General features: G+C 38.4%; 1 non-coding gene and 1 pseudogene across 1 annotated transcript; both read left to right on the top strand.

Annotated features, from left to right (window-relative positions):
* Positions 1-20916: 20916 nt before the first annotated feature.
* LOC129681443 (ATP synthase F(0) complex subunit C2, mitochondrial-like) lies at positions 20917-56766 on the top strand (annotated as a pseudogene).
* Positions 56767-70719: 13953 nt separating this feature from the next.
* LOC129681462 (U6 spliceosomal RNA) lies at positions 70720-70825 on the top strand. Its single transcript, XR_008720848.1, has one exon. It is a non-coding gene; the product is annotated as a U6 spliceosomal RNA (small nuclear RNA).
* The last annotated feature ends 1264 nt before the right edge of the window (positions 70826-72089 follow it).

Here is a 72089-nt window from a genome sequence, read left to right as displayed (position 1 = left end):
ATATAAGCAAATACAGCCAAAAAAATAGAGACACAGGTGGAGGCACAAGTAGAGGCAGATAGAGAGAAAATTTAAAAAGCTCTCAGAGAAATACAGGCAACTACAGCCAAACAAATACAGGCACAAGTAGAGGCACAAGTAGTGGCAGATAGAGAGGAAACAAACAAATAAAAAAAAAAATAGAGGCCATCATGTAATGACAGGAATCCACATTCAAACAGATGAAGGAAATGGTATAAGATATGAAAACAGAATTAGAATAAATAAAGAAAACACAAACAGAGAAAACCCAGGATCTGGAGAACTTAGAGAAAAGATCAGGAACCACAAAGGTAAGCATCACCAACAGAATATAAGAGATGGAAGATAGAATCTCAGACACTGAAGATACAATTTCAGAAATTGACACATCTCTCAAACAAAAAGTAAAATCGGGAAAGTTCCAAACAAAAAAACAGCCAAGAAATCAAGGACACCATGAAAAGAAGAAATCTAAGAATAATTGCAATAGACAAAAAGGAAGATTCCAGGCTCCAACCTACAGAAAATATTTTCAAGAATATCATAGAAGAAAATTTTCCCAACATAAAGAATGACGGGTCCATTAACATGCAAGAGGCCTACAGAACACCAAATAGACTAGACCAGAAAAGAAAATCCTCACATCACATAATAGTCAAATAGCCTCCTAGTTCTGCCAGGTAGCTGGACTCCCATGGACCACAATACCAGACCCCAAGTTCTGTGGCAACATAGGGATTGTTGGGACTGCATTATCAACACTGAAGGCCCTGCTCTGAGAGTCTACCAGTGAAGTCGAGGCAAACAACTCCTGGAGGCAAGACAGATCGGAATACCAGAAAGACAGTATGACAGGACTGTAGACCAATGAGTATTCAGGCAATCAGCACAGGTGCATTGCATCCTCAAACTGAGCCCACAAACTCTGCCTGTGGATAGCGCCAGCATCCGCACCCACTCCTGCGCTTGCAACCCCCCACATCCAAGCATCTACACTCTCTAGCACTCTGTCTTCAAGACACACTTTCATTCACACATGCACACATACTTCCCCGCAATTGTGATTCTGCACCAGCAGCTCTTCCTCCCTAAGGTACAGCTGAAACACCAACATCCACTCTCAAACCAGTGGACTTCTCTCATCTTCCTATAGAATACTCCAGACACCAGAGAAAGACGGACCCAGTCTGAAGCACAGACTCCAGGAACAGATTAAGGTTACAGATAAGCAGATGGCCAGAGGTCAGCATAAGAACACACCCAACAAAAATTAGGATATCATGGCTCCACCAGCAACCCCCAAAATCATTGGATATTTCAATTCATCAGAAATACAGAAAAATGACTTTAAAGCTATGTTTATCCAGTTATTAGAGGCACATAAAGAGGAAAAGAACAAATCTTTCTTTCAGAGAAATAGCAACACAAGTGGAAACAAATAAAGAGGAAATGAACAAATCTCTCAAAGAAATACAGGCAACTACAGCCAAACAAATAGAGGCACAAGTAGAGGTACAAGTAGAGGCATATAAAGAGGAAACAAACAAAAAAAAAATAGAAGCCATTATAGAAAGACAAGAATCCACATTCAAACACATGAAGGAAATGGTACAAGGCATGAAAACAGAATTAGAATCAAAAAGGAAAACACAAACAGAGAAAACTCTGGAACTTGAGAACTTAGAGAAAAGATCAGGAACCACAAAGGTAAGCATCACCAACAGAATACAAGAGATGGAAGTGAAAATCTCAGGTGCTGAAGACACACTTGCTGAAATTGATACATTCCTCAAAGAAAAAGTAAAATTGGGAAGTCCCAAACAAAAAACATCCAAGAAATCAAGGACCCCATGAAAAGAAGATATTTAAGAATAATAGGAATAGATGGAAAAGAAGATTCCAGGCTCCAAGGTCCGGAAAATATTTTTAAGAAATCATAGAAGAAAATTGTCCAACTTAAAGAGAGATGTCCATAAACATACAAGATGCCCACAGAAAACCAAATAGACTAGACCAGAAAAGAAACTCGTCACATCACATCATAGTCAAAACACTAAACCTACAGAACAAAGAAAAATATTAAAGGCAGCAAGGTAAAAAGGCCAAGTAACTTATAAAGGTAGACCTATCAGAATCACACCAGGTTTCTCAACAGTACCTATGAAAGCCAGAAGGACCAGGGCAGATGTCATTCAGAATTTAAGGAACCACATATGCCAAACCAAACTACTCTACCAAGCAAACAAAATGTTCCAGGACAAAGCTAAATGTAAACAATATTTACACAGCAACCCAGCCCTAAAAAAGATACTAGAAGAAAACTCCAATCCAACAAAAACAACTACACTCAAGAAAGCATATAATACAGATAACTTTCACAACAAAAATTAAAAGAAAACAAGCAGTGAATCACAGTAACACCAGCAACTCCATAATAAAAAGAACTAATATTCATTTGTCACTATTATCTACCAACATCATTGGACTCAACACTCCAATAAAAAGACACACACAAACAGAATGGTTGCAGAAACAGGATCCAACATTCTGCTGCATCCAAGAAACAGACCCCTGTAACAAAGATGAATACTACCTCAGAGTAAAAATGTTTTCCAAGCAAATGGACCCAAAAAAGAAGCTGGAGTAGCAATCCTAATATATAATAAAATAGACATTCAACCAAAATTAATTTAAAAAGATAAGGAGAACTTCATTCTCATCAAAGGAAAAATCCACCACATCACAATCTTGAACATCTATGCCCCAAATACAAGAGCATCTACATTTGTAAATAAAACATTATTAAAACTTAAATTGCACATTGATATCAACAACTTAATAGTGTGAGACATCAACACTCTGCTCTGACCAAGGGACAGATCTTCTAGACAGAAGCTAAATAGGTAATTAAAGGCACTTAAAGAGGCCCTAAATCAAATGGACCTAAGAGCTGTCTACAGAAATTTTCACCCAAATTCAAAAGAGTACACCTTCTTTTTAGCACCTCATGGAACCTTCTGCAAAATAGACCATATAGTTAGTTACAAAGTAAGCCTCAGCAGACACAAAAATATTGAAATAATCCCCTGTATTCTATCTGACCACCGTGGAGTAAAGCTGGACCTCAAAAACAACAGAAATAGCAAAAAGCCTACACACACATGATAACTGAACAAGTCCCTACTCAATGACACCTGGATCAGGGAAGAAAGAAAAAAAAAGAAATTAAAGATTTTCTAGAATTCAATGAAAATGAAGGCACAACATAAACAAACTTATGGGACACAATGAAAGCAGTGCTAAGAGGAAAATTCATAGCACTAAGTGACTGCAAGAAAAAAAATTTGAAACATTTCATACAAGCAATGTAATGGCCCACCTGAAAGCCCTAGGGGGGAAAAAAAAGAAGCAGATACAACCAAGAGGAGTAGACAGCTGAAAATAATCAAACACAAGGCTGAAATCAATCAAGTAGAAACAAATAAATCTATTAACAGAATCAGTGAAACCAAGAGAAGGTTCTTTGAGAAAAATCAACAAGATAGACAAACCCTTAGCTAAACTAACTAAAAGGCAAAGAGAAACTATCCAAATCAGCAAGATCAGAAATGAAAAAAGGAACATAAAAATAGACATTTAGATAACAGATCATCTGGAGGTATCTCCATCCCTGATCTCAAGCTGTAGTACAAGCAATAGTAATAAAAACTGCATGGTATTGGCATAGAAGCAGAATGGTGGATCAATGGAACTGAACAGAGGGCCCAGAAATAAACCCACATATCTAGGAATACTTGATTTTTGACAAAGAAGCCAAAACCATTCAATGGAAAAAAGACTGCATCTTCAACAAATGGTGCTGGTGCAATTGGATATCTACATGCAGAAAAATGAAAATAGATCCATATTTATCACCCTGCACAAAACTAAAGTCCAAGTGGATCAAAGACCTCAACATAAAACCAGACACATTAAATCGGTTAGAAGAAAAAGCAGGGAAGAGCCTAGAACCCACTGGGACAGGAGAGTATTTCCTGAACAGAAAACACCAACAGCACAGGCTCTAAGAGCAACAATCAATAAATGGGACCTCATGAAACTGAAAAGCTTCTGAAAAGCAAAGGTCACTGTCGTCAGAACAAAACGACAGTCTGCAGACTGGGAAAGAATCTTCACCAACCCTATATCTGACAGAGGATTGATATCCAGAGTATATAAAGAACTCAGGAAGTTAAAAAGCAACAAATCAAGCAATCCAATTAAAAATGGGGTATAGAGCTAAACAGAGAATAATCTGTAGAGGGATATAGAATGTCAGAGAAACACTTAAGGAAATGCTCAACATCCTGAAGCCATTAGGTAGATGCAAATCAAAATGACTGAGATTTCACCTTACACCCATCAGAATAGCTAAGATCAAAAACTCAAATGACAACACATGCTGGAGAGGTTGTGGAGAAAAGAGAACAGTCCTCCATTGCTGGTGGGAATGTAAACTTCTACATCCAATCTGTCAAACAATCTGGCACTTTCTCAGACAATTAGGAATAGTGCTTCTTCAAGATCCAGCTATATCACTCCTATGCATATACCCAAAATATGTTCAAGTACATAACAAAGACATTTGTTCAACTATGTTTGTAGCAGCTTAATTTGTAATAGCCAGAAACTGGGAACAACCCAGATGTCCCTCAATAGAAGAATGGATACAGAAGTTGTGCTACTTTTACACAATGGAATACTATTTAGCAATTAAAAGCAAGGAAATCATGAAATTTGCAGGCAAATGGTGGTATCTAGAAAAGATCATCTTGAGTGAGGTATCCCAGAAGCAGAAAGTCACACATGGCATATATTACTTATAAATGGATACTAGATCTATAAGATAGGATAAACATACTAATATCTGTACACCTAAAGAAGATAAAGAAGAAAGAGGTCCTGGGTAAGATGATCAATCTTCACTTAGAAAGACAAACAGGATGAACATTGGAAGTAGGAGAAAACAAGTAACAGGACAGGAGCCTACCACAGAGGGTCCCTGAAAGACTCCATGTAGCCGTGTATCAAAGGATATTCTGAGACTCATAAACAAACCTTGGGTACAGTGCAGGGAATCATATGAAAGAAAGTGGAGTTAGTATGATCTGGAGATGACAGGAGCTCCTCAAGGACCAAATATATCTGGGCACAGGGGTCTTTTCTGGAACTGTTTCTCCAACCAAGGACCATGCATGGCTATAACTTAGAACCCCTGCTCAGACATATCCCATGACAGCTCAGTGTCCAAATGGGAACCCTAGTAAGGGGAACAGGGACTGTCTGTGACAGTGGCTGGCTCTTTGACCTCTCCCCTCCCCCCGGAGAGAAGAGCAACCTTACTAGGCCACAGAGGAAGACATTGCAACCAGTCCTGCAAAAACCCTGATAAGCTAGGTAGGGGAGGAGGACATCCTCTATCAGTGAACTAAGAGGGGGTAGGGGGGAGATGAGGGAGGAAGGGAAGGTTTGGGAGGAAATGAGGGAGAGGGCTACAGCTGGGATATAAAGTAAATAAAATGTAGCTAATATAACAAATAAAAATTTAATTAAAAAAATAGACACTTAGGAAATCCAAACAATCATTAGGTCTTACTACGAAAACCTAATGCCACAAATTTGAAAATCTAAAGGAAATGGACAATTTTCTTGATAGATTCCATTCACCAAAATTAAATCAAGATCAGGTAGAAAGAAGGAATAGTCCTATATTCCCCAAGGAAATAGAAGCAGTCATCAAAGTCTCCCTTCCAAAAAAAAAAAAAAAGGCCCAGGACCAGATGTTTACCATGAAGAATTCTACCAAACGTTCAAATAAGTGCTAACTCCAATTCTCTTCAAAATGTTCTACAAAATAGAAACGGAAGGAACATTACCAAACTCATTCTATGAAGCCACAGTCACCTTGATAACTAAACCACACAAAAACCCAACAAAAAAAAAAAAAAAAGAGAACTTCAGACATATCTCTTTTATGAACAATGATGTAAAAATACTCAATAAAATACTGGCAAACAAAATAAAAAACACATCAAAGATATCATCCACCATGACCAAGTAGGCTTCATCCCAGTCATGCAAGGATGGTTCAATATATGGAAATCCATCAATGTAATCCACCATACAAACAAACTGAAGGAGAAAAACCACATGATTATCTATCTCCTTGTATGCCTAAAAAGCATTTGAGTAAATCCAACACCCATTCATGTTTAAAGTCTTAGAGTTCATGGATAAAAGGCACATACCTAAACATAGTAAAGACAATATACAGCAAGCCTATAGCCAATATCAAACTCAATGGAGACAAACTTAAATCAATCCCACTGAAATCAGGGACAAGGCAAGGCTAACCACTCTCTCCATAACTCTTCAACATAGTACTTGAAGTCTTAGCTAGAGCAATAAGAAAATTGAAGGAGATCAAAGGGATACAAATTGGAAAGGAAGAAGTCAAAGTATCACTATTTGCAGATGATATGATAGTATACATTAGCAACCCAAAAATTCAACCAGAGAACTCCTTCGGCTGATAGACAACTTCAGCAAAGTGGCAGGATACAAAATTAACTCAAAAAAATCAGAAGCCCTCCTGTATACCAAAGACAAAAGGGCCGAGAAAGAAATTAGGGAAACAACACCCTTCACAATAGCCACTAATAACAAAGTTCATTGGTGTGACTCTAACCAGCAAGTGAAAGACCTGTTCGAAAAAAAAATCAAGTCTCTGAAGAAAGAAATTGGAGAAGATAACAGAACATAGAAAGACCTCCAGTGCTCATTGATCTGTAGGATTAACATAGTGAAAATGGTCATCCTGCCAAAAGCAATCTACAAATTCAATACAATTCCCATCAAAATACCAACAAAATTCTTTACAGAACTTGAAAGAAAAATAATCAGCTTCATATGGATAAACAAAACACCTGGAATTGCCAAAACGATCCTGTACAACAACAGATCTACTGGAGATATCTCCATCCCTGATCTCAAACTGTGCTACAGAACAATAGTAATAAAAACTGCATAGTACTGACATAGAAACAGATTTATAGATCAATGGAATCGAATTGAAAACTCAGAAATAAACCCACATAGCTATGAAAAGACACTGTCATTAGAACAAAATAACAAACTACAGACTGGGAATGAAACTTCAACAACTCTATATCTGACAGAAGGCTAATATTCAGAATATATAAAGAACTAAAGAAGTTAAAAAGCAACAAATCAAGTAATCCAATTAAAAAATGGGGTACAGTGCTAAACAGAGAATTCTCAACAGAGGAATATTGAATGGCAGAGAAACACTTAAAGATATTCTCAACATCCTTATTCATCAGGGAAATGCAAATCAAAATGACCCTAAGATTTCACCTTACACCAATCAGAATGGCCTAGATAAAAAACTAAAGTGACAACATATGCTGGAGAGTTTGTGGAAAAAGGGGAACACTCCTCCACTGCAAGTGGGAATGCAAACTTGTACAACTACCTTGAAAATTAATTTGGCACTTTCTCAGACAATTAGCAAAAGTGCTTCCCCCAGATCCAGCTATATACCTAGGCATATACCCAAAATATGTTCAAGTACACAACAATAACATTTGCTCAGCTATGTTTGTAGCAGCTTTACTTGTAATAGCCAGAAGTTGGAAACAACCCAGATGTCCCTCAACAGAGGAATGGATACAGAAATTGTGGTACATTTTCACAATGGAATACTACTCAGAAATTAAAAACTAGGAAATCATACAATTTGCAGGCAAATAGGGGGAACTAGAAAAGATCATCCTGAGGTATCCCAGAAACAGAAAGACACATGGTATGTACTTATAAGTGGATACTAGACCTACAATATAGGATAAACCTACAAAAATCAGTACACCTAAAGAAGCTGAGCTAGAAGGAGGACCCTGGGTAAGATTATCAATCCTCACTCAGAAGGAAAAATGGGACGGACATTTGAAGGAGAAAACAGGAAACAGGAAAGGAGCCTATCACAGAGGACCTCTGAAAGACTCTACCCAGCAGTGTATCAAAGCAGATACTGAGATTCATAAACAATCTTTGGCAGAGTGCAGAGAATCCTATGAAAGAAGGGGAGATAGTAAGACCTGGAGAGGACAGGAGCTCTTCAAGGAGAGCATTATAACCAAAATATCTGGGCACAGGTTTCTTTTCTGAGACTGATACTCCAACCATTCATGGATATAACCTAGAACCCTTGTTAAGATGTAGCCCTGGCAACTCAGTATCCAAGTGGGTACCCTAGTAAGGGGAACAGGGACTCTCTCTGACAGGAACTCAGTGGCTGCTCCTGATTGGGGGAGCAGCCCTTCCAGTCCACAGAGGAGGACAGTGCAGCCAGTTCTGATGAGACCTGATAAGCTAGGGTCAAATGGAAGGGGAGGAGGACCTCCCTTATCAGTGGACTTGGAGAGGGTCATAGGAGGAGATGAAGGAGGTAGGGTGGGATTGAGAGGGGCTGAGGTAGGGGGTTACAGCTGGGATATAAAGTGAATAAAATGTAATTAATATAAAAAGAAATGTAAAAAACGTTAAATAAAAAATTACATCATTAAAAAATGTGGTACAGAGCTAAACAGAGAATTCTCAACAGAGGAATATTGAATGGCAGAGAAACACTTAAAGATATTCTCAACATCCTTATTCATCAGGGAAATGCAAATCAAAATGTCCCTGAGATTTCACCTTACACCAATCAGAATGACTAAAATAAAAAACTCAAGTGACAACATATGCTGGAGAGGATGTGGAGAAAGGGGAACCCTCCTCCATTGCAGGTGAGAATGCAAACTTGTTCAATCACTTTGGAAATCAATCTGGCACTTTCTCAGACAATTGGGAATACTGCTACCTCAAGATCCAGCTATACCACTTCTAGGCATATATCCAAAACTGTCCAAGTATACAAGGGCATTTGCTCAACCATGTTCATAGCAGCTTTATTTATAATAGCCAGAATCTGGAAACAACCCAGTTGTCCCTCAACTGAGGAATGGATATAGAAATTGTGGCATATTTACACAATAGAATACTACTCAGCAATTAAAAACAAGGAAATCATTAAATTTCCAGGCAAATGGTAAGAACTAGAAAAGATCATCCAGAGTGAAGTATCCCAGAAGCAGAAAGATAAACATGGTATTTACTCACTTATAAGTGGATATTAGACATACTACATAGGATCAATATTCTAAAATGTGTATACCTAAAGAACCCAAGCAGGAACTAGGACCCTGGGTAAGATGATCAATCCTCACTCACAAAGGCAAACAAGATGGTCATCTAAAGAGGGCGGAAACAGGCAACAGGACAGGAGCCTACCACAGAGGGCTTTGAAAGACTCTACTGCAGGGTATCAAAGCAGATGCTGAGACTCATAGCCAAACTTAGGTCAGAGTGCAGGGAACCTTATGAAAGAATAAGGAGATAGAATGACTTGGAGATGACAAGAGCTCCACAAGGAGAGCAACAGAACCAAATTATCTGGGCCCAAAGGTCTTTTCTTAGACTGATACTTCAACCAAGGGCCAAGCATGGAGATAAGCTAGAATCCCTGCACAGATATAGCCCATTACAGCTCAGTATCCAAGTCGGTTCTCTAGTAAGGGGAACAGGGACTGTCTCTGACATGAACTCAGTGGCTGGCTCTTTGACCACCTCCTCCTGATGGGGTAGTAGCCTTGCCAGGCCACAGAGGAAGACATTGCAGCCAGTCCTGATGACACCTAATAGGCTAGGATCAAAGCGAATGGGAGGAGTATCTCCCCTATAAGTGGACTTGTTGAGGGGCATGTGAGGAGATGAGGGAGAGAGGGTGGGATTGGGAGGGGATGAGAGAGGGTTCTGCAGCTAGGATACAAAGTGAATAATCTGTAATTTATTTTAAAAAAGAAGTTAAAAATAAAGAATTACACAGGATGAAATGCTGGAGAAGCTTGCTAGACTAAAAAATGGTACCCAAAGCACCAAGAACACTTTAGTCTCTGTCTAAATCCATCATGACTTCTCCTGGAGCATCTGAGAATGCTGCCAACACATACTAACATCTGGAGGCCAAGCTTGAAATCTCTCCTTTCTGGATTACCAAAGAAACTACTAATCTAATGCAATATAAATATGAATTCTCTTATGAAAATGTTCAATTCATATACTCTGGCTTTAAATAATAATGATTTCAGGAGACTAGGCAGAAAACACATGATGTCTTCAATGTCTGACAGACTGACTTGCCTCCAAATGAGGCTTCTTTGACCTCTCCTTCCCATTGTAAAACTTGCCAGTGACAGAATATAGAAAACTACCAAGTTAGAATTCTTTTCCCTAAAAAAATAAAAGGAAAGAAGAAAGGAAAGAAGAAAAAAAGAAAATGTTTTAAAAACTGCTTTCTGTACTCATAGTGTGACAATGCTTTTGGAAACTGTTTCCAAAGCAATTTTTTCTGCTTGACCAAAGGTATAATTTTTCCTCTGGGAATTTAAGGCACTTCATGATGGTGTAATTGAGCTTCCCTGGGAAGAAGCTGCTGCCCCCACTGGGTGGTCACTGCTGTTGAAAAATTAAAAGCAGATGTTTGGCAGGTTACCTCCCCATGAAGCACACTCTGTTTTTCCTATTTTAGATGGGGGAAAGTGGATTCAGGACATCCTTATAACGCTAGGCCTCCATATTTATCAGCAAAATGTCCATAAGGTGTGCTTTTATTGAAGCTCAGAAAATAAACAGGTTATTCAAAGAATCCTTTAGCCACATATCTTATCATTTATCATTTCTCCCTGCCATTGATATAACCGAGGCACACAACAGTCTTATAAAAGGGATTGCCATGGAAATCCCTCCAATGGAAAAAAAAATGGCCAAAATGAGTATTTTTACAGGAGTGTTCATATACCTTAGAAAACAATTATCTATGGTTTTAAACTTTTATATGAGGTGGGAAACCAAAGATGATCCTTGCTTCCTTCACATAGTCCTATTAGGTGAGGATAATGTATATTGATGTATTAGTGCATTCATCTACTAATGGCGTTTAAGACACTATAAAGTGGAAGAGAGTAGGTAAACATTATACAACCCGCCTTTACAAATATATTACCATTTCTTCTAACTTTATGATACATATTTACTCCAATTTATCTCTAGCTACTGCATGCTTGCATTCTACTCATTTATAACACAACTCTTCTAAAGAACTGTCAGTGTTTCCTGGCTCAAGTTCTCCTTTTATCTGTATTTTAAAGCTCCTTGAATTTCTTTATCTTGTGATAAACCCCATCAGCTCTAAAAACTCCCTCCTAAACATACACACCTGCATACACTATCAGTTCTTTCCAGTCATTCATTCTACTGTTAGAGTAGACTTGTGCCTCACTTCAAGCTGACTTCTTCTATTACATATATGCTCTTCTATAGTGGCTTTTAAACAGAAAACAAACTACATTTTCATTCTATAACAAGAAATTTACTGCATTGTCAACTAGTATCTCTAGGCAGAAATATTTCCTAATATCAACAAGCTTGTTTAAATAGGATATTTGCCAAGAAAACACATCATGATACACAATTAAAATAATGTGTTTCTTCCAATTTTACTCAAGGTTAATAAATACAGCACATGTGTCTGTATGTTCTGTATACATCTCAAGTCTAAAATGTCACTTGATCTTCTCATATTTCTGTAATTATGCTCACTTAATGTCTTGTTTTCTTAAATGATAATTGCAGTCTAAATGATGGTTTGATTTGCAAGAATATTCCGTGTTCAATGGTAAACCCTGTCAGCAACTTTGACTAATTATGGGATACAGAGAGGAATAAAAGAAGCTTTGAAATTATTTTCAAAACATGCAGTTATTTTGCTCCTTATTTTCTCCTTCCCCAGATCATGTTGCATATTTCTAAGGCCATTTGCAACACTTCTTGCAAGTGTCCTCACTGCTTCTTGTTTCCAGTTTTGATCTTTTCAGGATGCTCCAGTGATTCTCAACAGAAACTGCTCTAATAAAAGTCTATTCTCAATATACATTATTAAATCAAATGCTGATATTTTAGTCAACTTTTTTCATATGTTGTTCATTAGAAGCATTTTCACAAAACTGCTTCTTGTCATTACTAAATCACATTATACACCTTATTTCAAGGATGCCATTCCATCTAAATTTTTCTATTGCTCTTATTACTTCTTTTTCGTCTCATCTCACTGAATTTCTCTTGCTATTTTTTTTCCAACCCATATATCCACATCAGATCTATGCCCTAAAACTTATACTCTTATATTTAAATGCCCTCTGAGCATTTATTGGTAAATAAATTTTACATTTTAAAAGTTGAGATCCTGTTCTACTGCTCAGGCTGATCTTGAATGCCTAGACTCAAGTTGGTCTCCCATCTCATCTTCCCAAGTAGTTGGAGTTTTAGATACTAACCACCATGTCCAATTTCAAAATGAAACTTATATTAATTACTATTCTGCTGTTTTGATAAAATACAATGACTAAAACCAATGTAAATAACAGTTTACTTTGGCCAGTGGTTCCAAAGTACTAGATGTCTACAATGGTGGGAAAGGCATGACAGCATGAGAATAAAACTGGCACATTATATTCCTGTCTACATGTGTTTTATTGACTGATCTATTGCTATGTACACATACTATGACCAAGGCAACTCTTATAAGAGAATGTGTTTAATTGGGGACTCACTTATAGTTTTAGAGGTTTAGTTCATTATTGTCATGGCAGAGAACGTGGAGGCATGCAGGCAGGCATTGTTGTAGAGAAGTAGTGGTACATCTTGATCTGCAGTCAGATCATCATATATATATATATATATATATATATATATATATATATATATATATAGAGAGAGAGAGAGAGAGAGAGAGAGAGAGAGAGAAAGTAAAAGAGAGAGAGAGACTGTCTCTGGCATAGACTTTGGAAAGCTGTAAACCCACCCCCAAGTGACTCACTTCCTCCAATAAGGTCATGTCTACATTCACAAGCCCACACCTCCTAATCATCAAACAGTTCTACTTCTTAATGACTGAGCATTCAAATATACAAACCTATAGGGGTCCTTTTTATTCAAATCACCATGTACTCAGGAAGTCAAAAGAGTAAAGTAGAGGTGGGATAAGTCTACAAAAATGTAAAATAGTGCCTCCAGTGACACAGGTCCTCCAGTAAAGCCCCATATCCTAAAAGTCATATAACTTTCCTAAACAGCACCATGAACTAGAAATCAGGTGTTCAACTTCATGAGCCTAGGAGGAAATTTCTCATGTAAGCTACAGTATTACTTTTCATATTCTCCCCATTTGCCATTTGTTGCCATTCTTTTTGTTCCAAAATTGCTCCACAGCGTTTAATGACATCTCCTTTCACTTAATCAAGTTCTTGAGCTGAAGAACTTGAGGACATCTTGGTCTTGTCCCATATTTACATTTGATCCACTAGAAATCCTGTTGCCTATTCTTGTGACCTCTATTTGGATGATTACAGTGGTCCCAACTGGTCTCTTGGATTCTGCCAAGGATATCTCTCTCTCTCTCTCTCTCTCTCTCTCTCTCTCTCTCTCTCACACACACACACACACACACACACACACACACACTATCACACACTCAAAACCACACAAAAATAAATCACATAAACTCTACACCCAAACAGACCTCTTCTGGACATTATCTTTTTAGATACTTTTACAAACTTTTATCTTGCACCCTATCATAAAATATATTCGTAGACAAAAGTAGTGTGACCATTCAGGAAAGGTCTATTACATTATAAGTTATTAGAGCTTCTCTTCCCAAATGAAATAAGTGTGGAAAATTGACTTATATTTATTTTTAAATGTATTTGCTTTCTGCATTTATTTTCCTTGCTTCTAAAACTATAAGAGAAAACCCACACAAATTAAGATCCTTTGGTTCACTCCAAGGGAAAAGGAACAAGTTCTTCTTTGTGTAACCTTGATAGCAACCTTCTTAAATCTATTTTAATATATGAAATAACTCCTAATTCCCTCTCTAGCTTCTACTCCACATTTGCAGAATGATTCTAGGTTGCCTAAATATTTTTAAAAGTTAGTTAGTAACCACACTCACAATAGATTTCAAGATGTCAGCACTAAAAAGTAAAATTAGCAATTTACAACAAACTATTACTTTGTCCAATGTATTCTTATACCACCAGTATATTCAAGAAAACAAAAATTATAATGTAATACAATCACTGACTTACCTTGCCATGAAACAATGATTTTGAACCAGAGGGTGAAGAGTTGAAATTCTGCCTGTTAGGGTCAATTGGAAAAACCTAGATACATGTTTTGCTATGTTAAGATGAGTGTTGTGATGCTACTGGAATCTAGTGATTAAAAACAAGGAACATTGCTAACTATCCCATAGTATACAGGACAGCATAACAAGAAAACTTTAAATTACCTCATCCCAAATGTAAAGAACCTCAAGGTTGAGAAACACTTAATACTACATATTTATCATTCTGTGAGTCCATAGATGTTTATATAGGTCCTAGTTGAAAGATTTAAAATTATAGACCTTTGGATGTTTCCACTGAAGTACAGCTTTGTGTTCTTATTTTTGAAAATGTTATACATACTAGCATATGCCATTTAAAGGACATCAGGTAGCAAGAAGCTGACATCTAAAACTAGTCTGACAAAAGATAATTACAATCAAATTCTTCTAATGTCAAACCCATACCCTGGAGACTAATATTACAACATGACGCAAAGTACATTATATATAAACTATAAAGGCAGAAAATATGTGGTAACTTATTGACATCAACTTAAACTACGATTGAAAGTATGGTTTTTAAATGGTATGTTAATGTTTATTTTTACTAAAATGCTTCTCAACCTGATTTATTCAAAAGTTCTTTTGTGTCTAGTAGAGTCCTATAACTTCTGTAACCAAAGCTGAAATGAGATAACTTGGAAAGTTTTTATTCCCAAATACTCAAAACTTTTTTTACACACCATAGATTTATTTTATTTTATTTATATATTTTTAATTTTTTAATCTTTTTACAATTTATTCATTTTTTTATCACCAATGCAAACCCCTCCCTTGATACTTCCCAGTCTAACCCACCTTCCCTCCCCTCCCCCTATGCCCTTTCCCTAGTTCCCTGATAGGGGAGGACCTCCTCCCTTTCTATCTCACCCTAACTTATCAGGTCTCATCAAGGCTCATCATCTTCCTCCGTGGCCTGGCAGGGCAGTATCCCTATGGGGGAGGTGATCAAAGAGCCAGCCACTGAGTTCATGTCAGAGACAGTCCCTGTACCCCTTACTAGGGAACACACTTGGAAACTGTACAGCCAATGGGTTTCCTTTGAAAGGGGATCTAGGTCCTCTCCATGCAGGGGCCCAGGTATTTAGGCTCTGTTTTTTTTTTCCTTAAGTAGTTCCTGTCCCCTCCAAGTCTTTCTGTCTCCCTCTTCTTCCATAAGGATTCCAGCACTCTGTCCAAAGTTTGAATATGAGTGTCAGTATCTCCTTCAAACCTTGGTGGGTATAGTCTTTAAGAGGTCCTCTGTGGAAGGCTCCTGTCCTGTTCCTTATCTTTTCCTACTTCCAACGTCTATCCTGTTTGCCCTTCTGACTGAGGGTTAAGCATCTTCCCTAGGTACCTTTTTGTTGCTTAGCTTCTTTAGGGCTATAGATTTTAGTATGTTTATCCTATATTATATGGCTAATATGAACTTATAAGTGAGTACATGTCATTTGTGTCTTTCTGTTTCTTGTTTACCTCATTCAGGATGATCTTTTCTAATTCCCACCATTTGCCTGCAAATTTCATGATCTCCTTGTTCTCAGTTGCTGAGTATTTACACAATGTTCCATACTATCCTATATCCATATAGGATATATCCTATATCCTATGTTCCATTGTGTAAATATACCACACTTTCTGTATCCATTCTTCCATTGAGGGACATCTAGGTTATTTCCAGATTCTGGCTATTACAAATAGAGCTGTTATGAACATTATTAAAAAAAATGTCCTTATTAAATGGTGGGGCATTTGGGGGCTATGTGTCTGGGAATGGTGTAGCAGGATTTAGAGGCAGCACTATTCCTAATATTCTGAGAAAGGGCCAGATTGATTTCAGAAGTGGTTGTACAAGTTTACATTCCCATCAGTAATGGAGGAGGGTCTCCATTTCTCCACATTTTCTCCAGCATGTATTGCCCTTTGTAGTTTTTGCTCTTAGCCATTCTGATAGGTGTAACGTGAAATCTCAGGGTCGTTTTGATTTACATTTCCCTGATGACTAAGGATGTTAGGCATTTCTTTAAGTGTTTCTCTGCTATTCAATATTTCTCTGTTGAGAATTCTCTGTTTAGCTCTGTACCTCATTTTCTAATTAGATTACTTGGTTTGTTGGTGTTTAACTTCTTCAGTTCTTTATATTTTCTGGATATTAGCCCTCTGCCAGATGTAGAGTTGTTGAGGATTTTTTTTTAACAGTCTGTAGACTGTCATTTGTTTTGATGGCAGTGTCCTTTGCTTTACAGAAGCTTTTCAATTTCATGAGGTTCCATTTGTTGATTGATGATTTTAGAGCTTGTGCTGTTGGTGTTCTGTTCAGGAAGTTGTCTCTTGTGCCAATGAGGTCAAGGCTCTTCCTCACTTTTTCTTCTAATAGATTTAGTGTTTCTGGTTTATGTTCAGATCATTGATCCAATTGGATTTTAACTTTGTGTAAGGTGATAAAAATGGGTTTATTCAAATTTTTTCTCCACATAGACATCCAGGTAAACCAGCACTATTTGTTGAAGATGGTGTCATTTTTCGATTGTATGGTTTGGCTTCTTTGTCAAAAATTAAGTTTCCATAGGTGTGTGGCTTTGTTTTTGGGTCATTGATTTGATTCCATTGGTTCACCAGTCTATTTCTATGCCAGTACAATGCATTTTTTCTTACTGTTGCTCTATAGTACAGCTTGAGATCTGGGATGGAGATACCTCCAGAAGATCTTTTAATGTATAGGATAGTTTTAGCTGTTCTGGGTTTTTTTTTTTCTATATGAAATTGAGAATTATTATTTCAATGTGTATAAAAGTTGTATTGGTATTTTGATGGGAATTGCATTGAATCTGTAGATTGCTTTTGGCAGGATGGCCATTTTAACTATATTAATCTTACGGATCAATGGGCATGGGATATCTTTCCAACTTCTGATATCTTCTTCAATTTCTTCTTTCAGTTTTTTTTTATATAGGTCTTTTACTTGCTTAGTTAGAGTCACTCCAGGGTACTTTATGTTATTTGTGGTTATTGTGAAGGGTGTTGTTTCCCTAATTTCTTTCTCAGCCCAATTTCTTTTGTATACAGGGGGGCTTCAGACTTTTTGAGTTAAATTTGTATCCAGCCACTTTGCTGAAGGTGTTTATCAGCTGAGGGAGATCTCTGTTAGAATTTTTGAGGTCACTCATGTATACTATCATATCATTTGCAAATAGTGATACTTTGACTTATTACTTTCCCGTTTGTATCCCCTTGATCTCCTGTATTTGTACTATTGCACTAGCTAAGACTTCAAGAACTATGCTGAAGAGCTAAGGAGAGAGTGGGCAGCCTTGCCTTTTCTCTTATTTCAGTAGAATTGATTTAAGTTTCTCTCCATTTAGCTGGATGTTGGCTATAGTCTTGCTGTACATTGCTTTTACTATGTTTAGTTATGTGCCTTTTATCCCCAATTTTTCCAAAACTTTAAAAATAAACCGGTGTTGGATTTTGTCAAATGATTTTTTGGCATCTAAGGAGATGGTTTTTTTCTTTCAGTTTGTTTATATGGTGGATTACATTGATGGATTTCCATATGTTGAACCACCCCTGCATCTCTGGGATGAAGCCTACTTGGTCATGGTGGATGATATCTTTAAGTATTCTTGGATTCAGTTTGTGTCAGTATTTTTGTGTCAATATTCCTAAGAGAGATTGATCTGAAGTTCTCTTTCTTTGCTGAGTATTTGTGCTGGTTAGGTATCAACATGACTATGGCCTCATTAAAATGAGTTTGGTAATGTTCCTTCTGTTTCTGTTTTGTAGAATAGTTTGAAGATTATTGGTGTTCACTCTTCTTTGAAGGCTTTATAAAATTTTGTGCTGAAACTGTCTGGGCCTGACCTTTTTTTGAATGGGAGACTTTTGATGACAGCTTCAATTTCCTTAGGGGATATAGCACTAATTTATTTAAGTGATCTTGATTCTGCTTTGTTAAATGGAATCTATCAAGAAAATTGTCCATTTCATTTACATTTTCAAATTTTGTTGCATATAGGCTTTTGAAGTAGTGCCAAACTTTTCCTTGGAGTTTCTCAGTGACTGTTGTTATGTTCCCCTTTTCATTTGTGATCTTGTTGATTTGGACAGTGTCCCTCTGCGTTTTAGTTAGTTTGGCTAAGGGTTTGTCTATCTTGTTGATTTTCTCAAAGACTCAACTCTTGGTTTCTTTGATTCTTTGAATTGTTCTCTTTGTTCCTAATGTATTGATTTCAGCCCTGAGTTTTATTATTTCCAGCAACCCATGCCTCTTGGGAGAGTCTGCTTCTTTTTTTTTTTTTCTAGTGCTTTTAGGTGTGCCATTAAGCTGCTTGAATGAAATGCTTCAAAATTCTTTATGAAGGCACTTAGTGCTATGAACTTCCCTCTTAGCACTACTTTCGTTGTGTCCCATAAGTTATGGTAAGTTGTACCTTAATTTTCATTAAGTTCTAGGAGGTTTTTAATTTCTTTTTTTATTTCTTCCCTGACCTAGTTGTCATTGAGTAGAAAGTTCAGTTTCCATGTGTGTATAGGCTTTTAGTTATTTCTGTTACTGTTGATGTCTAGTTTTAAACCATGGTGGTATGAAATGATACAAGGAATTACTTCAGTCTTCTTGTATCTGTTGAGGCTTGCTTTGTGCCTGATAATATAGTCAATTTTAGAAATGGTTCCATGAAATGCTGAGAAGAAGGTATAGATTTTTCGTTTGGGTGAAAGGTTCTGTAGACATTTATTTAGGTCCATTTGATTCATGACCTCTGTTCAAGTCATTGTTTCTTTGTTTAGCTTCTGTATCAATGATCTATCCCTTGGCAAGAGTGGGGGGTTGAAGTCTCCCACTATTAAGGTGTTGGGATCAATGTGTAATTTAAGGTTTAATAATGTTTCTTTGACAAATGCTGGAGCCCTTGTGTTTGGTGCATAGATGTTCAAGATTGTGATGTCCTTTTGGTGGATTTTTCCTTTCATGGCAATGAAGTGTCCCTCTTCATCTCTTTTGATTAATTTTGGTTGAAAGTCTATTTTGTTAGATATTAGGATGTCTACTCCAGCTTGCTTCTTGTGTCCATTTGTTTAGAAAACCTTTTTTCAGCCCTTTACTCTGAGGTGGTGTCTATATTTGTAGCAGAGGTGGGTTTCTTGAATGCAGCACAATGTTGGATCCTGTTTCTGCAACCAATCTGTTAGTCTGTATCTTTTTATTGGAGAGATGAGACCATTGATGTTAATAGATAATGGTGACCAATGATTATTAGTTCCTTCTATTGTGGAGTTGGTTGTGCTTACGTGTTTGTGTGTTTCTTTTCTTTTGATATTTTTGTTGTGATGGTGTCTTTATCCTGTGTTTTCTTGGGTGGGATTGATCTCCTTGGGTTGATATTTTTCTTGTAGTATCTTCCGTAGGACTCTGTTGCTATGTAGATATTGTTTAAATTTAGTTCTGTCATGGAATGTTTAGTTTTCTCCGTCTATGTTGATTGAAAGTTTTGCTGGATATAATAGTCTGGGTTGGCATCTGTGAGCTCTAATCTTTTGCATGATATCTGTCCAGGTCCTTCTGGCTTTCATAGTCTCTGTTGAGAAGTCTGGTGTGATTCTGATAGGTTTGCCTTTATATGTTACTTGGCCTTTATCCCTCGCTGCTTTTAATATTTTTTCTTTGTTCTCTAGATTTAGTGTTTTGATTATTATGTGGTGGGAGGAGTTTCTTTTCTGATCTAGTCTATTTGATATTCTGTAGGCCTCTTATATCTTTATGGGCATCTCTTTCTTATGTTTGGGGAAATTTTCTTCAATGATCATCTCAAAATCATTTTCTCGGCCTTGGAGCCTAGAATCTCCTTTTTCATCTCCTTTGTCTTTTCATGGTATCTTTGATTTACTGGGTGTTTTGTGTTTGTAACTTCTCCAATTGTTTTTTTCCTATCTTCTCTTTATATCTTTTCTTGTGAGAAAGACACTGAAATGTTATACCAGATACTTCAAAAATGCCTGGAGTTAAGCATGCAACTTTATTAGAATACTCTGGCTGGAGCTTTTTGCAATGAAAACAAAATAATTCTGTGTTCAAATGGAAATGGAAGTAGTTCATCTTGCATTATCTATATAAGATGAGTCCAGGTCTTACAAATGAAAATAACAGTTGAGGTTTTTTTCTGAGGAACTCCATTTTCAGACTATTTTGACTATTTTATACACACCATATGGATTATGTATTCTAAGAACTACTTTCTGCTGAAAAAATTTTGTGGAAACACAAACCAACCAGCTCTAATGTCCCAGCTGGAAGTTCTGTTACTTTTTTTTCTGCTCTTTTGTGTTTATGTTTCTTACTCCCACATGTATATATCTTTGCAGTTGGAATCCTTCACGGTTGTCTCTTAGAAATTCCTTTAGCAACAAGGCAGCTCAGATCAGGACTTTGTTCTGAGAGACCATAATATCAAAAATTAGAGCAGGTATGCTGGACCACCGTGGGCTACCGGGAACCTGGAAAACTTTCCAGACCTCATCAGAAGGGACGAATGCACCCTGATCTGCAAAGGGTGATAGAGCACCAAGTTTTCTGTGAGGACAAGGCAGGTAGCTCCTGCAACAAGGCTTTGCCATTGTCCTACTTTCTGTTTTTCTGCTGCAGGAGTTCTGGGATCTGTTCTCTCTCTCTCTCTCTCTCTCTCTCTCTCTCTGTGTGTGTGTGTGTGTGTGTGTGTGTGTGTGTGTGTGTGTGTGTGTTTTCTGCTGCCTGTGAGGAGGAATCTGGCTCTGTGTATGTCTTTCTTGTCTGTTGCTGCCTGTTTTTTGTTTTTTTGTTTTTTGTTTTTGTTGTTGTTGTTGTTTTTTTTTTTTTTTTTTTTTGACTGGTACTGACTGATGACATGGGACAAATTACTCCTAATGCTTAGACTTAATTCTTATCCATTTCAGGGAGGTTTAGCCCATGCTCCACAGGCCCTGGTGACAGAGGCAAGGAGATTGCAAGGGATGGCTACAGTACGTGGAGCCTCAGGCTTGGAGCCTCTGGCACTGTTCTCTGGTCTCTGGTCTGGCAGAGTTTGGCTGTTGCTTTGGCTTTTGATCTGGAAGAGCTCAACAGGTGTGTTGCTGCTCAGGTCTGCTCTGGTGGAACTACAGACCACCCTTCCAAGTTCTGGTGTAGTTGGGTAGAACCCTATATGTGTTTTTGCAGCATGCTGTATTCATGATTCAGCCTTAGTTTGCAAAGGTCTATTGAGATTAACAGGCTGATTCGAAGTATAAGCCTGGCTCCCAGTCCTTGCATAAATCGATTAGTGCTGTTTCTTTCTGGCCATGTTTGATATGGCCAGAATAGTTCAAGTACAGTTTAAAATTGTTCTATACTGTTCTATTGTGTAGTGGGTTCTAAACCTTATTTGATTACAATGATAGAACTTGGTGACAGGAAACTGTAAATGCTCTACTCCACAGTGCTATGCCATGGAAGACAGCAACAACATCAACACGTAATGGTTGTATTTTAAATTGCCCACCCAGCCTGTAACAACATGAGGCTGGTGGCCATGTTGGTTCAGGTATATAGAGGATGGAGCCCTGGTTTTACTGCCATCTTTGTTGAGGGCTGCCAGCTGTGTTTATTTTCCTGTTCATTGTTAAGTGCAACTTATGTCCTTTAAGCTTTGTGCTGTTCAATTTTAATACAATATGGTAGGATCAGCAAGATTTGCCAGCCCCTCTATGAACTATATCTGATGGAAAATTTTGCTTTGATTTTAGTTCAGAAATGTATTTAAAGTTGTGTTAAAAACTGCAGTTGGTTACAAGATTGAGCTTTACTTAGTCTCTTGTTTATGTTTCCAAGGTTAAGCCTAGGATGAATAACTACAAAGTTTGCCTGTAAGCCTAGGATGGGTAAGTACAAAGTTTACCTGTGTGGATCAACTTGAAATAGATATGGTCCTAAAATACTTACTTACAGAATGTGCTAGAATTAGAGATTATAATATTGTTTTACAGGATGCAGTTTAGAGTAGATAACTAAAACAGACAAAGATTAACTCAATTATGTTAGCCCTCAAGTTTGTCAGATTTGATGAATATGTCTAATGTATGTAGGTTTTATGACAGAGTCCCAAAATTCTGGCAGGAGCTCCCCAAGGTCTCTGAGAAGATTTGGGTACAATGACAAATGACTTCAACTCTGGCTTGTGGTATGCTAACCAGTGGGCAAGACTGCACAAAATGGCCACCCTCTAGGGCCCAGCCTAAACTGTGGACACCTGGAGAGTCACTGTTTCATGTTGTTGAAGACAAGGTGACATCAGTCTCTCATGTTCTTTTTCTTACAGTCTCTCATCTTCTGTGACTGATGGCCAGCCTGTCTCTGCTCATGATGCTGTGAGACCACAGGAACCAGGGACAACTGCCTAGGTGGTGGACTGACTAGTCATCTCTGTCATTTTGATTGGTACAAAAATTCGTTTGACTTATACTTTATCCTTCTCAGGTCTCTGATCACATTGATGGCTAAGCTAAGCTAATGGTAACTTTGCATCCAAAGAGCAACAGTTATATCCACTGTTTGTTCATTAGTCAATTCATTAGCTAGTTAGAACTACTAACTACTAGATCTCTTATTTAACAAGGCAAACATATTTGCCTTTTGCCTTGCTCACAGACTTCATGTTAATTGCCCATGTCTTATGGTGAATAACTTTATAAAAAAGATGTAAAGGTTATGTAAGGTCTAAGTCTATGAAAGGTTAAGTTATAAAGATCTAAAAATGTTGAGGCTCTAGGAAGATGTTTCAAAGTTGTTAAATGCAAGTTGTAAAATGTGGGTCTAAGTAGGTGTTTTAAGGTATGTGGATGCAATTTTTAATGATACAAAAAATAATTTAAGGCATATTAAAAATGGGAGATAGTTCAGATTTCTCCTCCACTGTACTTATTGTTGTGCTTATGTTGTTATGTAATTTCAAAGGTTCAGAGTTAAGACATTGATCAGTAGAGTTTTAATAAGCTGATGGAGCACTGACTGCTTATTATCCAGTCACAAGGTTGAGATATTAATTTCCCTTTGGTTGTCTTCTGGAGATAGACTTAAAGGTGCTTCTCATCATTCTGTGTAATATGTATATCTCCGACCCAAAAGCCATAGTTTATACTAGGTTTTAAGGGCATGAGTCTATTCCTTCTGTCTTGCAGACAATTGTTTCCTACTTTTTCTAAAGTATGTATCTCAATACAATGGTGATATTAATATACTTCCTTTTGAAAGTAAAATTCATATGAGTTTCAGGAAATCAAAAAGTCATAAGACCTGGATCTGACATATCTCAAACAGACCTCAGATAATTTTTTTTTCCTTGGTCTTGTGATTCCTCAATTTCCTCATGTACTAGACAAATTTTAACTTCAGTCTCAGTCTCAATTTGTCTCTGCAGATTTGTCTCAGATGGGGCCTGGTTGACAGACTCCATTCAGGGATCAGCTATGAGAATGCAAGCTGAAATCTGGACTTGCTGAAAGCTGAAGTAAACCATTCCAGTAGATGTGATGGCTCTGTCTTCAAGTGGATCGCTAATTAGATGGTGTCCTATTTCCTAGCTTTTAACTAGCCTTTCAGTCTTCCTGGGTCCCCAATGTATGTGCTCCAATATCAGCCAGAAGAAATTACAGAAAAAAGATTTATCAGCCTTTATCCTAATTATCAGGCTGAAATGCTAAGTCAAAAGGAGCTTGCTGACATTATCTATTGTCTCAGGGACCTGCTTAGCTGGAATAGGAACTTGTTGTACAAATCCAGAATTATAACAGCTGGAAGGCAGATATTGATAAAGATAGTCAATGCCTTGAGATCTCAAATCATCGACTTAGAAAAAAATGTTGATTCCCTGGCAGAAGTAGTGTTGCAAAACAGAAGGGGTTTGGATCTGTTGTTTTTACAGCAGGGTAGGCTATGTGCAGCCCTCGGAATATAAACCCACTCAGGAATGATTACAAAATCCTTAGCAAGAATAACAAAAAGCCTGGAGAGATGCTGGAAAGAGAGACAGGATTCCAGACGATGGTTTAAATCCTGGTTTGATATTTCTCTTTGGCTTACTACCCTTATATCCACCCTGATGGGACCCCTGCTTATTTTGATTTACTTTTACTTTTGATTTTTACTTTTGTATTTTAAATTGCTTGATGGTTTTCATGAAGGAATGCTTGGGATTGATGCAGTTAAGGGTACTCAGATCCCATTATGGAAAGATAAATCTGGAAGACAATGGGCCTATATCTGGAAGATCCATGATTGGGTCTTCAAATTATCATGGCATGGAGGAAATGAGAGACCAAAGAGTTAAAAATTAGTTTTTTTGGGCTATTGGATTAAAGTTTAACACACAAGCCTGAACAAAGGCCAGACACATGGATACATGTCCAGCCACCTCTAGGAAGGAACCAGCCTTACTGCATTCTTTCCTGCCCACTAGAGATACAGTTGCTAGGAAACTGGCCCAAATCACCACTCACTCCTAGTGACAGTGAAACAAAGGAAGCAAGACCAATAATGGTTTTGGTGCTTTCCCACAGTCAATCAGTTTAAAATGCAACATGCTCTTTTGTATTTCAACCAATAGACACTTGCCAGGTTGGAATTCCCCTGCTTTGGGCATGCTGGGAATCAGACCTATAAATGACCCTCCTCCTCCTGAGCTCTGGACTTTACTCTCAATCTATGTATCAATGAGGGTGTGGGCCCAAGATCAAGCTTGTAATAGAAAACCTACTGCATTTGCATCAAAATTGGTTCCTTGGTAGTATTTGGGGTCCTCTAAGCTCAGGCATAACAGTTCCATATCTTGAATCACTGAAAAAAGCAACAATACAGGGAGAGAGCTACTGTGAGAATGGAGTTAAGCCACTCTTCCCTCTTTTCTATATGAATTTGTTTCTTTTATGTTTTGTATCCTTGAGGCTGAACTCTTCTTTGTAGATGCCATTTTGTGCAATAAACCAATATTTTCCCCAAACCCATGTTCGTCACTAGCCTTCAAGATAAAATATCCAGCCTAGATGGCTTCCAAACATCCTTAGTATCATATTTCCAAGCAAAATGATAGTCTGTCACAGGAAAAATCATCTTTAATCACAATTTCTACCTTGTGCAACTGTTGAAAGACATATGAAAGATGGTGTCTACTTCTCTAGATATGTTAACACTGAGAATAATTTGCATAAACACTGGCAAAAACATCAAAGAACAAGTTTTTGTTGCTAAATGAACAGATGAAAGAAATTCACTGAAATATAGTCTCACTTTAAGAAATATATGTGTATTACTAGAAATAAGACTACATTTTCAAATATCGGTGTTGTTCAAACTGTATACTTGGATGTAGAATAATAGAAATAGATTTGTATTTACCATCTTTCACAAAAGTCAACTTCAAATGAAACAAAGACTTCAACATAAAAATCACACCTAATAGAAGAAAAAGCAAAGAATGGCCTTGAACTTATTGGCATAGGAAAAAAAAAAACTTTCTGAACAGAATGCTGCTTAACACAGGTACTGAGATAAGCAATGAATAAATGAGACATCATGAAAATGAAAAGCTTCTGTAAAGTAAGACACTGTCACTCAAACAAAAAAGGAGCCTACAGAATAGTAAGTTTTTTTTTTTTAACAATTGTACATCCAATAGAGGGCTAGTATCAAAAGTAATATAAATAACTCAAAAAAGAAAAAAAAAACTAGACATCAAGAAAGTAAATAAGCCAACTAAAATTTGAGGGCAGCTATCATTAGCCATCAGGGAAATACAAATCAAAACTACACTGACATATGATCTTACTCCTGTCAAAATATCTAAGATCAACAAAACAAGTAACAACTTCTACTGGCAAGGATAAGGAGTAAAAGGAACACTCATATATTGTTGGTAGGAGTGCAAGTTCATACAGCCACTATGAAATCAGTGTGGTGATTCCTCAGGAAGATGAGGATTGATCTACCACAAGATCCAGTTGTGGTGGTTTGAAAAGGTATGGCTTATACATTCATTCATGTGTTTGAATGCTTGACCATAGGAAGTGGCAATATTAGGAGGTATGGCATTGTTAGAGTAAGTGTGGCCTTGTTGGAGGAAGTGTGTCACTGTGGAGGTGGGCTTTGAGGTCTCCTATTCTCAAGATATGTCCAGTGACATAGTCTCCTTCTGCTGCCTGAAGATCAAATGTAGCACTCTCTGCACCTCCAGCACCATGTCTGCCTGAACACTGCCATGATGATAATGGACTAAAACTCTGAAACTGTATGCCATATCTAATTAAATGTTTTTCTTTATACGAGTTGTCTAGTGTCTTTTCACATCAATGTAATCCCTAAGACATGGCATATACTCAAAGGATGCTTCATCCTACCACAGCGATATTTGCTCAACCATGTTCATTGATGCTCCATTCATAATAGCCAGTAATTGGAAACAAGCTACATAGCCCTCAACATAAAAAAAAAACTGGATAAAGAAAATATGGTAATTTACACAATGGAGTATTACTTAGTCATTTAAAAATTACATAATAAAATATTCAGGCAAGTGGATCATGCTAGAAAAAAACATCTTGAGAGAGGTATCACAAACTCAGAAAGATGCATATGGTGTGGATTAAAATGACAAAGCTACAATCCATAAAACCACAAAAGGCAGGCATAGAGTAAGGGGACAGAGGGAACATTTAGGTTTCAATAGAAAAGAGAAATAGAAAATATAGCTATGGATAGATGGGGGCCAGGAATGGGAAGATCAAGTGGGGTAAGGGGAGTTGTTACAGGAGAAAACACAGGGAGAGAGCTATATTAGGGGGCATTTGAGGGATAGTATGCAAACCTAATACAGTAGAATCTTACTAAAATATATTCATAAATGAAAGTGTTCTAAATGAAATTAACAAATAATGGGAAATACAGTGTCCAAATGGACATAATTTTGTCAAAGCTTTCACTATTGGGATTGGGTTACATCTAATTGAATTGTTAGATAAAGGGGTTCCACAGGAATCCCCCAATACCCACGCTATTGCCAAGACTAAAGGTTACTCTCCACAAACTGACATCAAGGCCCCATTGGTGAAGACAACACCTATACAACTCATTGAACACGGGGGTGTTGAATCTGTGTCTAAATAAAGCCTTCACCCCTCCATTTCAGTGACTTTGGTACAGGAAGGTACTCTGTAAATGCTCAAAAGTAAACACCAAGCTATCCACAAACCCTTTATCAAAATGATACGCTCCCTTCAAGATATGCTAGTGCAGTGGTGGCACAAAGCTTGTGGGATTAACCAACTAATAACTGATTTGACTTAAGTGCCATTCCACCCATACCTAACACTGCTTGAGTGACCACGAACTTAACACTAGATAGCCCAGGGACCTAGGGTAAAAACAAATAATACTGAAAAAAAAAGTAGGAATAAAACAACTCCTAATGATATTCTGATGTACTCATAGATCAGTGCCTTGGTCATCTATTGGCAAAGATGCTTCCCCACATAGCAGATGGGAACAAATATAGAGAGTCACAGCCAGAAATTATGCAGAGAATGACAGACATTGGAACACTCAGCCCTATCTGGGATGTCTCCATCAAATCTTTCCTCTAAGAGATAAGGGAATACCACAGAAGCAGAAATGGGAAGAACATTAGAGCCAGAGGGCATGAAGGACTCTAAGAAAACAAAGCCCTCTAAATCAACATGATCAAAGCTCATATGAACTCATAGAGACTGAAGGAGCATGCACAGGACCTACACAGATATGCACCAGGTCCTCTGCCCTTATATTACTGCTTCCAGTTTAGTGGTTTTTAATTTTTTTCATTATTATTATTTATTACAATTTATTCACTTTATATCCCAGTTGTAGCCCCCTCCCCTTTCCTCCCTATTCTACCTTTCCTTCTTCTTCCCCCTCCATATCCTTCCTCTAGTCCACTGATAGGGGATGTCCTCTCAGTTTAGTGTTTTTATAAGATTCCTGAGTGTGCAAACAGTGGGTCTCTGATTCTTGTGCCTTCTCTTGGACTCTTCCTTTTGTTGGTCTTGTCCAAATTCAATGTGTTTTGTTTTATATTATTTTATTTTATTATATATAATAAAATAATGAATGGATGAATGAAAACATAGCCATGACAGTAAAGATTAACAACTGATCTTTCACATTTACCTGCTAGGAATAGGAAAATTAGTTTTCTCCAACAGAGTAACACTGTATATATCACTAACAAGAACAGGCCTCATGTTTAGTAAGGATGACCAAAGTATAATTGACTCCAAATGTTTTATTTTTGTTTTGTTAGTGTGTGTGTGTGTGTGTGTGTGTGTGTGTGTGTGTGTGTGTGCTTTTATTTGGTTACAGTTAGTTGCAATTTGTTTTGTAGGTTTTTTTTATTTTGGGTTGTATTTTTATTTTTTTTTTATTGTTTTGGGGGGATTGTGGTATTAGGTTGTTTAATTAATAATTAGTTTATTCAGTTTACAACCTGGATATAAGCCCCTCCCTTCTCTCCTCCCATTCCCACCCTCCTTCCTGCATGCCCCCCACAGTATTCCTCAGAGTATGGGAGCCCTCCCTCTCATCTAGTCACCTGAGGACTGAGTTAGTCTTTTTTTCCCTGTGGCCTGATAGGGCATTCCCATCAGGGAGAAGTTGTCAGAAATTAGGCAACACAGTTCATGTCAGATATATCCCCAACTCCCCTCACTAGGGGCCTCAAATGAAGCCTGAGTTGCCCATCAGATTTATATATGTAGAGAACCTAGATCCAGTCCATGAATGGTCCTTGGTTGGAGCTACAGACGTCATAGGACCCTCTGGACTCTGGTTAATTGCCTCTGTTGATCTCCTTGTGGAGCTCTTGTCATCTCTAGGGCCCTTTATTGTCCCTTGCCCCTCTTTTCAAATAGACTCCTTATGCTTCGTCAATGTTTGGCTGTGAGTCGCAGTATCTTTTTCGAACCATTGCAAGGTGTTGCCTCTCAGAGTTAAATTCTGAATATAGCAGAGTATTGTTAATACTGTTAAGGGTTAGCTTTCTTCCATGGAATGGATCTTAGGGTTGGCCCTGATATTGGTTGGACAGTCCCTCAATCTCCACTCTGTGTGTTCTGTCTTTGTCCCTAAAGGTTTTATAGGCAGGGTAAGTTTTGAATCAAAGTTTTTGTGGGTGGGTTGGTGTTCTCCCTGGTCCCTAGGAGTCGTGATTAGTTAAGGGATATCCTCTTTGGTCTCCATGGCCCCTGGTACTAGGAGTCTTAGCTAGAGTTCCCCTCATAGCCTCCCAGAGACCTATTCTGCCTTAGGTCTGTGGTTTGTCATAAAGATGCCCCCACCCTCCATTTCTCTTTTCTTTGCAGGCCTTCTACCCTTTCACACCTGCTCTCCCCAGGCCCAATCTCTACCTTTATTTCTCTATGTGTTCCCTCTTCTACCTTGTTCCCACTCTTCAACCACTACCACTATCTATTTTATTTCCCCTTCTGGGTGAGATTTATGTATCCTCCCTTGAGTCCCTCATGTTGCTTATCTTCTTATGGTCTGTGCATTGTAGTATGTCTATCCTGCACTATATGACTGAAATCCACTTGTAAGTGAGTACATACCATGTACATCTTTCTGGGTCTCTGTTACCTCACACAATCTAATCTTTTCTAGTTCCATCTACTTGCCTACAAATTTCATGATTACTTTGCTTTTAATGGCTGAGTAGTATTTCATTGTGTAAAATGTTGCACAGTTTCTTTATCCATTCTTCATTTGAGTGACATCTAGGTTGTTACCAGATTCTGGTTATTACAAATAAAGCTGTTATGAACATAGTTGAGCATACCCTTTGTTTTATTGTGGGGCATCTGTATAGGGTTTTCGTTTGTTTATTTGTTTGTTTGTTGGGAAACAAAGTTGCATGGGTAAGGAGGAGGAGAAGATCTGTAAGATCTGACTTAAGGCAGGAGAAGAAGATGACCAACGTATATTTGAATTTGAAAATTGTTTTAAATAATGAAAACTATAGTCACCAAAAAGAAAAAAAAAATGTGTGGTAATATGTGCGAGTGCATGTGCATGTGTTCTATATCACTGTTAAGGCATACAGCCTTAAGAGTTAAGACATTTTGTGTTCTTGTTCTATGAACTTTGTTTATTTTGTTGCTCAGTGAACTAGATGAATATTATTTCTTTTTTTATTCATTTCTTCACTTTACATCTCAATTGTAGCCTCTTTCCTCCTCTCTTCCAGTTCCCTGACCTCTCTTCCTCCTGCATCCTCCTATTCCCACTCTCCCATTTCTCAGAAAAGGGGAGACAACCTCCCCTCTGTGAGAGCCAAGCCATAACACTATTGATGATTATGTTTACAGAATGGAGTCTTGCATGGCTGTCCTGTAAGAGACTTTGTCCACCAACAAATTGAAACAAAAAAACAAGACTCATAGCCAAACATTGGGCAGATTGTAGGAAGCCTTGTACAATATTTCTTAAATGGGATCCAAGATAGCGGTGCCAGGAGGACACCGTGTCTGAGGAGCAGGACAGCAGTGTTGGCACAGCGACCATGAGACTGAACTCTGGGCCCTAAAACACCAATGATTGTGTTTTCTAGGTGAGAGAAAACCCCAGGGTGTGAGAAGCAATCGGGTCCATTCTCAAGTCACCCAGTTAAAACCAGGAAGAGTTCCCGCGTCCCAGCAGGCACTTGGTCACCTGCCCAGAGCCACATGTGTGTTCTGTTCACCTTCCAGGCTGAACTGTGGCCACCAAAACAACAGAGACTGGCATTTCCACTTGCAAGAAAACCCCACCGTGAAGGAAGCAAGTAGGAATGCCCTCAGGTCACTCAGTCAATCCCTGGAAATGGTCCCAGTGACAGGAGGGTACACAGACTCCAGGCCAAAGACCTGCTGCATGCCCAACTCAGAGTCCCAGACAGAACTTTGGGCCCCAAGGCACCAGAAACTGGGTTTCCCTATTGGGAGAAAAATCCCACAATGAGGGAAACAGCAGGTTCAAGCTTAGAGCACTCAGCAACAACCCCCCCACACACACACACACGGAAAAGTTCTCAGGAAAAGTTCCCAGGTTCCTGCAGGCGCCCAGTCACCAGCTTGGAGCCACCACTAGCCTGTACCTTTGTGCATGCTCTTTGCACCACCACAGACAAAACTGTGGACCCCAAAACACCATGTACTGCGTCTCCCTGTTGGGAGGATACCTAACTACGGGGGGGAGGGAGAACATCTGGTTTGACTTCAGGACACCTGGCTCCAAAAAAATTTCTGGGTCCCCACAGGATCCAGGCTCTAGCCTCCAAAAGCACACCTGAATGCTGCCCTCACTTTCCACTGGTTAGAGCTTGGGTACTGGAGCACAAAGCTCCAACCTCAGAATTGCAGAAGCCTGGGATTCCTGAGATCAGCCTGCATATGCTGCTCCAAGGGGCAACCAGTTATCCCTAACTAAAGTGACCAAACTGTGGGGCTCCCAGGTTCTTCAAGAGGGCTGTGGCTAGAAAACAGTATAAGAGCAACAGCAGCAACTCACTAAATACAGAGCAAGAAACCAAGCAGCAGGGTTTCCAGGACTTCTCCAGGTGAGAGGAGAGCCCCCTGGCTAACAAACACTACAGTTACCACTCAGGTCTATATGGCTTAGGTGAGCTGTGGAAATTCCTGAGAAACACATGCCAATCAGTGGCCATACACAAAAAGATGAAGAGGCTTCCTACAGAAAAAAAAATCATCTTCCTGCCAAGGGGATTCTCCAGGATTCCAGGAAGCACCAGAAACTAACAGGCAACACCTAAGATAGCCCAGTGGGTAAAGGCCAGCACAAAATCTCAATGAACAAAAGACAGAGCAATATGGCATCTCCAGAACCCAGTTATCCAGGGGCAAGAAGCCCTGGACACCCCAGCATAAATGAAATTCAAGAAGATGACCTTAATCTATGCTTATGAAGATGATAATACAGGAAACAAATAAAATGCATAAAGGATTAGAGAGAGATAAAGTCAAACAGATTATGGCCATCCTTAGAGAAATACAAGAAGATAAAGACAGATTATGGCCATCTGTAAAAAAAATATGGAAAGACGCAGCCAAACAGTTTGTGGCCTTTAGAGAGGAAATAATTAAATCACTGAAAGAAATAAAAGAAACAGAGGAATGTTTAAAGAAACAGCAGAAGGAATTGAAGGAAAATACAGTCAGACAGGTGAAGGAATCAACAAAATGTCTCAAGATCTGAAGATAGAATTGGAAAAATTAAAGAAAACACAAACGGAGAAAACATGGAGAGGAAGAACTTAGGGAAGAAAACAGGAACTACAGGAGTAAGCATAACCAATAGACTACAAGCAATCTACAGATTCAATACAATTACCATCAAATTACAAACACAATTCTTTACAGACCTTGAAAGAAAAATCCTCAATATCATATGGGATAACAACACACCCAGAATAGATAAAACAATCCCCTACAATAAAAGATCTTCTGGAGGTGTCTCCATCCCTCATCTCAAGCTGTACTTCAGAGCAACAGTAATAAAAACTGCATGGTACTGGTATAGAAACAGGTAGGTGGAGCAATAGAATTGAATAGAAAATCCAGAAATAAACCCACACACTCATTGCCAACTGATTTTTGACAAAAATGCAAAAACCACACAATGGGAAAAAAGATAAAATCTTTAACAAATGGTGCTAGTCTAACTGTATATCTGCATGTAGAAAAACGAAAATAGATCCATATTCATCACCCTGCACAAAACTAAATTTCTAGTGGATCCAAGACCTTAACATAAAACCAGACACACTAATCCTGTTATAAGAAAAAGTGGGGAAGAGCCTGGAACTCACTGGCACAGGAGACAACTTCCTGAACAGAACACCAACAACACAGGCTCTAAGATCAGGAGAGGAGCCTACCTCAGAGGTCCTCTACCCCTGCAGGGTATCAAGGCAGATGCTGAGATTTATAGGCAAACTTTGGGTAGAGTTCAGGGAATCTTATAAAAGAAGGGGGAGATAGTAAGACCTGGAGAGAAGAGGAGCTCCACAAAGAAAGCAACAGAACCAAAAATTCTGAGCACATGGATCTTTTCTGAGACTGATACTCCAACCAAGAACCATTCATGGAGACATCCTAGAACCCCTGCACAGATGTAGCCCATGGCAGTTCAGTGTCCAAGTGGGTTCCAAAGTAATGGGAACAGGGACTGCTTCTGACATGAACTGATTGGCCTGTTCTTTGATCACCTCCCCCTAAGGGGGGAATAGCCTTACCAGGCCACAGAGGAAGACAATGCAGCCAGTCCTCATGTGACCTGATAGACTAGGGTCAGAAAGAAGGAGAGGAAGATCTTCCCTATCAGTGTACTTGAGGTGGGGCATGAGGGGAGAAGAGGAAGTAGGGTGGGACTGGTAAGGGAGGAGGGAGGGAGCTACAGGGGGGATACAAAGTGAATAAACTGTAATTAATAAAAATTAAAATTAAAAAATAAAATAAAAAAGGGAAAAAGATCAACAATCTGTAAGTGGGACCTCATGAAACTGAAAAGCTTCTATAAAACAAAGGACACAGTTGTCAGAACAAAACAACAGCCTATAGATTGAGAATAGATCTTTAACAAACCCTTTATCTGACATAAGGCTAATATCCAGAATATATAAAGAACTCAAGAAGTTAAACAGCAGCAAATCAAATAATCCAATGAAAAAATGGGGCACAGAGCTAAACAGAGAATTTTCAATAGAGGAATATCAAATGGCAGAGAAACACTTAAAAAAAATATTTGCTCAATGTCCTTAATCATCAGGGAAATGCAAATCAAAACAACCCTGAGATTTCACCTTACATCAATCAGAATGGCTAAGATCAATAACGCAAATAAGAACACATGCTGGAGAAGACCTTTCTCCACTGCTGGTGGGAATGTAAACTTGTACATCCACTTTGGAAATCAGTTTGGGGCTTTCTCAATTCGGAATAGTGTTACCTCAAGATCCAGCTATACCACTCCTAGGCATGTATCCAAAATATGCTCAAGTATAATACAAGGAAACTTGCTCAACTAAGTTTGTAGCAGCTTTATTTATAATAGCCAGAAGCTGGAAACAACACAGATGTCCCTCAATGAAGGATGGATACAGAAATTGTGGTACATTTACACTATGGAATACTACTCAGTAATTAAAAACAAGGAAATCATGAAATTTGCAGGCAAATGGTGGGATCTAGAAAAGATCATCCTGAGTGAGGCATCTTAGAAGCAGAAAGATACACATGCTATATACTCACTTATAAGTATATATTAGGCATATACTATAGGATAATCACACTAAAATCTGTACACCAAGGTAGCTAATCAAGGGGCAGCCTGGGTAAGAAGCTCAATCTTCATTCAGAAAGGCAAACAGGATGGATATCAGAAGGAGGAGAAAACAGGGAGCAAGACAGGAGCCTATCACAGAGGGTCTCTGAAAGACTCTACTCAGTAGGGTATCAAAACATGCTGAGACTTATAGCCAAACTTGGGGCAGAGTGCAGGGAATCTTATGAAAGAAGAGGGAGATAGAAAGACCCAGAGGTGACTGGAACTCTACAAGGAGATCAATAGAACCAAAAAAATCTGGGCATAGGGGTCTTTTCTGAGACTGATACTCAAAACAAGGACCATGTATGGAGATTACTTAGAACCACCGTACAGAAATAGCCCATGGCAGCTCACAGTCCAAGATGGTTCCCCAATAATAGGAACAGGGACAATCTCTGACACGAACTCATGGACTGGCTCTTTGATCACCTCCACCTGAGTGGGGAGCAGCCTTTCCATTCCACAGAGGAAGACAAAGAAACCTTTCTTAATGAGACCTGATAGACTAGGGTCAGATGGAAGGGGAGGAGGACCTCCCCTATCATTGGACTAGAAGAAGAAGAAGGAGGAGGGAGGGAGGGTAGGACTGGGAGGAGTTGGGGAGGGGTCTACTGCTGGCATACAAAGTGAATAAGCTGTAGGTAATAAAAATAAAATAAATTTTAAAAATATTTCCTTAATGATACTCAGATCCATTGGAACTTCTTCAATCTACTACATTAATTCAGCCTACATTTTCTCTTATACATGAAGAAATGAACTGTTGTTGGTATGTTTCCAAAGTCTCTATATGGTATCTGCATGTTGCTTTATAATTGCTAAAATATTTCCATATACATTATTTAATCTTTGCAACAATATTTTGGACTAGGCACACTGGTCTCTGTAGTTATGAGGTCATGGTGAGTGGTAAGCAGTGAGCTCAATATTCCATAGCTAGTAATTTCTCTGTCCATTAATTAGACATGACTCTACAGTCCTTTCTTTTTTTTTCATGAACACTGAAACAGCAGATATTTTTAAGGTAAATTTAAAAGAATGGCTAGAGAGAAGATGTTAAATGTTGTACCATTAGCAAAAGTCATCTGTATTCATTAATAAAGTTATTGACAGCTGATATCTGCAAAAATAAGAATGTACTGGTTAAAAGAATAAGTTCGTCCTACTTAAAATTAGTTAATTCACACTATAAAATTTTTTATTCTCTAATTTCTAAGGACATGTTAAAAGCAATGCATTTTCCTGAAAACATTTTGGTATTTCCTAACCATTTGGATCGATTTGTAATTTGTGCCAACTACAAATGTCTCCTGGGTGTATATATTATATTTGTTCATGCTTTACCCACAGCATAGGATGATACTTTTGCTTGTTAAACCCTGTCCAATCTACAAGTCTCAGCTCATTTACCCTTTCCCAATAGCTTGCTGTTAAATTTCTCTTAGAGTATTCAACAAATTCCATAATAAATTATGGCTTTCTAAAAACATATCTTCCACTCTTAGATAATCACTCACTCATTTACCAAGTTAACAAATAAACAGTCATCATTAATACCATGTTGAGCATTCTTCTTGTCTCCAAGGTAATAAGAAACAAATTTTTCATCAAGAGTTCAATCGTAGACAAGAAACCACCATGTTATGATAGTAACTATAGCAATAAATATGCTGGTGTGCTTGGTAAGGCATAGCTGATGACAAACTCCAATTTAGACCATGCCATTTACTCTTTCATCTCTCTAGTATAGCCTGTAATTATAAATCCATGAAAATGCAGCTTAGCATTTCAGTATTGAATGTGCCATCTAATAGCTAACAGTACTTTAAACATACTGCTGCTTCCACTGAGAAAGACATCCTTAGCCCCACATAAAGGAAAGAATGAAGGAATCATTCATATAAACCACTTGCTCTTGAATTCATCTCTGAATTCACTGGGTATCTCAAAGTTATGATGTTCGTGGAGAAATGTATCCCAGCTAGAGTTCTTTTTCACTAACTAACTTATATTTTATGTATTAGAATGAGTTAATTTCAGAAAGTACACCAATTTATTGAAGATAAGAAATATCCATGGCAGCTGTAAACAATCCAGATGCCCGTCAACTGAAAAGTGGGTAAGGAAATGGAATACACAATGAATACAATACAGCTATTAACAACAAGGAAATCATGAATTTTGCAGGAAAATTGGTAGAACTAAAAAGAAAACCATCCTCAGTGAGGTAACCCAGAAAGACACACATGTTATGCATTCACTTATAAGTGGATATTAGCCATACATTAAATGATAACTATACTATAATTCACAGACCCCAAGAAGCTAAGTAATAAGGAGGGCTCAAGGGAGAATGTTTGAACCTCATTAAGAAGAGAGAATAGAATAGACAGTGACAGTGGTTGAAGAGAGGGAACAGGGAAAGAGAAGGAATATGGAGGGAAACGAAGGTGGGATAAGATATAGAAAAAAATGCTGGTGGGAGGTCAGAGGGTTTGCAGATAAACTGAGAACAGGGGAGCTGCTGAGACAACCGGAGTCCTACAACACTGTGGGCTTCTTGAAGGGATTGTGGGTGACTCTAGCTAAGAATCCTACTAGCAGAGGTCATGGAGACTGAAAGGGTCACTTTCTAGCCAGACAGGAGTTCTAATGGAAGGATAGGAACACAAAACCACCCATAAAAACTTTGGACCAAAATTTATCCTCCCTACAAGATGTATAGGGATAAAATTAAAACTATATAGAGGTAATGTGTATCTGATGCCTGGCCCAAACTCGGACCAACCCCAAGGGAGAGAGGCAACCCCTGACCCTATTAATGATACCCTGCTATGCTTGCATATAGGAGCCTAATGTAACCGTCCTCTGAGAGGCTCCACCCTGTCCTCTGAGAGGTTCCACCCGGCAGCGGACTGAAACAGATGCAGAGACTCACAGCCACAACATTAGGCAGATTGTGGGGAGCCTTGTGGAAAAGGGGGAGGAAGGATAGAAGGACCCAGAGAGGACAAGAACTCCATTAGAACATGAAAAGTGTCAACTATCCAAGGCCCATGGGGGCAAATGGAAACTGAAGTAACAATCAAGGACCACACATGAACTGGACCTAGACCCTCTACACATGGGCAGCTTAGTCCTCATTTGGGTTCTCTAGTAAGGGGAATAGAGGCTGACTCTGACGTGGACTCTGTTGCCTGCTTTTTTGATCACTTCCCTCTGGTGGGGCTGTCTTGCCCAGCCTCAGTGGAAGAAGATGTTCTCAGTCCTGATGTGACTTGATGTGTTGGGGTGGGTTTGTGAGGGAACTCCCCATTTCTAAGGAGTATAGGAGAGGGTATAGGGGAAGAGACAGGGAGGATAAGACCAAGAGGAGAGAAGGGAGGGATAGGGATATAAAGTGAATTAAAAAAAAAAAAGATGCTTATAGCAGCCTTTTCTTTCTTTCCATTTTGTTTTTGTTGATGTTGATGATGGTGGTGGTGATAGTTTTTCAGACAGTGTTTTTCCGTGTATCGGTGGCTGTCCTGGGACTTGCTGTGTACACCAGGCTGGCCTTAAATTCACAGAGATCCATCTGCTTCTCTGCCTCGGACTCCAGAGTGCTGGTATTAAATGCATGTGCCACCACTGCCTAATCATAGTATTCTTTACAGTTCAAATTAATTGTTTGCATTCTTGGTACTAATTCTAATTGTCATTCATCATTTATGTAATAAACACTTAGAGGATCTCTTCCTTAACTCATCACAAACCAACATGCTAACAGTTGAACAAAGAGTGAAACATCTTTCAAGCAGACCGAACACTACAGACCCTATCATTACTTAATGTTTTGTTCATTTTTTAAAACAAAAATATGTTCTGTACTATTTGAGTGAGCTTACAAGTAAAAACTTACATTTTACATAAACCAAAAAGAAAGATTACGGAATAAAGTAGATATAAAATGTGTAAAATACTTTAATAAAACTAAACCATAAGATTAACGTGAAGCCTCCAGTTGGCCAAGCATGAAGAATTGTGCCTAGTAATTGAGATCTTCTTAGCAGAAAGGACTTCATATATGTTTATAGAAGTTGTATGACGGTTTACTCATCTAAGAGGCTAAAACAATGGCTCGGGGGTTAAAAGCACCGAGTGCTCCTCCAGAGGATCCAGGTTCAAGTGCCAGAACCCACATCTTTACCTCCGAGTGTATAAACTGGATCTCCTTTCCTAGTAGAAGTTTAGGTTTGTTTAAATGTTACAGACTTACCTCCTTAATTGCAGATAGTATTGTGTCACAACAGTGGTTGCTGATTCACCTCCTGATCCTCTTAATTCCTTTTGAGAAAAAGGTTCTCTATTCTGATAGACACATCAGAGCAGTTCTTACACACAATTTTCCTCCTTTCAAGACTCCCCATTGCACTTTACATAAATTTTAGATTCCTTTACCATGTCCCACAGGACCCAAGAAAATCTGACCTCTGTCATAGCATCCTTCATCTCTGAATATATTTTGCTCAATTGTGCTTAAAACACTACAGACATCCCTTGTTTGGGGAACACACGAACTTATTTTCTCCCACAGGACTAAGCTCATGCTCTCTTTTCAACATAGAACACTGCTGATTTTCACATCTTTCATATGTTCAGATGTAATGCAAATGTTCACACAAAATTACTCTCCTGATTACAAAAGGACCATTCTATGAATCACTTTTTTCAATATTCTTCTTATTATTTTTTTTCACAATTCATTCATTATATATCCCGATGAAGCCCCCTCCCCCAATTCTTCCAAGTTATACCCTCCTTCCTTTTTCTCCTCCCCCTCACCCTCTTTCCCTAGTCCACTGAAAGGGGGAGTTCTCTACCATTGCCATCTGCCCATAAATTGTTAAGTCTCATCAGGACTGTCTAGACCCTCCTCCTCCTCCATGGCCTGGAAAGGTTGCATCATCAGGGGCAAGTGATCAAAGAGCAGTCAACCGAGTTCATGATAGAGGCAGCCCCTACACCCCTCACTTGGAGATCCACGTGGAGTCTGAGCTGACAATCGACCACATCTGTGCAGGTGGTCTATGTCCTCTTCATGCATGGTCCTCGGTTGGTGCACCAGTTTCTGCAGTACCTCTTGGGCTCAGATACTTTAGCTTTGTTGGTTTCCTCGTGGTGATATTTTCCCCTCCATGTCCCTCTATCTCCACCCCTCTCTTCTTCCATAAAACTCCCTGTGCTCTGCCCAAAGTTTGTTCTTGAGTTTCAGCATTTGTGTTGATCTCCTGCTGGGTAAAGCCTTTCAGAGGACCCTCTATAGTAGGCTCCCATCCTGTTTCCCCTCTTCTATTGCTTCTGTTGTCTATCCTATTTGCCATTCTGAATGAGATTTAAGCATTCTCACTGGGATCTTCATTAGTGTTTAGCTTCTTTAGCTCTATAGATGAGTATATGCCATGCCTGTCTTTCTGTTTCTGGGTTGGCTCACTCAGGATGATCTCTTCTAGTTTGATTCATTTGCCTGCAAATTTTGTGATTTCCTTGATTTTAATAGCTCAGTAGTATTCCATTGTGTAGATGTACCACAATTTCTGTATCCATTCCTCCATTGAGGGACATCTAGTTTGTTTCCAGATTCTGGCTATTACAAATAAAGCTGCTATGAACAAAGTTGAGCAAATGTCCTTATTGAATAGTGGGACATCTTTTGGGTATATTCCCAGGAGCGGTATAGTTGAATCTTGAGGTAGTGATATTCGCAATTTTCTGAGAAAGCTATACATCACTTTTTATCACACCACTGTGCCTTTTTTTCTCCATTCTGCCGTGTGAAGTGATTTGGCTCATGTGTTTGTTTGCTATTTTGTCAGTATCATGGTAATAGCATAGAAACCCATGGAAAATACAGGTATTCTTTTCTCCTTTATATCTCTCCAGAGCTTTTCATGGCATATGTGATATCAAATAAATCAATAATAAATGCTATTATATGTAAACAAACTGATTTTAACATAAAATGTACAAAATGAAAGAGAAGTATAAATTCATCCTAGTTAATCCCCTTTTTATAGTATATGGTTAATGAACAAACCTGTATATTCATTCAACACAGGGATCAGCAAACTTCCTGTAAAGGGTTAGGGAGTAAATATTTTAGACTTTGTGTACTATATGTTGTCTCTTGACTACTAAAAGCTACCCTAGTGCAAAGCAAGATTGCAATATACTGTACACATATAGGTGTGTCTGTGCTTCAAAGTAATGTTCTCTTTTGATTTTTTTAACTTTTTTATTTTTTATTTATTACACTTTATTCATTTTGTATCTCCCCATAAGCCTCTCCCTCCTCCCCACCTGATCCCACCCTCCCTCCCATTTCTGCATGTATGACCATCCCCAAGTCCAGTGATAGGGGAGGTTCTCCTTTCCTTTCTGATCTTAATCTATCAGTTCTCATCAAAAGTGGCTACATTGTCCTCTTCTGTGGTCTGGTAAGGCTGCTCCCCCCTCAGGGGGAGGTGATGAAAGCAGCTTTTATATTTGGCTTTCAAGTCATAGTTTACCAATTAATAATGTAACATGTGCACCACAGTTTGCATTAGTAAAATGACAGTTGCTGCTAAAAGAAAACAAACAAACAAAGAAATAAAGTTACAGAAGAAGTTAGCATTTAAGAAATCTGGAACACAGGTGTTCTTCCCTTATAAGCAACCCCCCTCCACCCACGTACACACAATTGGGAGGTTTTTTTTTTCTTGCTTTTCCTTAATAAATCTATGTTTGCTTTGCTAAAAATAATCCAGAATAGAGCAGTGAAGTCAACATTTATGTTTAGAAAAATGAAACAAAAAGAAGATGAAGAAGAAGATAGCAAGGATATTAACAGTGGCATCACTGACTAGTCCTCAGTCATAGGCTTCATTGTATAAAGTTGAGGAAGTGAACTTCTCTCTGGGTCACTTAGAAATCACACTTCAGAAAATGTAGACAGAGCCAGGTATGGTGGCATATGCCTGCAATTCCAGCACTCAGGAAGATGAGGTAGGCAGATCTCTGTGAGTTTGAGGCCCGCCTGATCTACAAAGTAAGTCTAGGACAGCCAAGGCTGCTCAAAGAAACCCTGTCTTGAAAAACAAACAAAAAAGGAAGAAAGACAAAGGAAAATGTAGACAGGCCAAGCCACTTCAATAAAAAGAAAATACCAAAAATGTGTCCCTCTCCAAACTGAAATATATTCATGGTCACTGGAAATTATTCAGATGCACACAGCTACAAAGAAAGCTTGAGAAGCCAATAGTTGATGTAGCTCAGTTTTTAGAATGTTTTCCTACCATGCACTACCACTACAAACACAAACCTATAATCCAAACAGTTGAAAGATGGAGGTAGGAGGATCAGAGATTCAAGGTCATAGTCAGTAACATAGTGAGTTCAAAGCCAGCTTGGGCTACATGAGACCATATCTTAAACACATACACACACACACCACTACCACCACCCCTTATCCTTATTTTATAAATGAAGAAAAAAGTAAATCATAAAAGTGGATTGGATAAGCTAGTAAACAGTGCCACTAAGTCTGGGTTCAGGAATTGAATAGATCTGCATTCAAATTGTGATTTGACTACCAACTAGAAAGAACTTTCGTGATCATGTACATCTTCATGGACCAATAAATAGTGTATTTAGAATTTCTGCATCTACATAAAGTTTATCTGAGTTACTTAAAAAAATGCTTCTGCCTGGACTCTGGTTTAGACCAATTAAATAAAGGTGTAGAGCTCAGACTTATTAATTTTAAAATATTCTAAGCTATCAACACATTGGAGAAGAATGGCTCTGGTACAATAGTCAACAAATATTTTCTGTAAAGGGCCAGCTAGTCATCACCTTACACTTTGATCATCATATGGCCTACCATGCAATTAAGCTATGCTGTTACTGTCAAAAGTGGCAGATGGACATGGCTATGTGTCAACAATACTGTGATTATAAAGGTAGGCAATAGACCTCATTTAACGTGAGAACCATGCTTTTCCAACTCCAACTCCAAATGTTCTAGAATCATTGTGCTAAAAGAACGGTCTGGAGATGGTAATTATTTTGCTGAAACATCACAGTTCATCAATGACTTAGGATTGAATCCTATTCTTGTGCTCACTGGCCTGCTGAGGGTTCTTTAGCTCTTCTCCATCCTGAAGAGACTTTGGATATACTATGTTCTACTTTCCACAAGCTTAAATAATGAGTTTGGAATAAGATACTAATTATTTAGTGAGATGAAAGCTATCTCTGGACGCAAGGGTGAAGAGCATGCCATCAGCAGATCTCTACATTTTCTCCATCTGAGTGTTGTCAATTAGAACCTTCAGTAAATAGATTAGTCTGCATCCATGTGGATTTATCAATCACTGAATGACTGCCACAGCACTAGGCACATCAGAATTATTTGATGATATCAATTTTACCACTTACAACCGTATACTATTTTCAGATGCATATTTTCTACACTTCCTATAAAAACATGCAAAAGGGCCATATTAAGAAAACATGTACATGTCGCCATAAACTTCAAAAATCAGTGAAAAGAGCAGGGACATATTAAGAAATAGATTGGAAGAATACTAAAGAAGTATGTAAAGAAGCGCCTTCAAGAGATTCTGATACCCATGACCAGGTTCAACTGTGTCTCCAATCAAGAATCACAGCCTTATTTTTAAGTAACCTAGAATATCCTAGAAATTGAGGCAAGATGAAAAGTCTGTAAGAATTTTATTTCCACCTGGCAAAAGTGGATTAAGCCTGACATAGAATACTTCAACTCCACCCTCCTAAATATGGTTTCTAAAATATGCATGTAAATCTAACTTATTAGCTTTCATTGAACATGAGGGATAAGGTTGGTCAAAGCATGACTTAACAATTCAATAGACATGGTACAATAGACTTACACTAGCGTTAGTAAAATTATTGACTTTTTCATGTTTACCATCAAACCATCTACCTGTATTTCCACTGAAATATCATAGTCTTGTCATCTGTGATTCAATGAAGAATGGGCATGTGACCTTATTCTAGCCAATTAGCAATGAGATGAAATCAGTTAATGGTTTCTGTTAAAGATTTCCTAGTTCTAAGACAACAAAATAGATAATTTTTTTTTCTTTGAAAATCATGGCATCAGACTGGAAAACAACCATGTAAAAATTTTTGTGGTACATGTTTGCAATTGGGGAATAGAGACAGCCAGATTTCTGGAGTTCACTAACCAGTGACTCTAGTTGAATAAATATGCTCTAGGTTCAGTGAGAGACCCTACTCAGAAGAGAGCAATAAATAGTAAAAGACATTCTAGCCTTCTATGCATGTGCACACACATATACATGCACTCTTAGACATGTGTACACACATGCAAAAACACAAACACACACGTGGAAATATATATATGGAGATAGGAAAGGAAAACATTGTATCTACAGGTGATGCCTAGAACCATCAACTTGCCTAAAGTTAAACTACTTTTTTTAAGTTAAACTATTAACAGGAAAGAGAAGCAGGGTTGAATACACAAATCCTTGTCAGGCAACTAATTACTCAGCATATTCCCTGCCTAAGAACCTTTTCTTTATTTTCTGTGGCTAAAATCAGTTTGATTGACAGTGCTGTGATTCCAAAGCAGGTTTCCAATGAATTTTACCTGATAATCACTTCCTAGATGTATTTATCTCCCAACATAGAGATAGTATCTATTGACTTTGGGGTTCAGAAAACTTGAATACACTAATGTTGATCAATTCTATATACAACTCAGAGAATTTAGACTTTAATCCACCAGTTCTAATTATAATCAAATGTTTTCTGGAGCAATCAAATGAAAGAAACAAATTTATGGTTTCAAGTTAATACAGATTATAAATTATTTAGCTCATGTTAATGGCACTTCCTGTATTTATTTATGCCACAAATACTGAGCTCATACTATGTATTAAGTGTATACATTATAGAAATAAATTCAAAATCAACCCCTTAGGATCAGAGGCCATCTCCCCATAGGAAGACTCGTATTGCAGAACTGTGCTCCCTGCCATTCCTGGATTTATGTGGCCTCTGGCGATTCAAACTCAGGTCCTCACATTTGTATGACAAGGACTTTACTCACTGAGCCATCTCTTAATCCATGCATTTACTTTCAATGGACTGCATTATATTATGTTCAATGAACAATTTTGATTAACATGGTAATTGTTCACATTTATGGGGTACAGAGCAACAGTTAGATATATGTATGTATTATATACTGATAAAATCAAGATAATTTAAAATTCTGTCTTAGACAGCACATGTCTTTAATCCCAGCATTTGGGAGGCAGAGTCAGGCAGATCTTTGTGAGTTCAAGGCTAGCCTGGTCTACAGAGAGAGTTCCAGTACAGCCAACGCTACATAGAGAAATCCTGTGTCAAAAAGAAATTCTATCTTATGTTTACATTCTTTATTTGCCTCTTTTCTGATGAGATATAAATACATAATGCAAGGCTGGAGAGATGGTTCAGTGTTGAGAGTAATTGCAATTCTTTGAGACAACCTGAGACAGGTGCCTATATTGGGCAGTTCACATAAGCAAAAATAAATATTTTAAAATATGCATATATGATAAGCTATTGTGAACTCTAGTCCACCACTCTCCACATAACACCATAAACTTAAGTCTGAACTTATAAAATAGCTGTCATTTTGAATCATGGAAGTCTTGTTGGTAAAGTAGAAAAGAAAATCAAACGTGATGATATGATATACTGTGATCAGAACCACAAAATGAGAAAAAGAGACCTGGATACTCTATTTTTTTTTTTTAAGGATAAGGTAGAGAGTACTTCTTGTTTTCTTTTATTTTTTATGCTTTTTTATATTAATCACAGGTTATTTACTTTGCTCTTTGATCAGCTCCCCATGAGAGGAGGCAGTTTTACCAGGCCACAGAGGAAGACAATGCAGCCAGACTTGATGAGACCTGATACACTAGGGTCAAATAGAAGGGGAGGAGGACCTCCCCTATCAGTGGACTAAGGGAGTGGCATAGGAGGTGAAAAGAGAGAGAGTGTGAGACTGGGAAGAGATGAGGTAGGGGACTACAGCTGGGATACAACGTGAATAAATTATAATAAATAAATAAATAAAAATAAAAATATTGTCAAATTATATGTCTGAAAAAAAAACATGATTCTAGTAATAAACAGTAAGTGTACCACATACTGTAAGAGCTCTGAACTCTTTCTGAAGCCATGAGGCCCACTTTCCTCTAAATCAGAACAGCACTCATGGTGATATCCATGAGTTGATTCCAGGTAATAGGTCCTATCATGCTGTTATGAGGATCTTGGATGAGGGTTGGTCATCTGATGATAATACAGTTTATTCAGTGAAAGGGACAAATAATTGTTTGTCCTGCAAGGAAGATTTATTCAACCAGGAAAGTGAAATAGCAGTGTGGAGTCACTGATGAACTGGGCAGCTAGAGATCTTAGACAAGTAATGCAACATGCCTCAGGTCTATTATAAGGAACTGTTATAAGACTTGAGACAGAGAAGCCAAAATGGCAGCCTCCACTGCCTTGGGAGTTAAGAGATCCTGATTGTCCCAGATAAAAAATAACTGTTATAGATCCTAAGCAGGGACAGAAAAGTAGCTGCCACCAGCCTTAGAGCAAAAATTGCAGGTCCCAAATACAAAGTCACAATTATAGATCTGAGGCTGAAAAGGAGCATTATAGCCTCCCACAGTGAAAGTATAAATCCCTAGAAAATGAACGAAAATTTACAGATGGACAGGAACAGAGATATACCAGCCACAAAAAGAAAAGGAAAGAAAAGAAAAGAAAAATGACAAAGTTTACTGGAAAAGACAAACATTTCGCATCCAGGTATTGAAAGTGGCCCCATAGGTGGGAGTTCCTCTGGGGCTTTGGGTGAGATTATTTATAGGCTCCTGGGTACCCTGTAAAATCCTAACTTCTTGTCATTCCTGAATGACTGCTCCTACTCTAAGATTTCTCTCTCTCTCTCTCTCTCTCTCTCTCTCTCTCTCTCTCTCTCTCTCTTTCTCTCATTCTTTCCACTTTGTTCAACAACATTTTTTAACACTTGCAATGGGAGTCGGGGTGGGGTGAGGAACCTGAGCAAGAAACAGCTCTTCATAAAGGGACCAGTGCCTGTTTCCTAGATCAGCTTAGGATCCTCTTCAATGTCCTCCATGATTCCTATGTGCATATTTGGTCCCTCTATCAAAGAAAGGTCTTAAGAAATAATTTAGTTTTTAAGCAAAATGAGTATCAAAGATTTATAGGTATAGAGTAGGGAGAAAAGATATTAAAAGAGGCACTGGAGGCAATAAAGATATAGGGAGGACCTAATAAGTTCTGGAACTCAAGAGAATGAAAAATCTTGGGACAAAGAGAACATTACTGGAGGTAGCATTATCAAAGTTAGAGAGACAAGGTATTTTGTAATGTAAGACAGACAAGATTAAGCTTTACATTAGATACTGGAAAGTGTGTGTGTTCCTTAGTATAAAACCATAGCAGATATGCTCATCTCTTTTCAAAGTAGGGTGGGATTTTGCTGGATTTGAAAGACTATGAGAATGCAGATGAGGAAGTCAGTCATACACAATTTAGAAACATCACTGAAGGGGGTGAGATAGACAGGAAAACAAAACAAGGTGTAAGATAAAACAGAGATGGTAATCACAAAAATAAGCTGAACTGATTCTCTCAGGAGTGTCTATATTAGTATTTAGGAAGCCTGCTTATGGGTTGCCTAGCAACCTATGATGTCACATCATATGTCACCTGACAAGTGTCACACCTGGAAGGCATGGATAAGTTGCTCCTTAAAAGGACCTACCTGCCACATTGTCCCTCTATTGCCCTCTTGCCCTCTTTCTTACTCTCTTGCTTTCTCCCTTTCTCTGTCAGGGTGCCTCCTCCTTTCCCCTATCATGTCTCTCTCTCTCTCTCTCTCTCCTTCTCTCTCTCTCACTCTCTCTCTCTCCATCTCCATCTCCATCTAATAAACCACTTTCATATAAAATCTGTTGTGCTCATCATCATTTCCTTGGTCCTAACATTGGTGTGTTTGGCAAGGAAGGGCTCTCCTGGTAGCACCTGGTCTGGTCATGCCAGAACCCTTTTAATCAGACCATGATGCCTGCAACAGATTTTTTTTCTACCTATCCCTAATCACCACACAACCACCTCTGCCTTAAAACCTACACTTTCTCTCAACTGCTCTGCTCTAACTGCACACACCTGTCCCTCTGCTCTTGACTGCTCAGACTCCGCATCCTTCCATGTGCTCCGAACACCAGGGACAAGGTGGACACTCACGCTGAGCCAAATCAACTTGGGGAATCTAAAAAGCTCATGCCAGATGCTAAAACTGCACCTTCAGACACAGACACAGCCAGCTTCTAAACTATAGCTGTTAGGTATGCAGTTGCTGGGGATCCTGCACACACACAGATGGCTTTAGATTGTGCCATTGCCTCAGGCCCTATGGGAAAAGTTTTTTTAATTAATTTTTATGTTTTATATTAATTACAGTTTATTCACTTTGTATCCCAGCTGTAGCCCCCTCCATCATTCCAATCCCACCCTCCCTCATCTCCTCCCATGCCCCTCCCCAAGTCCCCTGATAGAGGAGGTCCTCCTCTTTCATCTAACCCCAGCCTATCAGGTCTCATCAGGACTGGCTGCATTGTCCTCCTCTGTGGTCTGGCAAGGCTACTCCCCCCAGGGGGGAGTGATCAAAGAGCCAGCCACTGAATTTTAAATCTTCTAAGGAACACCTGCTGAGAGAGGCTGGCTTGCAGAGGAGGGTTATCATTTGCTCAGACTTCCTATCTTCCATGCCACATGGAATCAGGTCAGGACAGCTATCCCACCAGCAAGCACCTGGTCTCGCTATGCCTCTATGGCCAGGAACCACAGGTGGCTAGCCAACAAGTTGATTTTGAGATAAGGAGGGTGGAGCCACAGCTTCACTTCCATCTCCACTAAGGGCAAGCACATGGTTTCACCACCATCTTAACTTAAGGCAATCAAAGGCAGTGACATGATTGGCAGCCATCTAGGATATTTTAAAAAAGGCTGTGGTTTCACCAACTGCCAGCTGCTTTTACTACTTTGTTTCTGACCCACTGTTTTTGGAGCTGCAAAACTGCAGTCACTTGTAGACACTAAAAGGCCGTTGAGCTCCTTCCTACATCCATTCTAAAGCTGCCTATATGCCCCTATCCTTTCCCACAGATGAGATTCCCTCTAGGAGAACTCTGCCTTACTGCTGATAAAGCCCTGGTACCAGGCACCAAGGTTCTCGGGCTTAGCCAGGCTAAGCCCATGACCTGCTGTGCTATTTGGTTGACGACCCACTAGCCACATGGTCCATTTCCATTTCCCCTTTCTCATTCTCAAGAACTGCTTCTTCATATTCTGTTTCTCTCTGCCTGCTAAAATATACTCTACTCTCTGCTTTCTTTTTATACTTTCAAAAAATCTTAAAATTATACTGTAAACCTTAAGGTTGACCACAACAATTTTAATCATAATTAATTCTCCGTTTATCTTATCTATTAAAGACTAAGACAGCAACAAGTCTCATTTTAAATTGTTGTGGATTTTTTAAATAAAATTCAAAGTTACATTTTAAAGTATATATGATTCAATCCTAGTTCAAAATAATTTTTATACAATGCTAAAATTTCAAAGTCATAAAGGTCTTCAAATTAAGATAATTTAAAATGCATGTCTAGCTGCTTATATCTTTATCAATTCCTAAGTTAATAAATGTCGTTTCTCCTGCCATGAGCTGTCTATGATCCAGATTTTCCACTAGGCTTTCTTGCTAATAGGTTTGCTATAATAAATTCAAATGTAATTTTAAAATTGCCTTATACTGTTTTGCTATACTGTTGGTTTTAAAACTCATAGCTCAGGGGTTACTACATACAAGTTTTTACCAATATTCTAAATTAAGATCTCTTAATTCTAGAGGCATTTATTTATGTTAAAACTTGGTCATTGTGCTATATCTTCACCACCAAAAGGTTAAAATATGCTTGGTCTTGTTTTCTAAAAATGGTAGTATTATTAATCTATAGTATAGCCATAGAATTTTATAAGCTACAAACTTTTTATATACTAAATCATACATAAAAGTTTTTATATACTAAATCTCATTTTAATGGACTATATTTACGACTTTGAAGGCTCCAACTTAACAGGGACAAAACCTAAAGTCCTAATATTTGATGGTTAAGGAATGCAAGTTAATAGTCAATCATCTCATAGATAATGAAGTCCTCTAACATGTCTAAAAATATATTTATATTCCTACAGAGGCAAGCATGGTCTCACTGTCATCTTTAATGAACAGCTGAAGATAGTCCTTGAGTCACCATACAAGAGTTGGTAAAAATAATGAGAGAAGCCTTCCCAACAGGCTCATCTACAGAAAAAAAAAAAAAGACAACAAAAAACCTATGCTTCAGACCTTGGCTGCTGCTCTGAGGCTGTTGGCATTCCCACATAAAAAACAGGACATCTGCAATGCCCCATCCTGCCAGGGTAGTATAGCCAAAGACAATTCCTTCAGGTAACTGTTTCAAATGCAGCCAAAGGGACACTGGTACCACAGCTGTCTCAAGAAGTCATGGCTGACTGCTGGTAAATTGGCCTCTGAAAGTCAAAATGTTCCCCTGCAGGCTTGTACTCTGTGCCTAGCCATGAAGACTAAACCAGCACAAGAGCCACAGACACTTCCAGCCTTCCAGCTCCTTGGCCTGATGTAAGACAAACAGTGCCTAGATTCAACAAATACCACCCTCACCAGCCTAAGGTAACACTGCGTGTCTGTTTTGGCCTCACACTTGGACCCCACAGACATACTGCCAACTTCTGTGTTGGGAGACTTCAGATGCCTTCTCAGTTCTCTTCACAGGCAGGAGACAAGGCCTTAAACATTCTAGAGTTGCTGTTGTCAGGTCTAGACACAATATGCATTGTTGCCAGACTCAAGAAACAGGCCTCAGATGTAACCTTTTACCATCCCTTTGCCTAAAGGACAATAAACGTTCGTAGCAGTCTCACGTATGTCTCATTATAAATAACTAGATACAAAGGCCTAAGACAAATGTTGTTGGATGGTCTAAAAGTGTTTTAACATTGATTAATACAAGTTATAAAGGTTGCAATGTCTAAGATGATTTAAGGTGTCCTAAATAGGTAAAAATTCTTAATATTTTCTCCTGTTGCTAAGCTACTGTTATCCAGAACTTTGACCTTTATCAATAGAGCTCTGATTTATTAATCTAACTCTAATACAAAAGCATTCCACTATACCACCCACTATCATAATTCCAAGCTCAAGATTTCAAATCTTCTTTAAATCTTCATAATGTGTAATCATACTAAAAGTTAAGATCAAGTGAGATTTTATGCCTTCTACTTCATAAAAGGCTTCTGCCTTTTCAGAGCTCACCTTAAAAGATGCTTATGCTGTTAACACAAATGTGTATGTCTACTGCCTTTTCTATGATGTATATTTAAGTACAGATTAAAATTGTGATGCTAACATGTCTAAGGTTTTATCTCCTTTGTGAAACTTAAAAGTAAGTCTTGTAAGCTGCAGGAAATCCACCTGAACCCACATGTCAGGTCAGCTGGGCTTCAGATAAGTACTGCACCTATTGCCTATCTCAGAGGGCGGGATTCCTCCCCTTTCCATGGTTTTTGGACTTCCCTTTCCTGCCTACTTGATTGCTACATTGCTACATCCAACACCAGCTGATTCATGAGTAGTCCCTTCTGGTTGGTAACAATTCCTGGCTACTGACTGCTACATTCCTACACCCAACACCAGCCTTTCAGAGAGTCTTCACTTCTGGTTGGTTCAAATACTTCCTACTGCTCTCACCAACCTACATTGAAACCCTTCATCTAGGACCATCTTCTCCTTTGGGTAAGAGGTCCAAGATGTCAGTGACCAGTATGCACCATATCTAAGGGGCACAGGATCCAAAACTCCGAATTTACTGAGTACAAGGTCAGCTGAAGCCAGAACATTGACACTGATGATTCCTGGGCAAGAGGGGCTGAGACACTTTGGATCCAGGTCACCCATGGACATCTCAGGGGACTTAGAATGGCAAATATTCAACCCCCCTTTACTTCCCCTTGCCCCAAGCACTGGCTTCCCTGCTTGGTAGAGGCTGCAGTGATTGCCCCAAGCATGAGCATGAGGCTCTGTGACTGAGACACAGGGGAGGATGATTCCCCTTTCTCCACATCTTCTCCTGCAAGTATTGTCATTTAAGCTTTTGATTTTAGCCATTCTTATGGGTGTAAGGTGAAGTCTCAGGGTCATTTTGATCTTGATTTGCATTACCCTGATGGCTAAGGATGTTGAGCATTTCTTTAAGTGTTTATCTGCCAATGGTCTATGAGCCGAGTAGTATCTCATTGTGTAAAAATACCACAATTTCTGTATCCATTCATCCATTGATGGACATCTAGGTTGTTTCCAGGTTCTAGCTATTACAAATAAAGCTGCTACAAACATGGTTGAGCAGATGTCCTTGTTGTGTACTTAAGCAAATTTTGGGTATATGCCTAGGAGATCTCAAAATGTACTACAGAGCAATAGTAATAAAAACTGCATGGTATTGGCATAGAAACAGAAAGGAGGATCAATAGAACTGAATAGAAGACCCAGAAATAAACCCACACACCTACGAATACTTGATTTTTGACAAAGAAGCCAAAACCATTCAATGGAAAAAAGACAGCATCTTCAACAAATAGTGCTGGTCCAACTGGATGTCTACATGCAGAAAAATGAAAATAGATCCATATTTATCACCCTGCACAAAACTAAAGTCCAAGTGGATCAAAGATCTCAACATGAAACCAGATAACTCTAAATCAGTTAGATGAAAAAATGGGGAACAGCTTAGAAATCATTGGCACAGGAGACAACTACCTGAACAGAACACCAACAGCACAGGCTCTAAGAGCAACAATCAATAAATGGGACCTCATGAAACTGAAAAGCTTCTGTAAAGCAAAGGACACTGTCGCCAGAACAAAACGACAGCCTACAGACTGGGAAAAGATCTTCACCAACCCTAAATCTGACAGAGGGCTAATATTCAGAATACATAAAGAACTAAATAAGTTAAAAAGCAACAAATCAAGTAATCCAATTAAAAAATGGGGTACAGGGTTAAATAGAGAATTCTCTGTAGAGAAATATAGAATGGCAGAGAAACACCTAAAGAGATGATCAACATCCTTAGCCATCAGGGAGACGCAAATCAAAACAACCCTGAGATTTCACCTTACACCCATCAAAATGGCTAAAATAAAAAACTCAAATGACAACACATGCTGGAGAGGTTGTGGAGAAAGGGGAACCCTCCTACATTGCTGGTGGGAATGTAAACTGGTACAACCACTTTGGAAGACAATCTGGGGCTTTCTCAGACAATTAGGAATAGTGTTTCCTCAAAACCCCATCATTTCTTGCTCTCTCCCTCTACCCCCCTCTCTCTCACTTTCTCTCTCTCTCTCTCTCTCTCTCTCTCTTCATCTCCATCTTATAAACTTCTTTCATATAAAATTTGTTGTGCTCACCATCATTTCATTGGTCATGAGACTTCATGTCTTATAAGAAGCCATGAGGCCTAGATGAAAGTATTAAATGAGACATTTGGGTTAAGGGTAGAACTGGAACAGTGATGTATGGAAAATTTCAGTTCTGAGTTTACTAGTAAAAAAATTGGAGGATATAATTCTAGAACACATTCTCCTGATTAGTATAAGCAAAGGCTAAGGCCACAGCTAATGCCACAGCCAGTTAGCCTCTTCTGGAATTCTATCTCTGTTCTTTCATGACTATGTGACCTTAGAGATATCTTTCTGTTCCTCAGTTTTCTCATCTCTAAAAGAGCTTTAGCAACTTCATACCTTGAATGAAGAGAGTTAATAATATATAGAAGTAGTAAAAGAAGCAGAAAAGGAGAAATCTTTCATAGCTGGAGACTTGAAGACTCAAATGGTTTACATATAATGCCAAAGTTCCACACATAGGGATGGCAATTAGCCCTGCTTTGTGACTTTTCCTAGGAAGATGTAAACAAACAAATATTCACTTCAGAGAGGGCATTAACAACAGACCAAAGAAACTATTCCACTCCATTATAGTTTGGTGAGATGACAAGTTTATCAAGGTTACTTACAGGACTCTAGACGGGAGATGACCATCTGAGTCACCAAAAATCCCACTGAAGTTTAGGTTGATGATTCATGAAAGCTGCATCAATGAAACTTTAATGTCTAGCTTTCAATCAGTTGTACTGAAAAACATCTTTCTTAGCAACTGTTTACTGCTTGTATATATTTGTAGAGGGTCCTTGCTGATCTTGTTATTTTCTGAGATTCTCCTATCTTGTATGTTTTGTGATCTTCCTGAGCCTTACCAATCACCTTCCTTCCATACCCTAGGAAGCAATGTTTTTTTTAATTAAATTTTTATTTTTTCATTAATTACATTTTATTTGCTTTGTGTCCCAGCTGTGACCCCCTCCCTCATTCACTTCCAATCCCGACCTCCCTCCTTCATCTCCTCCCATGCCCCTTTCCATGTCCACTGATAGGGGAGGTCCTCCTCCCAGAAGCAATGTGTTAATTCAAGGGAAATTGTTCCAAAACCTAAGCACGTAGGCTTTGCTGTGTCAGTGAAGAAATGGGAATTTGAAATTATAACTTGAACCTATGAAGTAGAGTCTTTGTTAAACTATGATGACAATGTTAAAAGGATGGCAATGAAGCATACAGAAGATAATAATATACAAGATTTAAGGATATTCAGTGTTGTTTTCTGTATCAAAATCCTGAACAGAACCCAGTAGCTTCCATACCTCCTTTTTATTATCTTAGTTTTTCATTGAACTCTGAGGAATGACAAAATTGTCATTCAGTTTGACTTTAGTCTGGCAGCATTTTATGCACTCATTTCCTAGCTTACATAATTATTCCCCATATAATATTTCCATATTCATTTTGGAATATGCAGAATGATATACCTCCCTCATTCCTAACATGTCATTATGATATATGTCATTTCATTCCATTAACAATTGGAAAATGGATTTCTGGAAGCCTGGAACTTGGCAATTGATGTGCTATTTTTTCTACATTTAAGAGAATATCCATCAATGCACTAAGAATTGCAGCCCTGAATTGTTTGGTAATGATCTCTGGTGGCATTTCTGTCTGAACATGAAAATATAACATTAGTATGATTTGTTCCCTATTCTACTAGTTTCTAATTTCTTCTAGCAGTACAGAGTGATTTTACCTAATGTATAAGTTCTGTTATAGGTGCTTACTGCATTTGGTCTCTTGGAAGTGCATCTTCTAAATCTGACAAAGGAAAATGTAAAAACTAAAATGTCCCAACTAATCCCTGCAACTCCACCATCTTTTAACTCTGATTCCAAAGCTGAAAGTATTCATAATTCCTTGAGCTAAAGTAAACTCATCCTTATGACACATAATTAAATTACTGACAAATAAAACCTAAAATTCCCCCCAGAGTAGTCTACATAAACATCAGCAGAATAATTTAGCTGAGGTAAAAATTATCTTATTGAAAGATTCCAAAAAAAAGACATCTGAAGAATTTCCCCTAAACTCAGATATCGTTTAATTTGTTTCATAGCAATTACAAAAATTTTTATGTAAAATCCTCTCTTATTTTAGCTGTTCTTTACCACCCTTCATTTTCCATGTCTTTATCAAATTGAGGTCTAAAGCATTAAGGAAAAGTTTAAACTTCAGGCTGACATCTTCTCAGAATCCCACTAATCTTTAGTGACTAAAGAAAATTAATCTTCATCTATTAATTAAAATTAAATATTTATGATATGTATATAATATATAAATACATTTTCATCATTCACAATATCTAAGTTAAGATTCTAGAGAAGGAGTAATGCACTATTTCCATTTTGTCCATCTGAATTTCCATTTCGTTGGACAAAGAACAGATTCAATTATACCAAAACTTTTAAACTAGGGAACTTTAATATGGGAAAATTGTAATTTGTAATTTCTGGAACTCTAATTAAATAATTATGAAACACACACACACGCACACCTCACAGCAGAAACAATTTGAATCTCTTCATACTTTCAGGACCTTGTAAGGATAACTTCAGCCCTTTTTCTTAGGAACTTTGCCTGCCTTTCTGTCACTTGCCTTTCCAGAATTACAGCGTCTACACCATATGGAATATTTCTAAGCCAACTCTTTTCAGGTTCACCACAATATGAACAACAAATTAACACATTGGTACTTTCTGGGTCAATAATATTTTCCTCTAAGATTTTGTGTTATCATTTTCATATTTTCTTCTAAGCTTAAAAAAAATTGTCTTAACTAGTCCGTCTCTGTCTTCTCTATCCTGGGAGCAGCTCTCCTGCCTTGGCTCCTCACCCTTGAAAATGTCTTTCTTCTACAAGTTTGTCTCTACCTATTCCTTGATTAGGAACACCTCTCAGCTACTGAGTAGTCCCCTCTCTGCTGTGTAGTTGAAGCCACTAGAGATGCCAGCAGATGAGGGCCTCAACAGCTTGGCAGTCCAGAGTGCTCTGACCTCACTCAACTCTAGCTGCAGTTTCCAAACCAGCACCATTTCAAGGGATATCGACACAACCACCAAGTTCATTGGGGCTGGGGCTGCTACAGTTGGTGTGAGTGGCTGTAGGGTTGGGGTTGGAACTCTTTTTGGGAGTCTCATCATTAGCTATGCCAGGAACTCTTCCCAGAAACCACAAGTCTTCTCCCATGTGATTCTGGACTTTGCCCTCTGAGGCCGTGGGGCTCATTTGCCTAATCGTGGCCTTTCTCAACCTCTTTGTCATATGAAGCAGCTGTCTCCACTTTCACCACCCATAGTTCTTTTATGTCCCATCTGCCCTGTATGTTCCTTTTCCTGTACCTCCCTAGAAGTCTTGGGGAAGTGATTGGCTCAAGGTTTGACAGAAAGAAGACAAATGCTGTATTAATAAGAAAAACAACTGTCTTAACCTCCTTCTACCCTTTTTGTGTTGAAAACCAAATTTTAACTTATCTATTGGTTTAATAATTTTCCATGTTTCTATTAATACTCCCTTAAAATGTGCTACCAGTTTTAGGACATTATCCTTTCTGCAGTTTGTGGGAGAAAGTATACTTAGTTTATGAAAATTGGGGATCTACACACCTCTACCATTTTTGGCCATGTGACCTGTAGCTCTCCTGGAATCTTTCTCAGCCTAGTGGACTTTACCTATAAAACAATAATACGGATACCTGTTCTACTAATGGAATATTCAAAGGTGGGGCCATTTATAAAGAAGCTCTTTAACTACAAAAAGGCTATGTAATTTTCTTTCAAAAACATCTTTGTTTTTGGTTATGAGCCTAGCCTTTAACGGCTGAGCCACACTAAAAAGGAGTAGACGGCTGGAAATAATCAAACTCAGGGCTGAAATCAATCGATTAGAAACAAATAAAACAATTCAAAGAATCAATGAAACCAAGAGCTGGTTCTTTGAGAAAATCAACAAGATTGACAAACCCTTAGCCAAGCTAACTAAAAGGCAGAGAGACACCACCCAAATCAACAAAATCAGAAATGAAAGGGGGGACATAACTACAGACACTGAGGAAATCCAAACAATCATTAGGACTTACTTCAAAAGTCTATACTCAACAAAATTTGAAAATCTAAATGAAATGGACAATTTTCTTGATCGATTTGACTCACCAAAGCTGAATCAGGACCAGGTAAATCAACTAAATAGTCCTATATCCCCCAAAGAAATAGAAGCAGTCATCAAAAGTCTCCCATCCAAAAAAAGCCCAAGACCAGATGGCTTCAGAGCAGAATTCTACCAGACCTTCAAAGAAGAGCTAACTCCAATTCTCTTCAAACTATTCCACAAAATAGAAACAGAAGGAACATTACCAAACTCATTCTATGAAGCCATAATCACCTTGGTACCTAAACCTCACAAAGACTCAACAAAGAAAAAGAATTTCAGGCCAATCTCCCTTATGAACATTGATGCAAAAATACTTAACAAAATACTTGCAAACCGGATCCAAGAACACATCAAAGATATTATCCACTATGACCAAGTAGGCTTCATCCCAGGTATGCAGGGGTGGTTCAATATACGGAAATCCATCAATGTGATCCACCATATTAACAAACTGAAGAAAAAAAACCACATGATAATCTCCCTAGATGCTGAAAAAGCATTTGACAAAATCCAACATCCATTCATGTTTAAAGTACTGGAGAGATCAGGGATACAAGGCACATATCTAAACATAGTAAAGGCGATACACAGCAAGCCTATAGCCAACATCAAACTGAACGGAGAGAAACTTAAAGCAACCCCACTGAAATCAGGGACAAGACAAGGCTGCCCACTGTCTCCATATCTCTTCAACATAGTGCTGGAAGTCCTTGCTAGAGCAATAAGACAGTCGAAGGAGATCAAGGGGATACAGATGGGAAAGGAAGAAGTCAAATTATCACTATTGGCTGATGATATGATAGTATATATGAGTGACCCCAAAAACTCTACCAGGGAACTCCTACAGCTGATAAACACCTTCAGCAAAGTGGCCGGATACAAAATTAACTCAAAAAAATCAGTAGCACTCCTGTATACAAAAGACAAAAGGGCTGAGAAAGAAATTAGAGAAACAACACCATTCACAATAGCCACAAATGACATAAAGTACCTTGGTGTAACCCTAACCAAGCAAGTCAAAGACTTGTATGAAAAAAAATTCAAGTCTCTGAAGAAAGAATTAGAGGAAGATATGAGAAGATGGAAAGATCTCCCATGCTCATGGCTTGGCAGGATTAACATAGTAAAAATGGCCATCTTACCAAAAGCAATCTACAGATTTAATGCAATTCCCATCAAATTGCCAACACAATTCTTTACAGACCTGGAAAGAAAAATTCTCAACTTCGTATGGAATAACAAGAAACCGAGAATTGCTAAAACAATCCTCTACAATAAAAGATCTTCTGGAGGTATCTCCATCCCTGATCTCAATCTGTACTATAGAGCAACAGTTATAAAAACTGCATGGTACTGGCATAGAAACAGAATGGTGGATCAATGGAATCGAACAGAAGACCCAGAAATAAACCCACACACTTGCGGACACCTGATTTTTGACAAAGATGCCAAAACCATACAATGGAAAAAAGATAGCATCTTTAACAAATGGTGCTGGTGCAACTGGATGTCTACATGTAGAAAAATGAAAATAGATCCATACTTATCACCCTGCACAAAACTGAAGTCCAAGTGGATCAAAGACCTCAACATAAAACCAGACACCTTAAATCGGCTAGAAAAAAAAGTGGGGAATACCCTAGAACGCATTGGTACAGGAGAAAACTTCCTGAACAGAACACCAACAGCACAGGCTCTAAGAGCAACAATCAATAAATGGGACCTCATGAAATTGAAAAGCTTCTGTAAAGCAAAGGACACCGTCATCAAAACAAAGCGACTGCCTACAGATTGGGAAAGAATCATCACCAACCCTTTATCTGACAGAGGACTCGTATCCAATATATATAAAGAACTAAACAAGCTGAAAAGCAATAAACCAAGTAATCCACTTAAAAAATGGGGAACAGAGCTAAAGAGAGAATTCTCTGCAGAGGAATATCGAATGGCAGAGAAGCACTTACAGAAATGCTCAACCTCATTAGCCATTAGGGAAATGTAAATCAAAACAACCCAGAGATTTCACCTTACACCCATCAGAATGGCCAAGATGAAAATCTCAAGGGACAACACATGCTGGAGAGGTTGTGGAGAAAGGGGAATCCTTCTCCACTGCTGGTGGGAATGTAAACTGGTACAACCACTCTGGAAATCAATCTGGCGCTTTCTCAGACAACTAGGAATAGCGCTTCCTCAAGATCCAGCCATACCACTCCTAGGCATATACCCAAAAGAGGCGCAAGTACACAAAAAGGACATTTGCTCAACCATGTTTGTAGCAGCTTTATTTGTAATAGCCAGAAGCTGGAAACAACCTAGATGCCCCTCAACTGAAGAATGGATGCAGAAACTGTGGTACATCTATACAATGGAGTATTACTCAGCAATGAAAAATAAGGAAATGATGAAATTTGCAGGTAAATGGTGGGACCTGGAAAGGATCATCCTGAGTGAGTTGTCCCAGAAGCAAAAAGACACTCATGGTATATACTCACTCATATAAACATACAATATAGAATAAACCCACTAAAAGCTGTACATCTAAACAAAATAAGCAAAAGAGAGGACCCTAACTAAAATGTTCAATCCCCATCCTGAAAGGCAAAGAGGATGGACATCAGAAGAAAAAGAAAATAGGAAACAACCTCGGAACCCGCTACAGAGGGCCTCTGAAAGCCAGAAGAAAATAGGAAACATCCTTGAAACCTGCCACAGAGGGCCTCTGAAAGCTTCTGCAGTATAGACTGTCAAAGTAGATGCTGAGCCTGATGGCCAACTGATGGGCAGAGTGAATGGAATTTTATCTAAGAAGTGGGAAATAGTAAGAGCTGGAGGGAACGGGAACTCCACAAGCAGAGCAACAGAACAAGATAATTTGAACACAGGGAACTTCCCAGAGACTCATACTCCAACCAAGGACTATTCGTGGAGATGACCTGGAACCCCTGCACAGGTGTAGCCCATAGCAGTTCAGTGTCCAAGTGGGTTCCATAGTAATGGGAAGAGGGACTGCCTCTGACATAATCTGATTGGCCTGCTCGTTGATCACTTCCCCCTGAGGGGGGAGCAGCCTTACCAGGCCACAGTAGAGGACAATACAGCCACTTTTGATGAGAACTGATAGACTAAGATCAGAAAGGAGAGGAGAACCTCCCCTATCAGTGGACTTGGGGAATGGCATGCATGCAGAAAGGGGAGGGTGGGTGGGATCGGCAGGGGAGGAGGGAGGGGGTTATGGGGGGATACAAAATGAATAAAGTGTAATTAAAAAAATTAAAAAAAAACATCTTTGTTATCAAAACCATTTGGCTGAAGAATGCACTGGCTTTCACTACCCTTTAAGAAATAGAAAAAACACTGTCTTAGGTGTCAGCATTTTGTGCCAGACAAATTCATGACCTCCCTCTGCTAGCCAGAACAGTTTTTCTTGCAATTCAAAACTTATCCCAAGCCTGCTTCCCAAAATTTATCTCCATTGTTAATATTTTAAAGCCTATGTCTACTGATAACATCTCCCTATGACTTTATATACTCTAATCCCTCTGTCCTCCCCACACTGTTTATCTTTGACTACTACATATCTTCCAGCTTTGACATTCCTTCTTGACCTTAACAAATAAAAATACTTTCCTTTTGCACATCCCCTGGTTTTGGGATGGATGACGTAGAAATGAATAAGAACGATTGAATACTTGTCTCTGTGTGTTTTATAAGTGTATATGTAGATATGAATACCCCTATGTACACACGTGGAAGCCAGAGACCAAAGTTACATTTCTTCCTCTATTGTGCTCCACGTTATTTTCTAATTGAAGGAAAATTCATATGATGCATTTTGATTGTGTATTGTGTTTTTACCTGTATAATTACCCCTAGAGCATCCCTACTGCCCTATCCACCTAACTTTATGTTCCTCTCTCTCCCACTCTTTAAAACAGAAAAAAATACATATATAAAAAATGCAAAAAAATGAAATAAAAATAAACAATAAAAGGGGGGAGTCCCAAACCCCATAAAAAGTAAAATATGACAATATCTACAAAAATACTATTAAATTTATTTTGTGTTAATTACTCCTGGCCATGGGACCTGCCCTGAAATGTGGTTACTAAATCTTATGAAACTCCTCTGTGTGAAAAATTACTTCCTTCACCATCAGGTAACAGTTAAAGATAACTTCTTGGTTAACAGTGGGCTCCCATGTCCAGTTCCCCTTCTCACTCCTGGAACTCTGGGTTGAACCTTAGTAAACCTGTGCATGCTGCCGTACTCAGCCCTCATCAGAAAAGTTTCTTGTAGTAGATGGCAGTTAGCACAGAGACACACAACTTGGTAATGTGCAGAATGAGAGTGCTCAGTCCTAAATGGGAGAGATCCTGCCTTCAGGTAAGGAGCCTGACACCATTATCCCAAAAAATTGATGACTCAATATTCTAATTAACAACTTTTATCACTCAGTTTTCCATTTGGAAACAATTACACACCTCTGTTGCTGACCCTAACATATGCTTGCTATAGGCTTCAGAAAACCTCACATCTTAGTTTCAACCACTTTTACTGGCAGTTGAAGTCCCTACATGAAGATAAAGAGACATAGCAGTGAAAAAACATATTACAAATATATATACAGAACTCATATATGTACAATTATATATGTATACATATATGTAATGTATAGATAACTAATATGTAAATGTTTAATACGTAAACATTTTTTAAAACTGCTTATTTTATTTTATTTTATTCCAGTACCCATATTTTCTCTATTTTTCAAATTATCAAATTTTACAAATTATCAAAAATTTTACACTAAGAGAAACTAAATTTCTTGTGTGCCATAGGAATCCCTTCAATTATTTCTCTGGGGTTTTTTTGTCACTTTTTTATTTATTACAATTTATTCACTTTGTATCCCAGCTGTAGTTCCCTCCGTCGTCCCAAAGCTGAAAACTGCTTATCGTAAACTGTAATAGCCAGAAGCTGGAAACAGCCCAGATGCCCCTCAACTGAAGAATGGATGCAGAAACTGTGGTACATCTATACAATGGAGTATTACTCAGCAATGAAAAATAAGGAAATCATGAAATTTGCAGGTAAATGGTGGGACTTGGAAAGGATCATCCTGAGTGAGTTGTACCAGAAGCAAAAAGACACGCATGGTATATACTCACTCATATAAACATACAACATAGAATAAACCCACTAAAAGCTGTACATCTAAACAAACTAAGCAAAAGAGAGGACCCTAACTAAAATGTTCAATCCCCATCCTGAAAGGCAAAGAGGATGGACATCAGAAGAAAAAGAAAATAGGAAACAACCTCGGAACCTGCTACAGAGGGCCTCTGAAAGCCAGAAGAAAACAGGAAACAACCTTGAAACCTGCCACAGAGGGCCTCTGAAAGCTTCTGCAGTATAGACTGTCAAAGCAGATGCTGAGCCTGATGGCCAGCTGATGGGCAGAGTGAATGGAATTTTATGTAAGAAGTAGGAAATAGTAAGAGCTGGAGGGGATGGGAACTCCACAAGGAGAGCAACAAAACAAGATAATTTGAACACAGGGAACTTCCCAGAGACTCATACTCCAACCAAGGACTATTCGTGGAGATGACCTGGAACCCCTGCACAGGTGTAGCCCATAGCAGTTCAGTGTCCAAGTGGGTTACATAGTAATGGGAAGAGGGACTGCCTCTGACATAATCTGATTGGCCTGCTCGTTGATCACCTCCCCCTGAGTGGGGAGCAGCCTTATCAGGCCACAGTAGAGGACAATGCAGCCACTTTTGATGAGAACTGATAGACTAAGATCAGAAAAAAGGAGAGGAGGACCTCCCCTATCAGTGGACTTGGGGAGTGGCATGCATGCAGAAAGGGGAGGGAGGGTGGGATCGGGAGGGGAGGAGGGAGGGGCTTATGAGGGGATACAAAATGAATAAAGTGTAATTAATAAAAAAAAGAAAATCAAAAAAAATTTTAGGCAATGTCAAATATTATTTTAGGAAAATAAAGAATAAAATTCTTGCCAAGATGTAATCCTTGTAGAAAATAGATGTCATTATTCACATCATTGTTTTATTAATTAATTTCTATGTATATTAAATGTACAGATAAACTGTACTGTAAAGTGTATTAAATTTAAATATACTAAACATCTCAAAATTTATATTTTCAATCTATAAACTTAAATATATGTGAAATATGTAGTCCATTTCAGTGATAGTGCCAGAGTACTTTTAAGCTCCTACTTGATGAAAATACACTAAAGAAATTATAAAGACTTTTCTTTTTTTTTCTTTTTTCCTCTTGGAGTCTCTTCTGTCTTCAAAACGACAAGAAGTAGGAAGAGCTATGCTTCCTATATCTAGTGTATGTATATCCTAGCCAGGGATGGTATTGATTTTCTTCCAATATATAGGGAAGTCCCTCACCACAAAGAGCAATCCAGTCCCAAGTGCCATTGGTGCCAGTAGGGGAGACATGTGGGAAACACTGCTACTCTGCTTTTTTGCTTGACTATCTCATGTACTTTGAGTTTCAATGTTGTGTAGGAGCTGTTGTGCATTTCCTTTACATTCATCTTCTTTGGTTGCTTCTTTTTGTTGGCCATGAGGTATCTGTTTTTTCCATTGACAAAAAACTCATCCCCACCTTTTTCTTTTTTCTTTTGAAAATGATGAGATATCACACACACACACACACACACACACACACACACACACACACACACACCTTTTTTTCTGATCTCTAGCCAAGTGACCTTCAGAGATAACTTTCTCCTCTCTGGCTTCAGTTCTATTGATCTAACAAATACTTTTACTTTTTATTTGGAACCAGAGTCTTACGTAGTCTCATCTGACCTCACACTCACTATGTGGCCAAGGATGACTTGAACCTCCTGCTCCTTCTGCCTCTACTTCCTGAGTGTTCCACTGCTGGAATTTGAACTCAGGGCCTTGTGCATTCTAAACAAACACCTGGCAAAGAACTACATCCCCAGCTCCCAATAAACACTTGGGTTTGTATCTGGTAGTATGTTAGATCTTAGGTGGCATCTTGAGAAAGAGGACAAGCCTCTAGAAAGACTTTTATATAAGAGAAGTAATACACACTAGTGAAAAGAATACATGTGTTTGAGCCAAGCTAGTCTGGATTTGAATTTTTATCACATACTATGTAATAATTACAAAAGTTACTCTCACTAGCACCAAAATTTGTATGAGTATTTAATTAATATTTTTTCAAATCTTACGAAGAATTTACTGCTCAGCAGTTTCTCCAAAAACATGTTTACCTTCTTATTTCTATGCAGGGACTATGATTAAATGCTTTCTTTCCCCAAAGTGCCGAAGTAATACTTTGAATAAAGTAGACATTCAATAAATGTTTGCTGACTAAATAAAAATCTTAAAAATTCCTTGGCAATGTACATTATACCTTTCCTTCATACTAAAAAAAGCCTTCCAAATAAGTAAAACTAATTATTTTCCTTCACCTGAGACATGCTCCTTAATTAAAAAAAAATACAACTTTACATTTTGAATTATTTTTACGTTATTTGTCTTTTATGGAGGCACTTCAAGCAAGTGGCTAAAAAGAAAAGCCCTTATTTAAGGAGAGTATACCGCACTTTAGCTGTGTTATTGATGTATAAAGTGTCATGTACTTAATCTTATATGAATATGCTATCCCTCCCAAGAGTTAACTTAAGGTTCTATTCTACTCTGTTTTTTCTAAGACCAGAACTGTAGTGAGAAGAATCAGCTGGGAAAATGAAACCATACACTTTCTACCCTTTCTCCTTGGTTCTACTTATTTCAATGTAAGAAACAAATTAGTGTTCTTATGAGACCTTCCTCTGAAATATGGAAAGAAAGTGAAAGAGAACAGAACACTTCCATATTCCGTAGGCAGATCACATATGATGAATAAGTTGTACCTGTTAATCATAGTCTGTGCAAAATCTTTACAGTTTTGGTTATATGAGGATATATGTTATGGATTCTGATTGAACCTTGTGTTTCTTTTGTAAAAGGGAGGTGGGGTTTCGAGAAGGGACATTGGAAAAATAATATTAACCACTAATCTACTTTCCATATGTATGGATTCAGCTATTGAATATTATTCATATAAATATATTCATATAATATGTGATCCTTTGGGACTGGTTTCAACCACTTAGCATTTTTTTCTTGTTTTCTTGTTTTTTTTCTTTTTCTTTACTTTTTTTTTTTTTGAGACAGGGTTTCTCTGTGTAGCCTTGGCTGTCCTGGACTTGCTTTGCAGACCAGTCCGGCTTCGAACTAACGGAAATACCCCTGCCTTCACCTTCCTGAGTGCTGGGATTATAGGCTGGCACTACTTTGTCCATTTTATGACTAACCAGTATCCCACTTTAAAAAATTATTTTAAAACATTATATGACTGAACAAAATCTGTGGTCATAAATTTCAAATATCTTTTTGCAGTAGGATGTGTAAATTAAAACACCTAATTTTAGCACTAATATTAGTTTTAAAATATCTGTGATATTTAATTATTTGAATGTGCCTTCTAACCTGGACTACACACGCTGGAGAGGATGTGGAGAAAGTAGAACCCTCCTCTATTGCTGGTGGGAATGTGAACTTGAACAACCACTATGGAAATCTATCTGGTGCTTTCTCAGATGATTAGGAAAAGTACTACCTCAAGATCCAGCTATACTATTCCTAGGCATATATGCTCAAATAGCATATATAGACAAAATATGCTCAAGTATACAATAAGGACATTTACTCAACCATGTTTATATCAGCTTTATTTGTAATAGCTAGAATCTAGAAACAATCTAGATGCCCCTCAATGGAGTAATGGATACAGAAATTGTGGTATATTTACACAATGGAATACTACTCAGCAATTAAAAACACAGAAATCATGATATTTGCAAGTAAATGGTAGGAACTAGAAAAGATCATCCTGAGTGAGGTATCCCAGAAGCAGAAAGACACACATGGTATATACTCACTTATAAGTAGATATTAGATATATAATATAGGATAATCATACTAAATCCTGTACACCTAAAGAAGCTAATCAAGTAGGACCCTGGGTAAGATGCTCAATCCTCACACAGACAGACCGGTAAACTGGATGGCCATAGGAAGAGGGAGAAAACAGGAAACAGGACAGGAGCCTGCCACAGAGGGCTTCTGAAAGACTCTATCCAATAAGGGTATCAAAGCAGATGCCGAGGCTCATAGCCAAACTTTGGGCAGAGTGCAGGGAATCTTATGAAAGGGAGGAGACAGAAAGACCTGGTGGGGACAGGAGCTCCACGAGGAGAGAAAAAAAAAGAAATAAGAAAAGAAAAATCAGGCCACAGGGGTCTTTTCTGAGACTGATGCTCTAACCAAGGACCATTCATAGAGATAACCTAGAACCCCTGCACAAATGTAGCTCAGTCTCCAATTGGGTTCCCTAGTAATGGGGACAGGGACTGTCTTTGACATGAACTCAAGGACTGGCTCTTTGATCACCTCCCCCTGAGGGGGGAGCAGCCTTACCAGGCCACAGAGGAGGACAATGCAGCCAGTCCTGATGAGACCTGATAGACTAGGATCAGAAGGAAAGGGAGGAGGACCTCCCCTATCTGTGGACTGGGGGAAGGGCATGGGAGGAGAAGAGGAAAGAAGGGTGTGGTTGGGAGGGAACTCGGAGGGTGTGACAGCTGGGATACAAAGTGAATAAACTGTAATTAATAAAAAAAACCAATTTTTTAAAAAGGTTGGGTAGATAAACATTCAGTCTATAGTCATGTAAGGAAGAGGAGGTGATGAAATTCTGAAGGTAAAGAGGGTCACAGATCAGGGTGTTCTCAATCTGTGGGGAATGACCTCTATGTCAAACCTCTCTCTCCAAAAATATTTGTAGTGCAAATTATTGTAGTAAAATTACAGATATGAAGGTGAAATGAAAATTGTTTTATGGTTAGTGTGGTCACCAAAACATGAAGAACTATATTAAAGGGTTGCAGCATTAGGAAGTTTGAGAACCACCATCACAGAAAAAAAAAAAAAAAAAAAAAAAAAGGAAGAACACAAGCAGTTTCTGGGAGCGGAGAATGGTCTGACTTGATATTCACTAAGGATAGAGGGCCTCCGGCCTCCAAACACAAAGAACTGAATTGCACAATTCCAATAAGCTTGGAAGGAGATTCTTCCAAGCCTTCCTGAAGAGAACCCAGTTGGTGGACACCTTGATTTCTGCTTTGTCATCTGCTGAGCAGGAAAAGCATACATGCTGACTTGAACTTCTTTCCTTCAGAACTGTAGATTTTTTGTGCTGTTCTATTCAATGCCCACGACAACACATTTAAGCAGCAATGGGAAACCAATAACTGTATGAGTATCTTACTAATATTTATTTTTGTAACAGATAGTTTTAAAGCTAGTGAAAATTCCAATAGAACACATTAAGCTAATTGCATATACGGTTTACCAGTAGACTAACTATGTAGTCAAAAGTTCATACCAGTTTTGTTTTGTGTATCTACATATAAATAATTTAACTGTGAAAACTGTTATTTTGAATATAAAAAAATCCCCTGGGTAGAAAGGCCTTCTGTTAATACTTGAATGACAATCTTGTTTTCTTTTTATTTTATTTTTTATTTTTTATTAATTACAGTTTATTCACTTTGTATCCCCCCCATAAGCCCCTCCCTCCTCCCCTCCCGATCCCACCCTCCCTCCCCCTTCTTCTCGCTTGCCTCTCCCAAGTCCACTGATAGGGGAGGTCTTTCTCTCCTTCCTTCTGATCTTAGTCTATCAGATCCCATCAAGAATGGCTGCATTGTCATCTTCTGTGGCCTGGTAGGGCTGCTCTCCCCTCAAGGGGAGGTGATCAAAGAACAGGCCTATCAGATTATGTCAGAGGCAGTCCCTCTTCCAATTATTATGGAACCCACTTGAATACTATGCTGTCATGGACTACATCTGTGCAGGGGTTCTAGGTTATCTCCATGCATGTTCCTTGGTTGGAATATGAGTCCCTGGGGAGACCTCTGTGTTCAAATTTTCTGGTTCTGCTACAATCTTATTTTCTTAACTCCTACAGTTGCATAAACTTAAAGCCTACTCTCTCTCTCTCTCTCTCTCTCTCTCTTTCTCTCTCTCTCTCTCTCTCTATATATATATATATATATATATATATATATATATATATATATTTATATATATACACACACACACACCAAACTAAAACAAAACAACTCGGGTATCAAAGTGGCTTCTTTAGCTCACATCAAGTTAGTTAAAAGTAAAAAAAAAAAAAAAAATGATGAGCTCTAAGGAGACATTTAGATTTTTTAGATTAAAGGAAATGTTTGCCATGGCTTACTACAATGTCTGAAGGTGAACTCTGAACTTTGTCTAACCTCTAACCACACATTTTTTTTTCTTTGGTCCTGGGCATGTTCCAGAGTTGTTCTAATGAATTTATTGCTCTGACATGGAAAAAGTCAAACAAATATTCTTTAATACAAAAATAAGATAAAAATTATAAGGACAGCAGTCCTTTCCATTATAATTTATCTTTTACTAGGCAAATAATTATATGAAACAAAAATATTTTCTTCTGTGAAAAACAAAATATTATTTTCCTCCTAATTAATTAGGAAACTTAAAATAGTTATTTTTATTAATACAGGGAGAACCTCCTAGTTAATATGATTGTTGGGTAAAATATATTTAATTTTAAGCCATCTCTTCTATGTCCTGTGCTCACTTCTTTCTTTCTTTATAACATCTTATTCACTTTCTATCCCACTGTAGCTCCCTCCCTCTTTTCCTCCCAGTACCATCCACACTCACTCTTCTCCCACTATACCCCATCCCTAGTCTACTGATAAGGGAGGACCAATTCCCTTTATCCTGTGCTCACTTCTTGACACCCACTGATGATAAATATTGATTAGTGTAGTTTGTGGATATATATAATAATGTCTGTAGATATTTTTGGCTGTCCCAACAGCTAATTGATTTTTGTCTCTTAGTAAACAGAAGTTAGCCCCCAAATGTCAGTATGGTTAAGGTTGAAAAACCCTTATCTAAAAGAATATAGACATAGATAAGCAATATATAAAGATATGGGTTCTCTATTTAGGAAATGTAGTAAAGGTAATATCACAGAATTTCTGAGAAAGGCGAAAGGGACAATGACAAAAAAAAAAAAAAAAAAAAAAAAAAAAAAAAAAAAAAAAAAAAAAAACAGAAAGGTGCAAAAAGGAGAGACAAAATCAACTAATCAAAGAAATTGTAAAAGAAAAATAATTAAATGTCATGAAAATGACAGAGATAGTTTTATTTTTGTTTGTTTGTTTATTATTACAATTTATTCACTTTGTATTCTGACTGTAGCCCACTCCCTCATCTCCTCTTAGCCCCTCCCACCCTCTCTATTCTCCTCCTATGCCCCTCCCCTACTCCACTGATAAGAGAGGACTTCTGCCTTTTCTATATGACCCTAACCTATCAGGTGTCATCAGGATTAGCTGTTTTCTCTTCCTATGTGCCATGGCAAGGCTGCACACCCAGGGGGAGGTGATCAAAGAGTGATTCACTGAGTTCATGTCAGAGACAGCTACTGATCCATTAGCATTGAAGCCACTTGGAAACTGAGCAGCCTATGGGCTTCATCTGACCAGGGAGTCTAAATCCTACCAAAGCATGGTCTCTGGTTGGAGTTTCAGTCCCTGCAGGGCCCCTGAGCCCAGGTTGTTTGGCTTTGTTGGTTTCTTTGTGGAGCTCCTGTCCCCTCCAGATCTTTCTAGCTCCCCATTCCTCCATAAGATTCCTTGCACTCTGTCAAAAGTTTGGCTATGAGTCTCACCATCTGCTTTGATACCCTGTTGGGTTAAAGTCTTTCAGAGACACCCATGTCCTATTCCCTGTTCAATATGCATACAATAAGAATTAGTAAAGACTAAGAGGTCACACATCTGAGAAGAGTAAGGAATATGGGATGATTTGGGGAGAGAAAAAGGAAGAGAAAAATATTGCAATTAAACTATAATCTCAGAAATAAAGAAATAGTGTCATTCCGGAAGCACATACACTAAAATTGGAACTATACAAAGAAGCTTAGCATGGCCCCTGCACAAGGATGACAAGCAAATTTGTGAAGCATTCCATATTTTTTACTAAAGTCCAAGTGGGTCGAAGACTTCAACATAAAGCCAAACACACTAAATCTATTAGAATAAAAAGTGGGGAAGAGCTTTGAACTCATTGACACAGGAGACAACTTCCTGAACAGAATACCAATAGCACAGGCTCTAAAAGCAACAATCAATAAATGGGACCTCATGAAACTGAAAAGCTTCTGTAAAGCAAAGGACACTTTCATCAAAACAAAACGACTGTTTACTGACTGGGAAAGAATCTTCACCAACCCTATATCTGACAGAAGGCTAATATTCAGAATACATAAAGAACTCAAGAAGTTAAACAGCAACAAATCAAGTAATCTAATTAAAAAATGGGGTACAGAGCTAAACAGAGGATTCTCTATAGAGGAATACTGAATGGCAGAGAAACACTTAGAAAAATGCTCAACATCCATAGTCATCAGGAAAATGCAAATCAAAATGAACCTTAGATTTCACCTTACATCCATCAGAATGGCTAAGATCAAAAACTCAAGTGAGAACACATGCTGGAGAGGATGTAGAAAAGAAGGGGAACTCCCCTCCATTGCTGGTGGGAATGTAAACTTTGGACAAGTGCAGGGAATCTTATGAAAGAAGGAGATAGCAAGACCTGGAGGGGACTGCAGCTCCACATGGAGAACAACAAAACCAAAAAATCTGGGCACAGGGGTCTTTTCTGAGACTGATACTCCAAACAAGGTCCATGCATGGAGGTAATCCTCAACCTCTGCACAAATGTAGCCCATTGCATCTCAGTCTCCAAGCGGGTTCCCTAATAAGGGGAACAGGGACTGTCTCTGACATGAACTCAGTGGCTGGCTCTTTGATCACCTCCCACTGGCAGGGGGTGGGTAGCCTTACCAGGTCACAGAGGAAGACTATGTAGCCAGTCCTGATGAGACCTAATAGGCTACATTCAGAGGGAAGGGTGGAGGACACTCCCTATCAGTGGACTTGGAGAGGGGTATGAGAAGAGGGAAGGAGGGTACTATGGAGGGGGATACAGGGGTGATACAAAGTGAATAAACTGTAATAAATAACTATATATATTAAAAATAAATAAATTTTGGACAATTGAGGAAGAAAAAAGATAAAGTAAGGTATGAATTGTTCAGTAAAAAGTGAGAACAAAGGTGATGGCTTAGAAGGTAGGAGTACTTGTCCTGGTAGCACAAAGATATGAGTTCAAATACTCAGCCCCCATATAAAACTCCATGCATATTTGCCCACACCTGTAATCTTAGCACTAGGGG

This window comes from Psammomys obesus, unplaced genomic scaffold, assembly GCF_907164565.1.
Source record: "Psammomys obesus unplaced genomic scaffold, mPsaObe1.curated_primary_1811, whole genome shotgun sequence".
Classification (NCBI taxonomy): Eukaryota; Metazoa; Chordata; class Mammalia; order Rodentia; family Muridae; genus Psammomys; species Psammomys obesus.
Note: the sequence above shows the minus strand (reverse complement) of the source record. Positions and strands in the feature narration are given on the sequence as shown.